The sequence below is a fragment of the Amphibalanus amphitrite genome, unplaced genomic scaffold, assembly GCF_019059575.1.
Source record: "Amphibalanus amphitrite isolate SeventyFive unplaced genomic scaffold, NRLGWU_Aamphi_draft 000177F_arrow, whole genome shotgun sequence".
Taxonomy (NCBI): Eukaryota; Metazoa; Arthropoda; class Thecostraca; order Balanomorpha; family Balanidae; genus Amphibalanus; species Amphibalanus amphitrite.
Window position 1 is genome coordinate 569,149 of NW_024881672.1, and position 60,948 is coordinate 630,096.

Here is a 60,948-nt window from a genome sequence, read left to right on the forward strand (position 1 = left end):
TATGACTCTATCGGGCAGACATCTTCCCCTGTGCACTGTGCAATGCGCCGTATTCCGCACTGGCTCCCCCAGCCACCCGCGCCGTGCAGTGCGCTGGCCCGTCCGCCCCGTCCGCCCACGGCCTCTGCCGGTTGCAGAGCATGTTTACACAGACTCTAATGATTGGGAATAAATAGTGTGTCAGCCGGGCGAGAGACGTGGGTGGGCCGCGTCTCTGACAGGACGCACGGCCGACAAATTATCAGCCCGGTATCGGCCGGCCGGCGCCTGGTGGCCGCCGCGGCAGCCCCGGTGGCCCGTCAGGGCGGCCATTCCAGCTCCGACGGCCACCTTCAGCCCGCAGAGACGCCACAGGCGCGGCACATTGCAGGCTGATGCAATGATGATGGAGACAGTGGGCCAAGTGTCCGCGCTGTGCAGGAGGAGATGATTCGCGTGGTTTAGTCGGAGATTGTAGTAAAGCATGCCGAATCTAAGCGTGCTACGAACACACTAGGAATATGACTTTTCAAACGCCGATTGGTGAAAAAGGCAGCATGAAATGATTGAAGTTCGTTGCAATAGGGGAAGGTGGGGTAAGACGGCCCAGCGGGGCAAGACGGACCACCAGCCCTCCCGGCTGAACCGCTGCTGGTATCTACTGCTTTATGCACTCACTATGTTTGTTTTCCTTCGTAACAATGGCCACCTTGAGCTCATGCTGCTAGGATGCATAGCTTTTGAGTTATTGAGAAAAATGAAACCGATCTAATATAAGAGGTCTACGGGTGATTCAATTACGGCGCCTTTCTTGCATGATAAGTTTCTATTTTGCACTTTACTGTGAAGAACAAAGTTATAAACTTACTTATAGTCACACTTTAGGAAAGGCAAGGTTTTGCAATGTTGGGCTATTTGACATATACGTCATGATAATGACAGAATTTAGATTTGGGGCAAAACGGACCACTGTGGTCCATCTTACCCTGTGGTGGTCCATTGGACCCTGCATATGGAAAGTTCTTTTCCAAAACATTGACACAAGTTTAAGCAAGTTAATTTTTTAGGAAGGAGTCTTTGTTGCATGTGAGCCATGCATGCAAGTGCTCAGTTAGCATGCATTCATGCCAAACGACAATCAACACACATGTTCCCAGCTTTTAGCTGCACTTCCATCACACATGAGTAAAGAATAAAGGCTCATTTTGTTATTTTACCATTCTGGTTACTTTTTCTTACAAGAGTACAGAGCAGAAGTGTAACACACATGAACGGATAGCAGGCACTGCTGGGTGGTCCGTCTTACCCCGCGTTTTTTCTTGTCTGAGTTTTTGACATGTCCCTCTTTAAGAGCATCCACCACCTAGATGTCTTAAATTTGAAATTTAGTCTTTACACATATCAACAGAGGAAGGATTGAACATTCCGAAGACTATAAATAATATGAATTACGAGAGCAGTGTAGCAAGATATGCGGCCTCAAACCTTAGCTGGTCCGTCTTACCCCACCTTCCCCTAATTAAAAACGAGGAACTAGAGCTACGCTAAATTGCTATCAAATTGAAAAAAAATAATTTGGTATCGTTAGTCTGTCATTTTTTTTTTTTTGGGGGGGGGGGGAATGAAACCATCACTCTTTACAATATGATCAAAATAAGTCCAATCACATTTACCAGCCCAGTATTCAATCCACTCTTTTTAGTGCAAACGGCAGTTTCCAGCAAGGCTGCGGGGTCGATGGATTTTCGGTGACCCCGACTCCGACTCCGGCATCTTAACCCTCGCCCGTATTGGTGTTTTTCCAGCCGCGAACGTATAAGGGGGGGGGGTCCGTTGGACCCCCCCCTTGCCGTTTCGCCCTTGATCGAGCTAGAGCTTCGCGGAAAAAACGAGCGTGTTGCTCGTGACGAGAGGAAGCCGATGATGCCCAATTTTAAGGTCCTAGGTCATTGGTTGACCTTGCAGGTCAGGTCAATTACCCAAAAGTCGGGAAAATCGGGACCTGTTAGAACGTCGTGAAGTGTGGCTGTTATGGGTTTTTTTTTGGGGTGCTGATCACGAATATCATGTTAGTTTTGATCACAGATGATGTCTTCATGCATTTAGGCCAGGTCGGGTCAGGTCAGGTCAGCAGACTTGTAAACGACTCAAATTTTTTTTGAGTCGATTCTTTGTTTGAGTCTGAAAATTTGAATCGATTCATCAAACGACTCATGATGTTAAATTTAATTGATTCGAATCAACTCATGACTCATCAAGTTCCTCGATAAAATGATTCGAATCAACTCATGACTCGAGCAACTAGCCAACGGAATGATTCGAATCAACTCATGACTCACACATTTTGATGAATCGATTCAAATCAACTCATGACTCACACGACATTTTTATTGAACTTATTTCATTCAACCCATGACTCACTATAGGCATTTGTTGATTATTTGACTCAAAGCTATGATAAAATGAATATGCCGCATACCACAATTGTATTAAGCAGCATAGTAGCCTTGACCAAAGATTCAAGCAGCTACCTAGTAGGACTAGGTACATAGGTACCTACCTTACACCTACCTATCTTCAACACTCAACAGTCAACAGTGCAATGTCAGATAAATTTGTAAGTAACTCTGAGAGACAATTATAATATAAGTAAGGACTAAGGAGTAGCATAGTAACCTATCTCTTATTATTACCTAGAAAGTCTTATTTGAAAATTCAAAAGCACAAGTTCCGAGAGGCATTCATGTTTTTTTTAATCAAACTTTTTCTACATGATAATGAGACAAATGTTACTACTTCTTACTTATCAGATAAAATTATTCAAACAGTACAACCTCAAAAATAGGATTAATCCCACCTGTGAAACATTCCACCTGTGGGCCACGAGGAGGCCATGGCCTTGCATGAGTGGCTCAGGCCTCAGAATCAGATATGATCTTGAGTTGAGACTCATTGAAAGTAGTTAATGTAGGTATACAATATACATTCTCCAAACGGCACCTAGTTTAGCAGTGCCAACTGGCTGCCAGCTAGATAGAGCCCATCCGTCACTTACCATTTATGTTGGCTCAACGTGGAGATTAAAATGAAGGAATATAAAAAATATTGTTAGTCTACAATTTTAGATTAAAAATGACGTCATTGAATATTAATCGATATCAGGAGCACCGGAGCACTGACCAAGTGGCTCTTTTGGTAAAAATAAATTGTCATTGGTGCAATTCGGGCAACGTCATCCGGCCAATTTGTCACGAGATTCAGACGTGAAAGTTATCAACTGCGCCATTAATGTAGTTTTCTTAAAACATACTGACTTTCACATTCTATTCTCGAATTCATGACGTCACTCATAGTACATATTTTAGGCGAATGGAGATCGCTGAGGAAATATTTCAAAGCCGCTCCTTTACATTATTCTGAAGATTCTATGATGTCATAAAACAAGTTTCTTTTTAAACTTCTATTTCATGGAAAAATGTGCATTTTGTGGTTTATTGGCAGTTGAGCATCGCAATTTTGCGGTTTATAGGTGAGTTTATTTATATTATAGCATAGCCTATAGGTAGTTTATAGGCTATAGGTAGTTTGGGCGTATTTGACTCTATAGACGCCCAAACTCTTATGCTGTTGATTGATTATTGGGACCAAATTGGGACTGGGAGAAGGGGAGGCCAGTTGGGCAAACTAGACCTTTGGAATCAAAATATTGAGGCATCAAAAGATTGATTCCTTATGACCATATTTGGGCATAAACGCAGACCATTTCTAATTTACCAAACACATAAAAATAAGCGAGTGTTTCAAGAAGGAGTATGCCTGATCTTGAACAGAAATGCTGGAAGTATCTCCTAAGCAAAATAATATTGCTCCTATCATAACAATTTGAATTCTATAGGTAGCGAAAGGCAATCAAGGAATTGATTCACTTGAAACAGATAATCATAATATTGATTCCCCATCAGCTGGCTAATCATTATTTTGATTCACTTGTAATGTTAACAGATAGGCAACAATTACTTGCAAGAATACAGCATTTATCTTGCTATTATTCTCATTTAGTGGTATCCTCAGCACCACAACAGATACCTATAGCATTGTTGTACTTTACCTTCACTACATTTGATAACAATTCACAATTTTTAAATGTCAAGAATACAAAAACTGAAGCAACAGGTAAAAACCATATAATAGATATAAAAGCACTACAACAATGATAATTAGGGGTTTAAAAATTTCATTTTGCCATTTTGCACAAATACTGATTGCTTGGTATGCGATTCATGATACAAAAATAACATACAGTGTGATTTCCTCAAAACAGCTTTTACGTGATGGGCAGTGCCTCTGTCTTTTTCCCATTCACAAGGCCAAAGGGACAATTTCTTAGTTTTGAGGTAACACTTTTTGCAAACCTACCACATTTTTCTACCTTTTTAAAGAAAAATCTCACCGTCATGGGCCTTTTTTCAACCGTAACGATACATTTGAAGTCAAAAGTGTACCCAAATGAATCAAAAAATTGATTCCATGCCCATATTTGGTCATGGCTCCTCCCACCAGAATCAAATTATTGATGCCTCCATATTTTGATTCCAAAAGTCTAGTTTGCCCATCTGAGGCAGCCGCAGGTGTCAATTCTGACTTCTGACATGTAAAATGTAGGTACCTAGGTAGTGTAGCAGGCACTTGGTTTGGTAAGACTAAGTACCTACCAACTGCCAAATGCTTTTGGCTCATTAGGCGCCTGTGCCTGAGCCTCTGAGGCTCTTGTAAGTCTGAAATATGGAGTTAAGTGATGGCTAAAGCTGAGGGGGTGATCTAGCATTGATTATTAGGGTGTTGATGGTGACTTGTAAACGACTCAAATTTTTTTTTAGTCGATTCTTTGTTTGAGTCTGAAAATTTGAATCGATTCATCAAATGACTCATGTATTGTACGGTGGATTGGTGTTAACTGTTACGTTTCACCGATCTCCGTAGGCCCTGACCGTACATATTACCGTAGCTGCGTTTATGATACGGGCCCCACCATACGGCTGCGTCTGCGCATGCGGGAGCCGGGAGGGTAGGCTGACCCGCATATTGCCTGAGGCTCAATGTGGACGAGCGTGTCGTGTGGACTGGTCTGTGGCAGTGACTGACTGGCGAGCGACCAATACAGGTTGACCTCTGAGCACGAGTGGTCTCTACACTGGCGACGAGGATTTGAACCGGCGCGGCGGGGCGACTTCTACGGCCATGGATGGGGCAGCGTCGGCCACCCTGCAGCTGGAGCCCTTCAACCCGGCGACGGACTCCTGGAGCCAGTGGGAGGAGCGTCTGCACTACTTCATCGAATGTAACGGCATTCAAGGCGAGAGCAGGAAACGCGCCACGCTGTTGACGGTATGTGGGAAAGAGGCCTTTTCGCTTATTTGTAGCTTGATAGCACCGTCTAAGACGTCTGAGAAGTCGTTTGATGAGCTTTTGCAAGTAATAAGGGAGCACAAAGAACCCAAACCATCTGTCATTGTGTCGCGATTCAAGTTCAACTCGTGTCAACGAACGGCAGGCCAATCCGTTGCTGATTTTGTTTCTGTGCTAAGGAAGGCTACCGAGCACTGCTGTTTTGGAGCCACGCTTGATGACAGACTCACTGAGCAGTTTGTTTGCGGCATCAGGGATCCTCGGATGCAGCGGCGGTTGCTGTCAGAATCCAGCCTGGACTTCAGCTCAGCACAGAGGATCTGCCTGGCGATAGAGGCTTCCAGCAGAGACGCTCACCTGATCTCCGGCACACCGGGTACAGTGCCGGCAGAGGTATGTGAGGTAAGGGCGCAAGGCCTGCCGTCAGGTCAGTCAGCTCGTCCAGGGGCTCGCTGTTGGCGTTGTGGCGGGAGGAGCCACTCACCTGATGTGTGTCGTTTTGCGTCGTACAAGTGTCACAACTGTTCGAAAGCTGGACATTTGGCTAAAATGTGCACAGTCAGAAAGACGACAGTCAGACCTCGGAGGCAGCAGGGCAGAGCAAACGCCGTTGAAGCAGATGAAGAATGGGAGGCGGACTACACGACAGATGTTGGCCGTGCAGAACAGGATGAAGAGATCTGCAGAACGGAAGCGGTCCATCGGGTGAGTGTACCTCCCATTTCTTGTCTGGTTCAGTTTCAAGGTACAGATGTAGATATGGAGATTGACACTGGTTCTAGCGTATCGTTGATTGGGCAGGATACGTTTGAACAGTTGAACAGAAAGCCTAAACTCAAAATGTGCTCATCTCGTTTGAAAACGTATACGGGTCAGTTCATACCATTGTTGGGAGAGTTTCAAACAGACGTGTGGTATGAAGGCAAACAGCACCGTGCCCTGACAGTTGTGGTGGTAAAAGATGCCAGGACTAACCTTCTAGGACGAGACTGGCTGGAGCACATCAACCTCAACTGGCGGGCCGTGCACGCCATTCGAACCAGTTCCTTGCAGGGCCTGAAGGAGAAGTATCGGCGCCTCTTTGAGCCGGGCCTGGGAGAGCTGAAGGGGGTAAAGGTACGTCTGGACATTGACCGTACTGTACCACCGAGGTTCTGCAAGGCCCGCTCTCTGCCCTATGTGTTCAAGGAGAAGGTGGAGGCCCAGCTCCAGAAGGACATCGACAGCGGCGTCCTGGAGGAAGTGCAGAACAGCAGCTGGGCGGCGCCCATTGTTCCGGTGCTGAAGAAAGACGGGAATGTCCGAGTCTGCGGCAACTTTAAGTTGACGGCCAACCGAGCGGTGAGGTTGGACAGATATCCATTGCCACAGGTCCCGGATCTGTTTGCAACGCTAGCGGGAGGTACCGTATTCTCGAAAATTGATCTGGCTTCGGCCTACAATCAGTTAGTTCTTCACGAGGACTCTCGAGACATCATGACCATCAACACCTCACGAGGTCTTCTCAGATTTTCGAGGCTCCCGTTCGGCATCAACAGTTCTGTGGGTATATTTCAGAGAGAGATTGAAAAGGTTCTCCAGGGCATACCCAACGTCATTGTTTTCCTGGATGACGTTCTGGTGAGTGGAAAGACACAGGCCGAACACCTGACCACGCTGGAGAAGGTGTTTTCTAGGCTTGAAGACGCGGGTCTAAAAGCCAGAGCAGATAAGTGTAAGTTTTTGGTTCAGCAGGTTGAGTACCTGGGTCACGTGGTCAACAGGCATGGAATTTCCCCGACTTCTGAGAAAACTGAAGCGATCAGGTCAGTGCCTGAACCTAGGAACGTGTCTGAGCTGAAGAGCTTTCTTGGGTTGTTGACTTACTACTCCAGGTACTTACCAGCGCGCGCTCAGAGGCTGGCTGCGCTGTACGACCTTCTCAAGAAGGACAAGGACTGGATATGGGGACCAGAACAGCGGAAAAGCTTCCACTGGGCCCAGAGTGTCCTTACCTCGGACTCTGTTCTAGCTCACTTCGATGCGGCGAAGGAGCAAGTGCTGGTCTGTGACGCATCGTCTCGAGGCATTGGAGCGGTACTGGCTCAGCGTGAAGCGGATGGAGCTGAGCGTCCTGTCGGGTACGTGTCAAGGAGTCTGACCTCTTCAGAGCAGAAGTATTCTCAGTTGGAGAGGGAAGCTCTCGCGATCGTTTTCGCGGTAGAAAAGTTCAATCAATACTTGCTGGGTAATAAGTTCATACTGGTCACGGATCACAAGCCGCTGGTAGTTTTGTTTGGAGAAAACAAAGACATTCCGGCTATGGCGTCTGCTCGCATTCGTAGGTGGGCATTGAAGTTGTCTGCGTACCAGTATGCCATCCAATTTAGGCGCACGGAAGACATGGGTAACGCGGACGCCCTCAGCAGGCTTCCCCTGCCAGTTGCAGATGGCTCTGGCCAGGAAGATCTGGTGCTGCTGATTGAGGATGCTGTATTTGATGCTAAGCAAGTAGCACGTTTGACAGCTCGTGACCCCGTTCTTTCCAGAGTAATGAACCTGGTGCAGAAGGGCGGGTGGCCCGAGATAGCTGACCCGGCATTGAAACCGTTTTCAGAGAAACGCTGGGAGCTGTCTGTGTGTGCAGGCGTGCTGCTGTGGGGGCACAGGGTCGTGATACCACAGAAGGGCCGCCAGTCTGTGATTTCAGAGCTGCATTCTGCCCATCCAGGGATCGGCCGGATGAAATCACTGGCAAGGAGCTGCGTCTGGTGGCCCCAGATTGACGGTGACCTGGAAATGGCGGTCAGACGATGTTCTGCGTGTCAGGAGAGTCGTCCGACCCCTCATCGGGCTGACCTGAGTATGTGGCCCTGGCCGAGACGCCCATGGTCAAGGGTTCATGTGGATTTTGCGGAACCAATCAAAGGCAAGTACATTTTTGTGGTAGTGGACGCCTATTCAAAGTGGGTTGAGGCTGAGCCGTGCTCAAGTGTGAGTTCGCAAGCAGCCATGGTCAAATTGCGACGTATGTTTGCAAGATGGGGCTTGCCTGACATGCTCTGCTCTGATAATGCTACAACGTTTACCTCACAGGATTTTCAGCAGTTCCTGGCGGCTAATGGGGTTCAACATAGAACGATAGAGCCACGTCACAGTCAAGGCAACGGGCTAGCAGAGCGGGCAGTTCGTGACGTTAAGCAGGCTCTTAAGCGCAGTGGAGATGGGAACTGGGAGACTGTGTTGGCTGAGTGGTTGCTGTATCAGAGGAAAATCCCTCACTCAACTACGTCTGTGTCACCCTCAGAGCTGATGCTGGGACGAGTGATCCGGAGCCGGCTAGACCTTCTTCATCCTGACCTGCAGAGCCGTGTTCAGCGGAAGCAGCTGCAGCAGAAGCTGAATCATGACCCTGCTGTACCCCGAGTGTTACAGCTGAACATCGGGGATGCGATATATGCTCGCAATTATGGTGTGGGACCCACGTGGATATCAGGTGTAGTTGTGGGTATAGATGGATCGCAGTCATATGTGGTCAAATTAGAGGATGGTAGGATCTGGCGTCGTCATCAGGATCAGTTGATGCGGAAAACTGACGCAAACTATCCCGTCACAGGACCTGCTGCTGATGTAGCTGCTCACGAGCAGCTCAGCCCGTCGGAGCAGCTGACGGCCGCGCCGGCTGCCGAGGCCGTCTGCACTGGTCTGCCCACCGTACCGGAGACCGGTGGCCCTGACACCGGTGGCTCGCTGACGGCTGCGGCGACGCAGCCGACGGGAGGGTCCTCGACGGGGCCCGGCACGAAGGATCTGCCCGCGATGCCTCTGCCATCTGAGCCAGCTCTTCCGAAGTCTGTGCCTGCATCGGCTACGGAGATGGCTCCGCGAAGATCATCTCGCGTGCGGAAACAAACTGAGTTTTTCCAGGCGTAACGTGTGTTTTCGTTATCTAAACTTATTTGTTAAAGGGAGGAGAGTGTATTGTACGGTGGATTGGTGTTAACTGTTACGTTTCACCGATCTCCGTAGGCCCTGACCGTACATATTACCGTAGCTGCGTTTATGATACGGGCCCCACCATACGGCTGCGTCTGCGCATGCGGGAGCCGGGAGGGTAGGCTGACCCGCATATTGCCTGAGGCTCAATGTGGACGAGCGTGTCGTGTGGACTGGTCTGTGGCAGTGACTGACTGGCGAGCGACCAATACAGGTTGACCTCTGAGCACGAGTGGTCTCTACAACTCATGATGTTAAATTTAATTGATTCGAATCAACTCCTGACTCATCAAGTTCCTCGATGCAGTGATTCGAATCAACTCATAACTCATCGAAAAACGGTTTGATTCTGAGTCGATTCACGAATCAACTCAGAGTCGTTTACAAGTCTGCAGGTCAGGTCAACCAGTAAGGGTATTCGTAGTAGGTGGCAACCGCCTCTAACAGCTTCGTAACATGTTACGAAGGCACCAAAACTACTTCGTAAATGTTCATATGGTTGCTAAATTCGAACTCAGCTCCAAAAACTGGTCTAGAAACATGTAAAACTCGAAAAAGTGAACCGAGGTCATCAAAGGTCAATGACCTGACCTGACCTTCAGGTGACCTTGACACCCACCCTAATGCATGGGGGCAACATCATATCACATGTTTGAACGCTTGAGACCACGAAAAGACTGCAAACGCGCGGCTAATGCGAGCCGACATACGCCGAATCGCGATTCCGGCCAAACATGGTCTCGAAAAGTAGGTCACAGGTCAAAGGTCATTTGGGTCAGGGTCATGAAAATTTTAGGGTAGGTGTAAAATTGATGAACGCGAGGGTACTGAAAGTTTCGTCGCGATCGGCCGCTTTTTACGCGAGTTATTTGCGAAAAACCATGGGGGGGGGGTCCGTTCGACCCCCCCCTATACGGGCGAGGGTTAATTAAGTCGACTTCAGCTCCGACTCCGGTCAGAACTGTCGACTCCGACCGACTCCGACTCCGACATCGATTCTGCTAGTTTCCAGACATATTATACATCTTACTTTTTATACTCACCGTGCATCTTACCACCTCATGATTATCCGGGCCTCTTATCATATGCCACTTTCAAACAAATGTTGACAGTAGAAATGGTAAATTGACTTTATGCAGCATAAGGTCAATTATCCGGGCCTCTTATCATATGCCACTTTCAAACAAATGTTGACAGTAGAAATGGTAAATTGACTTTATGCAGCATAAGGTCAATTGTACCATTTTTATTTATTACAATCATGCTCAAAGAAATGTTGTATCATATAAAAAATGTTGACGGGTAAAACACTTCGAATTAGCATGGTGTGTTGCGCTACAATGATAAGATGTAAGAACGCGCCCCTTTGAGTAGCTTTCTGTACATCAATTTTGGACAAGGTGTGAAATTTTTGACCCCAGGTCATGTCAGGTCAGGTCACCAGGTCAAGTTAACTGACCAAGCCTAAAAAAATGTTTGCAATCATGTCCAGGCTGCAGTTTTTGTCAGAGAGGTTTTAAACTTGGTGGATTGCATGACATTATGGGCGCCTATGATGTGTTTATCTCGGATTTTTCATATCCTTGACCTAAGTGCCAGTGGCGTGACCTTTCCATTACCTATAAGTCAATGGAGAAAAACAAAAATGCTTCTAGATCCGTGTGTACGTATGGGAACAGTCCAAATATTTCAGAATCACAATGATTTGGACCACCCGTGACGACCAAGGTGTCTTTCTTGCTGATAGCCTCTAGAAAGGTCATCCGAGGTCATTTGAGGCTACACACAGATTTTTGCCAATAACTCTCGATTGAAAAGAGATAGAACGCTGGGGATGGCTCATTGTGTTTGTCTTGCCGAGACGCATCGACTGATATGCAACATGACCTTTTCCGGTCAGGTCATGACCTTGATCTGAGGTCAAATTTTCAAGTTGATCTTTCAGGGTCAAATTATAGTTCATTCGACTCGTCTCGGCGAGAGGAATACGATTCTGGCAATAGAAATGTCGTGGCTTTTTTTAGTCAAAAGTTATTGTCGAAAAACACTTTCCGTAAAAACAGCTATTTTTGGAGTTTTTGCCCTCTGGAGGCTAAGCCGTTGACCTGAGGTCATTTTTGATAATGGCCTTATCAAAAGAAGAGTTAAAAAGCTATCGATTGCTTTTCCATGCGTTTTTCTAGCCTGAGATAATGGCATGTTTTCTGAAAAAATATAATGGCAATTAGCAAATTTTGACCTTTGGTGACCTCTGGTGACCCCAATATTGCTCCAAGATGCAAAATGACTGAAATACTTTCAAACGTACGCATTGAGAGCTATCGACTACTTTTTACCGCGTCTTTATAACCCTCTTAGTTTTTTAGTTAGATGTGGGTGGTAACATATGCCCCCCCCCCCCACACACACACCACTAGGGCGAAGTTGGCCGAGACCGCCACTGGGGCGCGGGTTAAGTGCGTGAATTATTTTGCTTTTTTTGCACTTAAATATAGGTAACTTTGATTTTCTCTGAAGCATGCCCATTTGGTGTCGCAACATCATACCACACTGAGAGAACAATATTGCATCATTGTTCACAGAAACACCAGACGCGGGTGGCTCTGGTAAATTCGTGTCAGCATATGATACGAAACAGTTTATTTCGATCACCCAATCAGCTACTTTATAAACGAGTTCAGCATCGCTCACACAGCAGACACCAATCTGGACGCCAGTACAGGCCCAGGGCGACAGGTCTGTGCTCTGTTCCCGGAAATGTCAATCAGTATCGCCCAAAGCTAACATTTATTGAAACCATGTCACCGAGAACATTACCAGGTGTTATTGAGCATAACCCATACAAATCGCTCGCTACTGCAACTGAGCACTTGCTCTACTCATTAGTACAATGATCTATGTTTGCACTGATCACTTAGTTTGGCAATATTTACATGATCAAGACGAAAGCTTCGGCTTTCATGAAACCTATCAAAACTTGGGACGGCCGAGCGGCGTCTCAGAAGCCCGGGTTTATGATAGTCTCGTCTATCACCATCAGGATAGCGCTACCGTGCAATATCACTAATGAGATAATAAATGATGGCGGCTATTAGGGCTATACCCTTCACGGGACGGCGGGCGCCCGGTCGGGTCCTCAGATATGAACCGACGGGCGATAGTCGCGGCAAACGTTATCAGACGACGAGCCAGGGGCAAATGCTGTGGCCAACCGCGGCACCTCAGATGTGCACGCGCTAATCGCTGCTCCTCAAAATTACCGACAACGTTCCCTGTGGTCCTACGGATACCAATGTGACACACATTGGGTCCAGACTTAGCAACTGGAAATAATTTTTTAATCGCTTAAACATGCAGGCAATGTAATTGCACACTGTTGGAGACAAACGTCACGGACATTTATTACCCCAGAGGTCAATTACAATGAGACTGCGTCATAATCTAATGAGAAGCTGATGCCATGCAATTGCAAAGGTCTAATCTGCCCTTTACCTCAATTGAAAAAAAAAAAACAGTCAGATAGACTTCAGGTCAGAGCGGTATATATGTATAATAATTTAGACCTTTGGTACAAAACATGAACAAAACAAAATTTTCAAGGTCATTTAAACAGTTCCTATGAAAATCATTCCTTGACTGAACTACGGATGATTTTGTGCACAAAAAAGAATTCCGATGTGATTATCTTGCTTGCTGACAGCTCGCTCAAAAGAATATGAAAATAACAATGTGCACTCATGCGCCTTGTCACTTGAGAATTTGAGGGGACGACCAGCGAGAGCGGGTTTTACTTCGTCTTAGTTCCCGATGCGGTCGGGCGTCGTTCAGTTTTTTTTTTTTTGACATACCGCTGCTTTTCAGGTAACGCATACATAACGCGTATGTAGGTATAGGTATTTATTCTAAAATCAGAGAGCATTCCTGACTTACATACATAGAGGTGCCTGAAGTTTCTTTGAAGATATGAACGTGCATTGACCAATTACTCATGCCCGCAAAGCAAAGTACAGCAAAAGCAGCAAAAAATTCATGCGTTCCAGAGGCAACGAGCATCAGCAAAGGGCTCCCGACTTCGAGCCACAACAGTAGCAACTAATGTAACACGACAACTAAATATCCACCATACCATCTGGTTCAATCTAAGTCGTGCAGGCATGGAGCAAAACTATTTTTAACAATGGTCACATTAAGGTGACACCGCTGAATCTTCCGCCAAACCAAATCAACGGCTGTGTCAGAGTAATCTGCAACCATCGACTATCGACAGGGCATTCAGCATTTAGTTCATTACACGCGACATTAAAATAAATTCCGTGTCATAATTTTACCGTTCGATAAGCGCCTGGTGCGCAGCCTTTGTGCCGGCCCTGACAGCTGTCCCGAGGAATGTGAAATAATGACACAAACCGCCCGAGTAATGAGCTGGCGCAGCGCAGCCGGGCTCACCCCAGTTACTAACTCCGTCTGCACGGCGACAAATATATGACACTGTCACTCTTCGTGTGAACGGTGCCGGCGCAAAACTTCCAAATTGATTAAACGAAATTCACCGGGGGACAGCGATACGGTCACCGTCCGGGCCCGGTCCGCTAAAGATGGACTAATCAAGAAAAACGTGCGCCGATCATGACGGCCGTGCTCTGTAACGCTGCCGGTCCTGCATGCCGCTGCCGTGCGCACCGGCCATTTCTGCACCACGACCGCGGAAATATCCGGCCAATCACCGATGTAGCTCGTGATTGAAACAATAACCAGCTTATGTTTGACACTGATTAATTGCAACACCTGAAATGGAAAACCTGTCGACGGCTAACAATCGCCGGCTGCCGATTATAATGGCCACATGTGCTGAATATCGACAGCAAATTGCGGCGAGGCGGCGTTTTTCTGGCGACACTCATTTACCGTGTTACTCGGCTCATTTGTTTGAGTCGCTATCAAAACACGGGCCGTCACACGCCGGGCCGATAGCGGCGTTAAACCGCGACACAAAACTGGTTCTGCAACTTATAATTCAATTAGCGCCGACCCGGTCGAGCTGGATCATTATGTCAATGGCTGCAGAGCAGATAGCATCGAGCGGCGGCCGGCACGGCAGGCCAACAGCGACCGGCCGGTGTGGGACGCGGGTGAGACCGCTGAAACAACGCCGCGTTCAGCCGAGCTGAACCTGCTGCTGAACTGAGCTGAGCACGGATCAGGTCATATAAGGGTGAACAGTGAGCAGCGATGGTCTCGCGGTTGGACGCTAAAGGCTGAACTTCCTTGCAGATGATGCTTTTTATCCTAGGATGCAGCATGACCTTTCGACTGACAACCACTTGGCAAGAGCGGCAGTAGCAAACTCGATCGCACATTCGACTCTACAGCAGCAGAGGGAACGGTACATTTGGTACACGCTCCAGTTGTAAATAAAAACAGTATAGGAGCAGCAGTGAGTCAATCGCCCCAAGAGTTGCAGCGGCAGCAGAACCAGCAGCAGAAGCGCCGGTGACCAGAGCACGGCCGGCGAAGGGCCGCGCCGCGCCGGTGGGCCGCCCCCTAATTGCCGGCGACGTGCGGCGGGGGCGGGAGCGGGGGCGGGGGCGGCCTCTCGAAGGAGGAGTACCACCGTCGGTGGCGGCTGTTTACCTAGCGGGCCGATGATTTACTCTGTCGGCTCTCCGGCGGGGGTCGCCAGGTCGCGCGGCTCGCTCATCCATCATCGCCGCCAATTAAATCACATTGTGCTGTAATGAAGCTTTTGTGGCTGTGTGCAGTGCGGTAATTAATTGAGCGGCCGGCGGCGCGGCTGTAACCAGAGCCGACTCGGAGCGACGGAGACACAATGACCACCCGGAGGAGCTGCGACCGCCGGCCGCGGCCGTAACTCAGCCGCGCGCTGACACGGACACACAGACACCGGCCGGGGCCGAACCGGAGGACGGCGCGGGACGAGACGATACGGGACGATACGGGACCGGAGGCGGCATTCTTGGCGTACCGCGGACCAAACCTGGCCGGCAGGTAGCAGCGCCGGAAATGAACCAGCTTCGAACAAGCTCCAGGGGACGGCGCTCGGGCTTCCGGTTAGCCTCAGACGCGACTGTTATAAGAATTAGGTCAGGTCGATGACAGCCAAAAAACTCTTCAATGGCTTGAGCTGCGTTACCAAGCGATTTGAATTGAACGGCGTTACAAACTGCCCGCAGCTATTAGCTCAACAGACGGAAGATAAATGAAATGCACATTGCCATGGTCTTCGGGTGGATTTTTAGTCATGATCGGCGACTTCATCTGACCTTTTTTATGTCATTTGATGCGCATTTGTTTTTTATCGGAAAGCCAGCATGGGCAGCGTGGGGCCTTTAACCAGAGACGCTCCCCTGTATCTCCCTGATGGCTTGACCATCGTCTCCGTCAAAGTCTGCCGTCCACTGCAGCGAGCATCAGCGCCCTGGGGGGCACCACGACCGCCGCAGTGCGCTACAAGCGCCGCATTGACGGCCGGCCGGCTGCTGATTTAGCCGGCCCACCCGGCGCCTGGAGGCCGGCACAGGGCAGAGTTAGAGTCAGAATCAGAGTCGGTTCAAGTCGGAGTTCGTGCCGCCTTGTCATTTTAGCTTGTGCCACCTTGGAGAGGCGGGTGTCAGCTGGGCAGTGAAGCAGCGGCATCATCATCATCATGTTTATTGGCACAAACTCGGATTAAATCAAGCAAATTTGGTGGAGAATTGGCACAAAAGCTCGCTGCTTATTTCGAGGTGCCAACTCTCACAAGCAGCAGCGGCCGTAATCGTACCTCTCCCTCTCCCTGGGCCATCAGTGGCAGTCCCTCTCCCTCTCCCTGTGACAGCAGTGGCAGTAGTTGTCCCTCTCCCTCTCCCAGTGGCAGCAGCAGCAGTGGCAGTAACTCTCCTTCTCCCTGTGGCAGCAGTATCGGTCCCTATCCCTCTAACGGTGGCAGCAGTGGCAGTGCTGCCCCTCTCCCTCTCCCTATGGCAGTGGCAGTCCCTCTCCCACCGGATGCATTGACTCCCTCTCCCCTCCCTGTGGCAGCAGCAGGAGCAGCAGTGGCAGTTCCTCTCCATCTCCAAATGGCAGCAGTGGCAGTCCCTCTCCCACCGGATGCATTGACCCCCTCTCCCCCCGTGGCAGTGGAAGCAGTGGCACCTCCTCTCCCTCTCCCAGTGGCAGTAGCAGCAGCAGTTCCTCTCCCTCTCCCTCTCCCTCTCCCATCCGGCCGTGTAATGATGAACGGCGCAGCGCCGCGGCGGCCACGTCCCGCTCCTGATTTATACCATTAGATAAGCGCCGGCAGCACCTGGCGCATATCTGACCGCACTAATTTGCTCAGAGCCGTGTGGGCGGTCCGGCAATGGTCGGCTGGACAGACCGCTGCGGACCACCGGACTAGTGGGAATGGACAGACCACTGCGGACCACCGGACCAGTGGGACAGGACAGACCAGCGGACCAGACCAGTGGTATAAGGCCAAAGAGCGCCCCAAACATGGAACAGCCGGTGAGCAGTAACAAGATCACATGACCTGGTCAGAGTAGCGGCATAGAGTCTTCTTTGTCTGATGTAATCAACCGACATATGAGTCCCATCAGTACGGTCAGGGGAGTAAAGGGTCATAGTACAGAATGAAAACAATTGGTTGACGGTTTCCCATCCATGACACGCTACCCTTCCCCTGCTCACTAAGGCCGCGGATCACATCAGTCGCAAACGCAGCGTAAGCGACCAAAGAGCGTTTTCATATTTCACAACCTCCGCGAGTTTTACAGAGCTAGGATAAAACACAGGAAGGTATCAATCAGTAGGTGATATTTAGCAGAAAGGGAGGGTAAAAATTATTGAAGTTTTAACTAGGATATCGCCACGCTGAGTCAGTGAGTTATTTCTCCTCTCGCCGCCGTAACAAGAATCGTGATATGTGAGTAATGAAGCATCGTGACTTATCTGACACATATGCAGATGTAATTAAACGGAGCCAGATGAGATTACAGCGGCAGGTAGGTAATAGCGGTAAGACAGGCCAAAACGTTAATTAGTTAGCAAAAGGACAAAGGTAAGCATAATAAGGTCAAAAGTCACATGCATATCAACAAAATAAAATTCAGCCTTTGGATATTGCATTCTGGTGGTTGTATCAGCTCGTTCATTGGTGCAATCATGCTGTGACAGACTCATAATAAAACGGATTCGATATACAAAAATAAAACTTAAAAATAGAGAGCTGCAATCAATTAAAGACAATTTCATCGAAATTTGCCAATCTTTTCATTCAACTATTGTCGCATGTTTTCGGAGCAGTAAGGAAAAACAAAAGAAAAACAGAGCGACTTTTGGCCATCTTTTGGCCACTATCTAACATAGGTATAGCAAAATTGTATCGCGGAAAGCCCTAACAGATGCAGCAGACACACATTGCAGGTGGGGCTGGGCAGCAGCATCCGTTCTAACGGGCGACAGCGATGATGCGAGAAAAAGAACAGAAACATCAGTCACGGTGCCAATAAAGCAGCACTTAGGCGTTTTCCGCGACTGTTTTCAATTATCGAAATTATGGAGGACTAATTATTTGGTCTTATTTGGTCTAACCACCAAACTCCAGCTACTCCATGCAGGCACCATCACCGTTACCACGGAAGGTCGGAAGTGACCCGCTTCTCCGCCGTTCCTGTCGAAGCAATGTTGAAAACCAGGAACGGCTGCCGTCCACCGCACGCTCCGGCCCAGCGATTCCGTGCAGGTCACTGCTGGGTCATGTCAGTTAAACTGGAGCACCGACAGATGCCAGTGGGCGCTGCTGGGCGCCGCTGGGCGCCGGTGGGCGCCCATACCGAACGGTGGGCGCCAGTGCCGGCCCAGTGGGGGCACAAGCAGTGCCATCCGTCAGCCGCGCACCCGGCCGGCCCGAGACGCCGCTCGGATCGCTCCGACCGAATCTCTTCATTAATAAAGAGTCTGCTCCGATTATTTACTGCCCACTGGGCGGCGGCGCCCGGAAAACAATGGGAATTAACGGATGGCCGTGCGGGCTGAACGTATGGCCGCTGGGGCGGGGTGCTGACGGACGCCGTGCCGCTCCGCCGGCCATTACAATGAGGGATCCATCATCGCCCTGTGGAGCCGGTTAGAGAATGCAATCAGGCCGAATCAGCATACGCCGGTGCGTGAGATATAGGTGGACACGCGGCCGCTTTGACAGCTCGGCCCGGGTCAGGAGGCGGCCGTTTTTGTTTGGTCGCGCGACCCGGGTGCACGGGCTGTTTCTCCGGGGCCGGCGGAGGCCTGCTGAGACCGCCGGCGGTGCCGACCGCCCCTCGGCACGAACAATGCACCGCACACAGATACCGGCTCTCAGCACGGCCCGCACCGCCCACCCTGCCGGGCGGGGAGCAGGTCCGACAGCTCCTCTCTTCCTATGCACTCAGAGAAACTGGCTCTCAGCACGGCCCGCACCGCCCACCCTGCCGGGCGGGGAGCAGGTCCGACAGCTCCTCTCTTCCTATACACTCAGAGATGCCTTCTCTCAGCACAGTCCGTACCGCCCCTGCCGGCCGGGGAGCTGATTCCACAGCTCCGGTCCTGCACACACTGGAAACACGTCCACTAGCTCCTCTCCTCCCATATGCACCAGGTATCTACAGGCTTGATAGCTCCTGTCTTGTGTTCGCAGGGGACAACTTTCTTCTAACACCCACGTTCAATCAATGCCATGACAGTTCGCTACCAGGGGAAGCGTTTTCTTGGGTAGCTTGTTCATGAAATGCCAGCGCGAAATGCAAAAATAATTTGTCAGCATTTACGACGCTTTACGACGATTCCACCGCACCCGAACGAACGTAAGCTTCATGGACGAGTTATCTAATCGTCAACAGAAGTTGCTTTCGCCTATTTCAGTGTCTCAAACTAATGCGAGGAGCCACCGAATAGACATGGTGAAGGGGTGGAGACTGGAGAACACCGTAACACATGATTCGTTTATACCACAAGTAACAGCGCTGCCTGCTGATAACACTGCGACAAAATATAGGCGGCAAGCGTAGGTATAAACCTAGTTAGTACTGTCAAGGTAATTTATTTCTGTCCGCATCATTGAATCACACTGGTTCTGGGACTAGCTCCATTCACTAACAAGTCAAATATCATCATGACGAAAACTGAAACAGGGCTGCAACCCCCAACATATTACAATGGCGAAGAGCAAGAAATCAATAAATCATTCGCACCGTAATCTGCATCCCACGCCAGTCCAATGGACCATGTCATTAGTAAAGTAAGACGTGCCATCTGCACTCCGGCCCCGTTTGTTTCACCAAGAGCCGCTCCAGCACGATGAACTATTAGCATAATCTGCACAGGTAGCCGCTATGCAAATGGCGACTTAATCACAATCTGGCCAGAAGCGCCTCGGCTTGGTAAATTAAGATAACAGGATGGCCAACCTGTCGTTGTCAATGACCATATCGTTAACGGTATACCCCTATTATTGCCTCAAGAAAATATAGCATTGCATATATGGGAGACATACTTTAGAGAGTTACCCAGTCTTTGTTCCACAGCCCATCTATTCTATGCTCCACCCTTCGGCCTCAATCCTACTCTCATCACCCAACCGTTTGAGGTTTGTCTCAAAAGCCAAAAAAAAAGATGTCAAAAAAAAAACAGGTAGTCACCTGTTATCTGTCAGGTATTTTGTATCCCATGAAACGGCATTCGTTGGCATACTTGCATTGTACAAAATACAAAATATATGCATGAATTCATCCAAACCTTACAAAACCGAATGTAGCGTAGCACCTTACATTGAGCTAATCATAAATCCCAAAATATTGAACTCCAATTGGCATCAACTGCCCTAAAATGCAACCGTCATTAAGATGGCTTCCTCTAGGCCAGATATACTAAGCTAAAATACGACTAAATTAGTTTGTGGACTCATGTAACGGTTCAGCAAGCTTGAGTTTCTGGACGCATCATCTATTCCGTGCAATCCTTAGCACGCAGTCGCGGAGCATCAAAACTATGCGGGGAATGCGAATAGTTAACCCTTGTTTACACCCTCTCACTGTGCAGGGGGCGGGGCCATTGTGAGAGACAGCCGGCCGACAGTAACGCATCAGGAGGTATGCAGGGGGCATGTTCGCGGCATAATTACGCCGAAAATGACCGGCACAGACCGTCGGCAGTCCCACCCACTGCCACCAGCTAATGACCTCGTTAGGACCAATTGGACCGGTCCGAGAGGGCAGGTCCCCAGAGGGCAGGGTGGGCGAGTTGACCGGGGTGTGGGAGAGGCGGTAGGCACTGCTCGGCAGTCGCACAATCCCACTCATGCATCGTCGGACAAGACACGACGACGCAAACTGACGACGAGAAAATGATTGAGATCGGACTACACATGACAGTTAAACCTAACCTAGATAAAGATGAAAACGAAAACATTTTGGTCTCAATATGACAAAACATCGATCCGGAAACACACAAAACACGAAGGCTGGCGACCATCTGAGCCGCGAGACCAGCGACGGCGGCACAGCTGGTGGGAAGCGCCCGTCTCGCCGGCCGGCAGCCGCGTCGCTCCAAAGACGAATGGCCCGGGCTCGTCGTAGGAATGTAAGCCGCGGCCCCGAGCGGCGGGGTACGGTTCGGAGAGGAGTACCGACCGGAGGGGGAGTGCAGAGGGCAGCGGATGGGGGCAGAGAGCGGCGTGAGGTGTCCGCTCACCCCTCTGTCCTGACCCGCTGTGTAAACACTGAACATTAATTATGACGTGAAAAATGGCACTGACACCCCACTGCACGCGCATTAGCGTCAAACTGCCGTTGTTAATGATCATAAATTGAATTTTATCCGCTGGCTAATGTAGTTATTAACACCCGGTTATTTGTAATCATTAATATTAAACCAGCGACTTGATAGTGTTTAGAGACATTAGACCACAATGGCGTCGGGCGCGAGTGCTTTGATTAGAAACGCTTACCACCCGGGATCGGCAGAGACGGGCCGCGTCGAGAACTCCATTACCTATACCCGCCCCGCGGCCGGCGCGGTGCTTTCGTAATCCGGGGCAAAGCGAAAGCTCCGGAGGCCATGGCTATGTAAGACATGCCGATCGTTTAATTGAAACGAACGATGCATCTTAGCGTGATGGAAAACGAATTGACTTCGGTAATGAGCGAGATTCTCCTAAGATAGACATATTTGTATTGGGCATTAAATGAAAATCAAACATCCTATCATTATCGAAAACTAATTCGTGTAGGTCCGTGCGGGAAAAGGCACAGAACAGTTCTTCACAATATTGATGATGCAGCCAAGGAATATCATGAGCGGATTTGAAACGTTCTTTATTATTGATTTATTGATTTATTTCACGTAACTATTTGTTGTGATAAGTGATAGATCCACCCACGTAACTAAAAAAACGACACTTTTTCTGGTAATTTAGTTGGTATTTAATTCGAATCATATACCTAATATTTTGGTTCCTATTTGTGGTATTTTAGGATTGCGTATTCGTTGTCAATCGCTCGAATCCATATAGGTTATCATGTCTAATAATTCACATAACGACACCTACATATATTTGGAGCAAGCTAATTTACGAGGAGAGATCGGTAGCCCATAGCAGTTATGTCTGGGCTAGACTAAGTAAACGCGTGTATGGTACCAAACAATACATATATACCTAAACACGCCACTGCTTCATAATGTAAAGCAAGACATTCTACTTCTTAAATAAAAGGTAAGAATAAGCTTACTGATTTTCGATTTACATGGCTACCGCAACTCCTGGGACAGTCATGCAATAGTGCAATGCAAGTACTGATTGATTAATGGTACGCGTTTAGGTACTGATTGGGGAAGCACGCAGGACCATCCACATCTGACTATCTGAGATCATTCAATTTCATTTTGCTTTAGCTATGCCCTAATGATTTGGTGCACGGTAGTATGTAATTAACAGATACGTTAACCCGGCGGCCGCTGGGCCACTTAATATCCGCATTGAAAAATAAGAAAAGGTGGTCCAGCAAAGCCCACGGGTCAGACAGCTAAGGACTGAAAATATGTGAGGTCATAGGCCCTATCCCGAGCCCCATGGGCCAAAATCAACAGAACTTTCTTAGACAGGTATGAGATACTTTCAGACCAGCATGGGGCCCCCGAGGCCAGGGTGACCCTCAGTAACTGGCGGATGAAATTCTCGCGGGATAACAGTACCATCTGCAGGATCGGTTGAGGGCTTTCCGGATCTTTGGTCATTCATAGGATGCTGCTCTCCCACTAATGCGTACCGCTCTATATTCAGCTTTCTTCAGGCTTTTACCAGTTTCGGAAACATGTTATCTCATATCCAGTATCTCAACTTTAGTCTATTCCGCGGCACTCATGTCGCTTTTTCTAGATTTATGTGATCATTTATGCATTATTCATGTTACTGTCTTTTATTTTAGATGTATTTAGCAGTGGGCATGCCCAAAATGCTCTGTGGCTACACATTTTATGCATATTTCATGTGTATTTTTAAAGGTAATGTGTGGTTGTGTATTGTGTTTTATCACATGTAGGTAATTGGGTGTCAGCCTGTTGGTGATAGGTCAATAAACTAAACTAAACTTAACTAAACTAAACTAAACTAAACTTTCTGTCGAATATATTAGGACAAGCCTGCAGAGCTGCACCAGTCAATGGGCAGCGTAATCTGAAAAAAGACTGGTGACGCCACAGCCCAACTGATCGGAACGCCAACGTCCAACGCTCATGGCAACGTAGATCCGAGGGCAGCCTACCTAGGTGGCAGCACTAGCGAGTGATTGAGGTGTAGATGCCGCTGCCTCAAGGCATCCTCAGCGACCTGTAGACTCTGCAGGTTCCACTGCTGGTTGCTGAAAACTGAAAAGCTGAGAACAGAATGTTTAATAATAATTTAATTTCATTTAATGACAGCACACAGGATTTTTGAATGGAGGGGGCACGACCTGCAAACTGCCCCCATGCCGAAGGGGCCCAAGGCCCCAGCCGAAAAAGTTGCCCTACCTACATGGACTCATAGGTGGGCCTGCTGGGGCCCGAGGTCGCCCTCCTAGTCTTTTTTATCACTATTTCAGCTCATTTTTTTAGGCTGTCTTCGGCGGTCTTAAGCCCCCCTCGATTCGAATAGGGGGGGGGGGGCACGGGCCCGTGTGCCCCCCCCCCCCTTGTGTGCACCATTGTTTGATATGGCGAAAGAAACTTACAAACTAGCTGGTCAGGTAATTTGTGGTGAAAATAGTTTTACCACCTTCCCACTCAATAAGTCAATGGGAAATTGAGCTATGCTTCTTTCGGACACAGTCAGACTCAACTCTTTGCAACGTCGCTTATCATAAAAAAAATCGAATAGGTACTAACTGAAAAAATGCATCCGTGACTTGACGTCACACCCGGAGGTCATCTCAGGCCATAAAAAGTAACTACCAGCAGTTTTTCGACGGCAGCTTTTGATAGCGAAATGCGCTGGAGGCTGGAGCGATGAAAACATCTAGGGTGTGTTTAGCTTAACGATACAGATCGACTGATATGCACCACGACCTCCGGTCAGGTCATGATCTTGACCTTTAGTAAATTTTCAAGATAACGTTTTAAAATCAGATTGAAAATCATTCGACTAGAAGAACATGACAGGTAGGTACTGGTAAAAAAATCTGACGTGTTCCTTCTGACTTCATTTCCACACTATTCCAGGCAAGCGGGTTAAGATGTATGGCACCATCGCAACCAGCGCCACAGCCACCGCCACCGCCACACCACTACAGGGTGTCTCAAAAGTTCGTTCACACATTTCCCATGCCAATAAAGCATATAAGAACCGGCCAAAAGTATAAGGTTTTGGTGTCTGTGTTATACACTAGACAAATATGCATGCTTTGACAACTGATTAAGAAGGTTGGAAACCAACCCCTTTGCTGTATCTCCAAAAATATTTGCCCATACCGATTTTTGTTGCTCCGTCAGCTGCCGGAGGCTGATAAAAGGTTACCAGCTTTCAAACTCTTGCAGGAGAATCCCCTGCAGTTTCTGCGTCGGATTTAGTTTTGACTAGCTCCCCGGCAACATCTGATTTTCCCTGAAAGCCGACAGCTTGCATCGACACCATTCTTGAGTATTTTATAGGCATTCTCTGGCGCTAACTCCTTCATGAATGACTGGCGCCGACATCCCAAGCGCCATTTTCCTTTTCAAAACGACCCCAGTCCTGAACAAACGGGAAGTGCCAGGAGTATTTTTTTTTTCGCATCATATGGTAGCAGAATGTGTCGGACGTCTGTTTCTCAGACACATTGTGCAAATTTTGCAAATTCCAAGCGCTCGTCATTCCCCATGCCAAGACCTTCGCTCGGTTGCGGAGTGTTTTCCTCGGGAGATGTTCTGCTTTGTAAACGGCCCAAAACTGTCCATCGTATGGTTTTATCGGGATTTTGTGTTTAAAAGAAAATTATTCGCTGCAGATCCGCCTCTTGAAACTTCGTTAGATAAAATTTTACAATAACTGACACTTTTGGAGGGTCAGGTGTCTTTGGCATTGACGATTTTTATGTTATTGTCCCCAAAAGTTAGCGTTATAGATATTATAAACAATTTTAAATTATAATTTGTCTTTATTTTACGATGACCTGCACTTTTTGAAAATGGGTAACCTCTGTCTGTGACCTTCTTGCCAGTTTTCAATAGTTATGACCGCATTTTCAGCTGCTTTCCGGAACACGAGTCTGCTGTCGTGCGAGGGTCGCTCAAAACGCCGTTAGTCTCGCATGGTTTCGTCCTTCAAAAATTTTAGCCACCGTTTTTATGAGATGATCATCATGTTGCACTCATCCTCGCCGACACTTAGCCATGTGTCATTTCCGACTTAACCATTCCCATTACTCCTGAAACAGAGAGTTTCACAACATACCCGACTTTGCAACCTACATTTTCGTGCCTGACCCATGGTCAGAGGTGAACCCTTTTTGTGAGCTCATGAAGGGTCGAATGCACTTGAAAACAATGCGACTGCTTGAGGAAGGTTGTCACCAATGCCCATGCAAAATTTCGACTGTTAATTTCTTGTTGATTCAGAATTATTGACAAAAAGCATGGCTGGTACCTGCGAACGAACTTTTGAGACACCCTGTACAGTCACCATCACCCCCCCCCCCCCACGGCACCACTAGTGCCGCCCCGCCCGCAACACCGCCACCACCGCCACCGCCCGCAGTATGAGCGGCACGTCGAACGAGACAGCACTGGTAGCGGAGCTCACCACCGGAGACCAAAGACCACGGACTACGTCCAAGGAGATTGCAGTCGACGGACAACGAGATAACAGACCACAGAGGAGACGAGACCCACAGGGCCACGGGCCCGTTTGATCGCGAGCCCGACAATCTGGTTGTAGGAGAATCGAAAGGCAGGTGAGATGCAGTGGGGTCAATTCTTGTCAGGTTCTATCGTGCTTGGTTGTTAATTGCTCGAAGCGATAATGCTTCATTGAAATAGGTACTGCGGACAATGTTTTATTCTCAGACAAGGTGGCTGTAGCCTGTAATGCATACATGCATATGGTAGTGCATTTGGTATGATGCATTAGGTATATACCTACCTACCTAAAAATGCATTTGACGTTTACTTTACTTTGATACGAAATAATTTGTGTATGTTGATGCATGTTTGATTTTCCCGTTAGACAGACGGTCTTTCACCCTTACAAACAGCCTTTTACAACTACACTTTTCATTGAAATTACATGGTGTGAATAATGATCAATGCATCTATTGTATCTTAACAAATAAATATAAGGCAAAAAACACAACAAAACATTAAGTAACTCAGTAAAAAGGGCCAATCGAAGTTAAATACGACGTCATCGATCATGGAGGCCATAGTCATCAGTTTATGCTTCCCATTTTCTTTTCTGAACAATCAGACGTTGTTTAACCCTGGAAAACGATCTAGCAAATTGATTTGGGATTGAGCATCAGACACGCCAGAAAAAATAAACAGGACTGTTGCCTTAGGTATTTGCAAAAGACCTGTAGACATGTTAACTCCTTCCATATATTCGTCATATTCGAATGTATTCCGTGGCCTCATAGGTTTCCCCAGCCAAATTCGAAATCAGCATAAAAAGCCATTCACATAATACCCCAGCCAAATTCGAAATCAGCATAAAAAGCCCTTCACATAATACCTGTCTGTTCTAGATGCACCCTATGATTTTCGATACATGTCTCGAATACGTGATTGCATGAATCCTTGTAGGTCAGGCGTAGGTCTTCGTAACTTGGAATGTTTGTATTTGTGTGGATCCCCGGTCTGGTCCGAAAGATCGGAACTTATAACTTTTTAAGAGCTATGGTAGTCATTGTGTGTTATTGAGCTAAATAGGTTACGTAGAATTAGGTATATATGCTTTTAGGTAGGGAAGTATAGGTAGTAGGCATCCTGATCCAATGCAATTACACTTCTTTCGGGCCTCCATCACACCAGACAGACCGTCAAATATTTTGCTCGATACCTCTTTCCCCTGGCACGGACCGAACACCCGATGCTTTTGGTGTGTTGTCTCAGCCACTTCGACGTCGATCGTTTAGGTGCGGAAGCTTGATTTACCCGAGAGGACGTATTTCGAGAATATCTGCTGTATACTGATTATGCGCATTTACCCAACTTTTGTCTGTCCCTGGCATATGACTGTGACGTCATGGAAGCGGCACGTGCCGCGAGGCCGGGCACCGCCCTGCCTCCCCCCTCTCCCCGGTGGCAGCTGCCCCGCCCGCATCCCCGCGGTCCGCGGCAGCCGTCACAGGCGCACAGGTGACCTCTGGCCACCGGCACAGTGGGCGGGGGGGGGGGGAACGTTTGGTTCCGGCCACGGAAGGCACACGGCCAGTGGACCTTTCACCGGTACCGTGTCTCGGTCATTCAGAGACGTGAGGATGGAGAAATCACCACTCCGGGACGGCGCAACACTTCGAACTGCTGCAACGTTGCACTGCCACGGCGGCAATTACACGACAGTGCGGGGCGTCCGGTCATGATGCACCAAAACGACCTGGCTTGGCCCTCATTTCACGCTTCGACGTAATTTCTCACAAGTTGTGTTGGTAAGTTTCGAATTGAGCTCCAACATCCGATTTATGATAAAAACCGTGACACAATTATGCATAAACAACTAATCTAAAACGTTCATTATTGTAAGTACATACACAGCTTTACGTTATCTATGCTTCAAATGAGAGGGACAAAGAAGCATTTGATATAAGAACACCAGTCACCGCTCGTCATGGCCGAAAAATGGCAAGTAAACCTTGGCACTGCCATTTTAAAGGTACTGCAATTGCAGATGCGCAGACTGGCACGATGTTGCGTGCCGTTCGGTTCTATTCCGGCCAGGATAGAGGACGTGGAACGCCAGGTGTAGCCGTGACCCACAGATCGATCTGACCCGCATCAGTCGCTTCCCAGCAACACTCTCTCCGGTCCGCTGCGGCGCACTGGCTGGTGCGACGTATGTATGTAGGAAGAATCGATTCACATGTCACAAAATACGCAGCGTCGTACAAGAAATAACACACAAAAGTGGCAGGTAACTGGGTAGAACCCACAACAGGATACTCCCGGCGTTAGTTAAACGTCGTAATGAAATCAGCAGTGTGTGAAATATTTTGCTGGCCATTCAAAACATGCATGTTTCCAGACACATTCAAACCATTACACTCACAAATCATGTATTACAGAGGACAAAAGGTTACATATCCGGTCAATACAAATAACCAGACCCCTCCCCAGGCCCGTCCCACCCACTATTCAGAATCGAAGCTGATAGTCCTATACACTGGACCGGCCCGGGTATTTATCGAAGCCAGAGGTTCGGCAAAACGGACCCGCCCCACCGACACCCGGGAACGGACGACACGGGGATGCTGGGCGTGGGTCAGCCTGTCGTTATTTGTCGTTACTTACCACATGTATGCCGGCAATGTCCAAAACTCGCAGTGTCTACCCCCCCCCCCGCAGTACAGAAATATGATCGCGGAGACCGCGAAGCCATAGGTATCGCACGGCGCCCACGGCGTCGTCTACCACGGACGCCCCCGCTTCCCTGGCGACCTTCGCCACGTGACGATTGTTTCGACCACGCCAACGTCCTGGGCAATTCTCCCGCCCACGGTCCGTCGCATATGACAATTGTCGCCCCCGGTCCTCCTTCAATGAACGCAACTCACGCACCGAAATCACGAGGACGACGGCTAGTCACGTGACCAGTATACGGCGAGATGCATACGTCACGTGATCGGAGGACGGCAGTCAACAACTGCTATTGTCTCTGGGTGGTAATGAGACTCAAGTCACGTGATAATGACGTCACGAGGTTCCTGTGGACTGTATCAGGGTATATAGACTGTATAGCATACCGTGACTGGTCGCTAAGAGAAGGAGGCACCGTTGAAAGTATTTGATGCATATTGCCTTCGGCCATCAACTTCTGTCGAGTCCGTGGAGAAAATGCTTGCCGATTTCGCGCTGGAGTGTCGGCCGCAGTGGACGGCGGCCTTTAGACTTTTTCGTAAAACTGGCCGGCACGGCACATCTTATAGATATTGCGTCGCTTGTCCAGGTTTTTGAACCAAGTGCATCCCACGATTTTTTAACATTTCACTCCCTTTGTTTCAGAATGAAGAGGTTACACACATCCCTTTCAATAGCGATTCTACTGTTGGGAAACGTCCAATGCATCTCAGGTATGTCTATTACACCTTTTTGCGTTGTTCGATGGCCAATCAGCAAAACCCATTCGTCCGATCAGCACATAGGTGGCGCCAGTGAGAGGCATTCCGGCAAAACCTTCAGCATATGGGCAAAACGGAATGCTGATCCCACTCCACAGTTCGTCAGTTGGTATTACCTTCGCTATTCGCCATAACTGATTGAGTTCCGGCAAAACCTTTGACGATTTGGATAAATGCTTCGTCATTCGTTAATATCCCTTCGTCGTTCACCAAAACATCCCCATGCTAATTTCGGCATTCCTCATAACATTTCGTCAAAACTAAAAACAGATCGCCCCTTTACAGAAAAGTACAAATATGACCACGTTTATACAGTGCAGTGCGAGGCATAGGTGGCGAAACTCGTAGACCATTGATCCACATAAAAATCGGTTGCGTTCATGAGCACCATAGGTACAATGTAGATGGACGTAGCTGACATGTTATCGGCTGATTGAAAAATGGACAAGCAACAGAGCAACAGGCTGGATAAGTTAACCCCGCCTCAAACACCAAGGAACAGGCAACAGGCTGGATAAGTCAGCACCGCCCCAAACACCAAGGTGTCCGGCCGGCAGGGCCCGGCTCGCCATCTGTCAGCCATTCCCTCGCGAGTCCGACCGGCGCGGCCGCCCGAGGCGTTGTCCCATGACATCGCACGGGCAGTGACGCGATAATGACGGCCGACTTCGTGGTTTGTATCGAATTGCTTGGAGTCCGACGCTCAAGAATCTACATGCCTACTCGGTATGGCGCCGGCAGTCTCCTCGTAGCTATCGTATAACTGCCTTTTTCGGAATCGGGAATCCAATAGTTAATTGGTTGCAAATTGCGCTGGAACTGTCATAAGCCTCATCCCTGAATGCGTGATTAGCGTTAAACATTGAATATGGCTAGATAAGCACTACATCATTGACATTTTGATCATTGACGAAAGTTTTAAATCAACAGTCATTGTTTACGCACAGTACCGATGAATTTTGCACATCGACTAACCATTTTGTGAAAAGTCGAAGCATTATGACAATCTGACAAAGTGTTTTGCCTATGACGAACATTGTGCTCAATGACAAAGAGTTATGCAGAATGGTTAAATGGAGTCCAGCCTGTTTTGCCGACCGTCAAACAGTGATGCACATCGCCGATGGGTTATTCTGAATGACGCTTGTCCAAACTGATGCCGAAGTGGTTATGACGATTGGCCATCGAACAACGCAAAAAGGTGTATTCACAACACCTATACACGTTTCCTATGCTTTTGGCGACATCCACATTTCATTCAACTTTTCACTCAGGAAGTGGATAGGCATAAGACGGTGCAAGCAACGGTTGGACGGACCCGATGACCAATGTGCAGCCCCGTTTCAGCCGTGTGCGAGGGCACGGAGACGTTTGAGCGGGTCACCGGTGTGCTGCTACACTCGGCAACGCAGATCCCGCTCTACAGCTCCCAGGGAGCCGTCACCACCCAGTGCACCAGCAGGTCAGTGGAGAGAGACACAGTGCACCAGCAGGTTAGTGGAAAACGTCCACACAGTGCACCAGCAGGTCAATGGAAAAACACAGGGCACCAACAGGTCAGTGGAAAACCACCACGCAGTGCACCAGCAGGTCAGTGGAGAGAGACACAGTGCACCAGCAGGTCAGTGGAAAAGACACAGTGCACCAACAGGTTAGTGGAAACAATACTCTACAGCTTCCAAAGAGCCCTCACCACGCAGAGCACCAGCATTTCACTGGAGATAATATTCTACATCTTTATTCTCTATAGCTCATAGGGAGTCTCAGAACACTCAGTGCACCAGCAGGTCAGTGGGGCAATAACAAAATGCACCAGCAGGTCAGTGGAGAAACACCACACAGTGCACCAGCATGTCAGTGGAAAAACACAGAGGCAACCAGAGGTCAGTAGAAGAGTGCTGCTAGTAACATGAAACCAAAACCGAGTAAAACATTAGGTAGAACGTTTAAGCCGACGTCTGTTTTAAAATTGTCCCATACTGAATGCTATGACGTAAAGCTGCTAATATAAGCAGGCATAGGTAACATGAATCATGTTATCTATGAAGCAGGTAACCCTTAAACAGGTTCACCATATCTACAAATGTACAATCGCATGTACTCATGTGATGTGGTAGCGTGATAAACCTACCTACTGCAGAGTCGCACACAGGTGCCTTCCTGCAATGCATGAATACCTATCCCCCGCACCTTACCCAATTCCGGTCGTATTCCAATGCGCATTGTGCTCCGTACAATAAGCTATACGTTCCGCGCACCCACGTGCCGTAGTTTCGCTCAGATTGCCTCAGACCCGAGGCGTGAGATGAAATGGACTTCATGCAAGATTCATGCTATTGCAGGGGTGCCGGGTGTACTGAGTCCTTGGATGCGATGGATTTTGGGACTTTTTACCAGAGGTTCCATTGTGTAAAATCGAAGTGTATCAGGGGAGTGAATGCATTCCGCCAGCAGAATTGTGCATTGTAGCTTCACTGTCTGGGTTTTTGATGGGATAGGGCTTTCGACGAATGCAGTGACCTATGCAAACATGCATATTTAACTGCATTCCGAAATATGCAGTGAAAATTACAAAGGCATTCAAAATACATTGCCGGAGACAGACCTTTTCCAATCCATTCGATATTGAGATCCACGATATTACACAATCCATCACCCTCTGCAATCTGCGCTACAGCACTGTCCACCATGTGCATTGTCTACTGCCTGGCATCGGCAGAAACCAAGACACTGGGTCAAAGCTGAAAGCACTACCACACATTCAACATTGCATGTGACTTGTGCCTCGTACCCTACAGATGCCGCGCCTCCACCGCCTGCCCCTCCTTTCTGGTGGACTACGACCGCGGCGCCTGTTTCCGCCTCGACCTGACCTCCGAGGGTCGCAACCACCTGCTCGTACCGGCCAGAGGTCACACGGCCTACTTCGAGAAGGTCTGCCTGCAAGGTGAGCCTACCAGCGGCCGTGGCATTCATCACATGGCGCAGAAATCGTTGCACAGTCAAAAAACGACAAGACGTTTTCATCTATGTCAGTGACATCCACCTAATTTCGAACTGATTCGAGAATAAACTCATCAACAAATAACGTGCCGTCGATATAGTTGTGCTTATCATCATTTTGGGTCTCGCTCATGACTTCAACCACTTTGCTCGACCACAGTCATCCCGGCGGCCCCAACATCCCGCATATACTATGATCATTGATAAGACACTCTACATATATTCCCGCAGCGCCGGCCTGCGGAAAGGCGTGGGTGTTTGAGCGGGTGCTGGGCCGCGAGCTGGCCGGCCTGGATGACCTGGTACTGAAGGAGATCACCAGTCGCCGAACCTGTGAGGAGTACTGTCTGCTCAACCACCAGCTGCCCTGCCGCTCGGCGGAGTTCGTGGCCAGTCAGAGGCTCTGTCGACTCTCCTCCAGCAGCCGACGGACGGCGCCCAACGCCCTGCGCCCGGCGCTCGACACCGAGTACCTCGAGAACCAGTGTGTGCCGCGTGAGTACCTCGAGAACCAGTGTGTGCCCCGTGAGTACCTCGAGAACCAGTGTGTGCCCCGTGAGTACGCTTATACGAGTAGAAACAGTGTGTGCCTCGTGAGTATCTCGAGAATCAGTGTGTGCCCCGTGAGTACATTGAGAACCAGTGTGTGCCCCGTGAATACCTCGAAAACCAGCATGTCCCGTGTCTCTAAAACCAGCCTTTGTTAATGTCAGCCCCGATAATCGCAGTACAATGCCAGGACGTTATAATATGATCTAAGATTTAGGAAGAAGTGGATTTGGTAGGTCCACGGTAAGCGCGCTGTTATGTAGATCGAGCAGTGCCACTCCAGACTCTTTGGAGCTCCCTTGCGCTTCGCTCATATTCAAATCACCTTCAGTCCAGTGAAATTGACTCATTGCGATTGCAGATGTAAGCTCGACCGGCTGCGACTGGGAGAAACGACCAGAGAGACAGATGACGTACCGTGATCTGGAGGTCTCCGCAACCAGCAGAGAACGGGTATAGGCGCCCGATTGACAACTTCCCATCGAGTTTGTGCTTAATTTCTTAATCGTTTCAAATAGAAGCTCCAACTGCAGTAGGTACCTTTTTTGTTTTTGTTTTTGTTTTTGTTTTGTTGGGTTAGGCCCTTTCGGTCTCACGAGACCACTTAAAAGCCAGAAGGATGATAGGAATTAGGGGAAGACATTGGTCTGGGTGGGCACGCTAGTGAGTCGTCAGGGCTGAGACCGTATGCAGACCTTCCAACATGCAATCTGACCTGTGGCTAGCGCCCCTGGCCTGCGACTGACGCCACTGACCTAGGACCGGTGTCCCTGACCCTCCAACCCTGTCCGTTTCAGTGTCAGCGAGCTTGCGAGACCACCTCTAGCTTCCCGTGCCGTTCGTTCACGTTCAGCCCGGCCACCTCTCGGTGCTGGCTCTCCAGCGAAGACACGGCCTCTGCGGGACCGTCGGCTCTGGTGCCGACCCGCGGCGCCCTGTTCTCACAGCGCACACCTTGTCATGACCGTGAGTAGCGCTGCGCGACTACCAGGCACCGGTGGTACCGAACAGTGGAGCATTGGTCTCTCGCAGCGCAGCCCTTTGCCACGACCGTGAGTAGCGCGGCGCACACCAGACAGGGCTGGGGCGGAGAATGGATATCGAAGGGCTGCTCAGCAGGCACTAATGTTTAGAATTAGAGCCGTTTGGTATTTGAAGTGACCGTTTCCTGACCTCCCTCTACTCTTCCCCAGTGGAGCTGCTGTGCTCCGCGGACCGCATGACGCTCCGACTGCGTACCGCCGCCCCATTCACCGGGCGTATCTTCTCACTGGACGCACCGAGCACGTGCGACGTGCGTGGCACCGGCCAGCTCACCACCGAGGCCACGTTCATCTACCACGACGTGAGTGAGATAGGTACGGGAGCAACGGAGCGGGGCCACATGATCAAATTTTGATTTCGAGCGTCAACGTTTTCGTCAGAGATTATTGATCTTCTCCAACTAAGTGACCAGTAAAGCGTGGATGCGGACGTTCGTACCAGTGCCACAGATGTCTTGGGGATCTGATAAAACAGACCCGAGTACACAAAGTAATACCAAACTGTTTTCCGTTCTCTAAGTTCTGGTTGCTGAACATGTGCTTTCCAAAAACTGTGCACCACTCTGAGCGTTCTGTCTCTGACTGCGCCCCTGACCACGCCGCCTCCCTCTCCCCGCCAGCGTCGCTGCGGCGTGGTCCGTGAGAGTGTCGGCTCGTTCACGGCGCTGGTGGCAGTGCAGCACCACAGCACCATCCAGAAGCGGGAGGACAGCGCCATCAAACTGCTCTGTTCGTACGAGGCCACTGAGCAGACGGTCAGCAACGGCATCACCCTGCTTACAGAGTGAGTGGACGCAGCGCGGGAGCTGGGCAAAAATACCAACTCTCGGCGGGGGAGATGGATCTGGAAGCTTACGTGAGCGCATTTGACTGGATAGCTTCCCTACTCCCTTAGATATAAAGAATCTGACGACGGTGTTGTCAGCAACCATCTGCGCCACTTTTCAGTAAAGCAACATGTTGATAAGCGAATTACTGCAAGAATCACGATTCACGCCACCAGAACAACAAAGCTTGAAATCAATCCCCTGTAATAAAACAGCACCCCCCCCCCCCAATGTTCCAGTCGGATTGACGGCGGCCTGGTGACGTCATCAGTGAACGGCACCGCACCCACGCCGATCGTGTCTCTGCACGTGAGAGACAGAGCGGGGGAAGAGGTCACCGGCACGGCGCTCGGAGAGCCGCTCTACCTCAGCCTCGAGATGCAGGACAACAGTGAGTGCGCGACAGGGTGTCATAGCCAGGCGCCAGCTGAAAACATGGTGGTGACCATGCAGGACAGCCACAGTTCCTGTACTGGAGGCATGGCCTTTCTCCAATCAGGCAGCATCTTTATAGCAAAATTTATATAACTAGCATCAGAAACGCCGAGTACAAAGTTTTGATGGCATACTTTGACAAGCAGCAGCTATTTCGGTAAATAATAATCAGGTAAAATATCTATCATCCCAATGAAGCGCCATTTTCTTTGAGAGAACTGTTTCTGTGGGACTACTCAAGACTCGACTCAGATCTACTAACAAGGCTGTTGCAGAACACAGACTGGGAGGACATTTTAAATGACGACATTGACAAAGCGACCGATAGATTCATAGCCACCCTTCTCTCTGCAGCAAAAGCGTCCATTCCACAAAAAACGATCCGACATAGACCCGACCAGAAACCTTGGATGACCACAACATTGAATAGAAATATAAGGAAACGCGACAGACTCTTCAAACAAGCACGAAAATTACAGACACAAAGCGCTTGGGAACGCTGGAAACATCAAAGGAATTTTGTTACATCTCTGAACAGGCAAATTAAGAAACAGTACATAGAACGTAAAGTGACAATGCTTATATCCCAAAGACGTGACCCTCGGAAGTACCACCAGACGTTACGAACCATAACAGGCCGGACACGTAATGACAACATCCCACCTCTTGAAAGGCCAGACGGAGAAATAATTACTGACGACTTCGCAAAAGCAACACTTTTAAACAACTATTTTTCAGACCAGGCCAAACTCGACATAGACACAGAGTTGCCCACACCAAGAGATGAGCCAGAAATAATGCCGGTGCCCACTCTAGGAGAAATAAAAACATCCGAAAGAGAAGTCCTACAGTTCCTAAATTCATTAGATGTAAACAAAGCAACCGGACCTGACGAAATACCTGCAAAACTTTTAAAACTAACAGCCGTACTAATCGCAGAACCATTGTCAAAACTGTACAATAAATCACTTGCACTTGGTATTTATCCCTCTAAATTCAAAGAAGCAAACGTAAAACCTATATTCAAAAACAAAGGCTCTCCATCTGAAGTCAGCAACTATCGGCCTATTAGTCTCTTGTCATCTCTATCTAAGGTTTTCGAAAAAATAGTACACAAACACATCTACGACCATCTTTCCCAAAACAACCTTCTAACAGACAAACAGGGTGGGTATCGGAGAGGCCACAGTGCCGAACAACAGTTGCTTTATTTCACTCATAACTTGTACCAATCATTAGACTCAGAACACGACTTCACAGCAATCTATCTCGATATATCAAAATACTTCGACAAAATTTGGCATACAGGACTCCTATACAAATGCAGACATGACTTTGGAATCACTGAATCTCTTCATGACTGGCTTAAATCATACTTATCAGACAGACGGCAACGAGTAAAGATTGACGACACTTTTTCAGCAACCGAAATTATAAACGCTGGCTGTCCGCAAGGATCCGTCCTTGGACCACTTTTAGCCCTTATATATCTTGACGGACTTTCGACGAAGACACATAACGACATTCTCTTCTTTGCTGACGACGTCTCTATTTACACATCCTACTCAACAGCAGACACTATCAAAGCACAGGCATCATTACAAAAGGACCTTGATGCAATATACAAATATGGACAGGACTGGGCAATAACTTTCAACACAAACAAGACAAAACAACAAACATTTTCACTAAAACAAAAATACACTTCGCCAACCCTAACATTTGGAAACGATAGGATACCACAATGTGACAATCATACACATCTCGGAATGACATTTTCAAAAGACTTGCGCTTCCACCAGCATGTAAATGAAATTTGCAAAAAAGTACAGAGAACATTGAGTCCACTCTACCCAATTGCACCATACATTCCCAGAGACATTCTTGACGACGTTTACAAAACATATGTGAGACCTCACTTTGACTTATACGATACCATATATGACGGACACTTGACAGCACAGGACGCATATAGACTAGAGACACTTCAAAACAGAGCGGGAAGACTAGTTACCGGTACACTATATAGAACACCAACAGATAAATTATTATATGACCTGGGGTGGAACAGACTCACTATTCGAAGGAAAATACACAAACTATCGTTGTACCATGCATTCACACATAGCCAACATACACCTGCATATATCAAGTTAATCATACCGGCCACTCGCATCCAACAAACTGGCAGAACGCTAAGAAACGCGAGTAACCACACGATCACAGCAAACCGTACCACATCCTATCAATCCTCATACTTCCTTTCAACCGGCAAACTATGGAACGGGCTCCCAGAATCAATTAGGTCATTACCCCATACATCCTTTAAGCGAGCGATTACCGAGCGGCTGGGAGTATCCAAGCCTCCAAATTATTACAAAATTGGATCCAAGGAAGGAAATGCCCTCCACACCAGATTAAGAACAGAAATGTCATTATTAAATTCACATCAGTTCCAGATAAACAAGTGTTCGACCACTGCTTGTTCATGTGGTTACCCGACGGAAAACGTTCGTCATTTCACATTATTTTGCCAAAAATATGAACACCAAAGAAATCAACTCTTTCGAGACGTTTTGCATATTCTCGGCAATGTCACTAACAACCAACCACTCGATTCCAACCTGACACTTCGGTTGCTCATTCATGGAGAAACTCTTGGCGACGGGGATGGGCGGCGGGTGGCACACCACTTCCAAAGATTCTTGATTAACTCAAATAGATTTAGTCAACAATAACACTTTCTTTAAAATCAACCCTAGTTTTTCATTGATTTTCAATCTGTGACCTTGGTGCTGTCCCCGCGGGCCGGCGCGCGGTCTGCATTCATCCCAACCGCTCATCGGTGACCGGGTTGGCGGCGGCGGTGTGATTAGCAGCAATTAATTTCATTTCCTTTACAGAGAGGTGCCTAGAATTAAGCGCTTGGCGCTTTTGCACCAATCTGCTATTATTTTTTCGAAACGCCTTGTATAACTATTTGTTTCCTACTTACGTTTCTCTTTTTGGTAATACGTGTTGATTAATAAACATTCTGTGTGTGTGTGTGTGTGTGTGGCCTCCTGTCAAGGCCCTCCTGCATTCATCACCGCCAACTTTCCTCTCTTAATGCCACCTGTCCGATTTCAGGCATTTTCGGCATGTTCCCGCGGAACCTGATGGCGCGGAGCGGCAGGTCGGGCGAGTCTATTGTGCTGCTGGACGAACGGGGGTGTCCGACGGACGAGTCCATTGTGGAGCGGTTCCGACCGGAGGACGGCTCCGGCAGCCGCGTGGTGGCGCCCTTCGAGGTGTTCAAGTTCTACGACGACCCAGTGGTGCGCTTCCAGGTCACCGTCCAGTTCTGCCTGGAGCGCTGCCGACCGGTCAGTGACTGGTGGATGAGTAGTCTCCAGCAGGTAACCTCGCAAGGTTCAGGAACCTCAGACTTGGAAAGTCCTGCTTCGGAGGTTCAGGCAGTCAGGAAGCATGACTGTTTCCAAATGGAATGCCGAAGTTAAATTGCCCAAATCGAGTGCCGTTACATCAAGATAATTAACAGGTGCCTTGTAAAATGTCATGGTTTACTGAGGAGCCGAGGTCACTGACCTCTTCCGATCACTGCTCGCAGGCTCAGTGTGACGGACTGCCCTCTCGGTCACACCACAGCCGGCACCACCGCTCCTTGCCCACCGTGGACCCTGTCACCGGTCAGCGCATCCTCCACGAAGCGGCGCCACTGCAGCGCGAGATAGTTGTAGGTGGCGCTAGTGAGCGGCAGCTGGACGAGCCCCGTGTCTCTGAGCCGGGGCTGCGGGACGGACGGGCCGCGGATCTGCTCTGCGCCAAGAGAGAGGCCGTCATCGCCGGTATCGCCGCCGCCGTCTTCCTGCAGGTGAGCTGCACCACGGTGTCTGACCAGCTTGACTCAGTTAACTGAAGTTTGATACAATCACCGCTCCAAATGTAAACCCAGCCACAATTGCCGGAAGTGAAAGTGTGCGTCCCACGCTGAGTAGGTGACGCCCGTTCTCGTCGGCCGTCTGTCTCCAGGCCGTGATGCTGGTGGTGTGCTGTTCCTGCGTCTACTGGCGGCGGCGGAGCAAGCTAAGGGAGACTCTGCCATCGACCAGCACTCTGAACAGCAGCCGACAGCGGCTGGGGCCGGCCGACGCCGAGCGACCGGCCACGCTGCGGACTCTGCGCTCCCTGACACGAAGACACTGACACAGGGGTACTAACACACTGACACGGATAACACCGAGCGATCGGCGACACTGCGGACTCTGCGCTCCCTGACACGGAAACACTGACACAGACACACTGACACACTGACGCCGAGCGACCGGCCACGCTGCGGACTCTGCGCTCCCTGACACGGAGGCACTGACACGGTGACACTGACACACTGACACGGCTGGGGCCGGCCGACGCCGAGAGGCCGGCCACGCTGCGGACACTGCGCTCCCTGACACGGAGACACTGACACAGACACACTGACACGCTGACACGGCTGGGGCCGGCCGACGCCGAGCGACCGGCCACGCTGCGGACTCTGCGCTCCCTGACACGAAGCCACTGACACGGAGACACTGACACAGGGCCAGTGACACATGGACAACACCGGCAAATGCCACACTGACAACACTGGCAAATGAGACACTGACACCATGATAGTGACAGAGACACTGCCATGGGCGGACACTGCGCTCCATGACACGAAGACACTGTCAAGAGGACAGTGACACAGAGACGGGGGGGAGGTGGGAGGGGGACAGTGACAGGGCCACGGACAGATACACGACGAGGATAAAGAGACACAGACGTCAGACAGACGACAAATAGACATTCTCACGAATACGACAGACAATGACACGGCGATCGTGAACCAAGCCGGACAAATGTGCCTCAATGTTGACCGTCACTGAAACGCAGCCGTATTCAGGGTCAGACGCCACAAAGGGAGTATCGAGCCGGACCTGTGAGTATCGACAGCTGTCGATGAGAGCGCCAAAGAATGTGCTTAGAGACGCTTATTAACCATTTTTCGGGAGTCTCCGATGGTCCCCGAATTACTGCTAATGAGAAGTGATTAGAAACGATAATGTTTGTGTAGCATTTCACGACACAGGGCAACTTTTAACACCCGCTTACGTGTCTACCGCTTATAAACTGATGTGTTTAATGTTTTGCGATGTTCAGTGTTCACACTACCATCCTGTTCATCGTCTGCGCTCTGTAATTGAACGTTTCAGGGCATCTGAGTCCACATTTAGCCGTGCGTGTGAGCGAGTGATGCATTTAAAGCTAACAACGTTCCTAGTTTGTAAAAATAGAACGAGTCCGAGACTACCAGTTTCCGGAGGTAAATGGCCGCAGGAAGAGCGATTACCCAGAATGTGAGACGCTACCCAGTCGAGTGACCCGATCCGAGGTTCAGCCTGAAAAGGACGGAGCGAAGGAAAACTAATCGGTGGTGTCGATACATGTCCACTGGATGCCTCTTATCGTGCATTATTGCCATGCACTCCGCATTTTAATATTTAAGTCGCGATAACGCTAGTAAACTATTGACCGCATGTTATAATGTGATCGTATGCATTATTTATAGCTTTATTAATACATCAAGCGATATGCAAATGATTTTAACAAAAGTGTATAACAGCACCTACTAGTTATATGCACCAGCAGCGGCCGATAACTATTCCATCATTTCCTTCTCTTCTATAACCTCTGATTTGCGGCTGACTGAGACCGCCTGCCTAGTGCCTAGTGCCTACTGTCTGGCATGTTCATCGGCGCTGCAAACCGTGGTGTTTGCCGTCTAGAGGATTTGCTTGCTATTTTATTTTAGACGGTCAGGAAACGTTGCCAACAATGTCGCAATCGCGAAGAATATAATTTGTTGCAACTTAATTCAAATCATTTCTGTGCGGAAGCCTTCGATCAGTGAAGAAATAACATTCTAGAAAAGGTCAAATGTAACATTTATTTTCCTCATGACAGATAATGGGGCAAAAATGATAACCCAAAGAAGTTTAATATAAGGGTTAACGGATTTCAAGTTAAGGTACCTAACCTAAACAAGCGTTGTTTGCATCAAGCGACTTGAATGTAATAGCAGCAGCTTGACAGCAGCCTAGCAAGGGTGTTTAATACACAAGTCTTCAAATGAACGTGCAACCACAAAAAAAGCGTTTTCATTGCGATCAGTTTACCTGATGTTTGCGCTAAGTGCGGCATTTTTATCAAAACTTATCACGAATGCAAAGGACAATGCCAAGGGAATCCGGTCTGGGTTTGAATAGGGTTTCCTCAAGATTCAACGGCCCGACCGGCCTTGTAACTGTAACATAATTCCGCGAACCGTTCCTGGGCTGCAGACCCACTAGGACCCTGCATTTTCAGAACCACGGAAAGCACCGACAAGGCCCGGCTCACAGCAACTAACACGCCTGCGTTATAGACCGATTGAACAGCTCATCATTTCCTTGCAAAATATTCTGGTCTATTTATAGACGTGAAATGGATGGAACAATCAGAACAAAAAAAAAAATCAATAAAAACGGGCAAACGGAAAGTGAAGGGGAACAGGAAGATCCTGTCGCGTTCTCTTGGCCTTTCCAAAGTCAAATGCCTATCAAGTAGGTATACGACCATGTAGGCCCTTGCCGGTGGGTATCAATGTGCTAGATTAACGGAAAGCCTTTAAGTGTCCCACATCACACATGACCAATCACAATACTATAGGTACCATACCTATACTGATTATATATTAGGATATATTATACACAATATTATATACTGAACTCGAAGACCAATTTCACTTTTGCTATCACGTGACCGTGAGTACTGCACATGGAGAATTAATTTCATGATAGGTACGAGCCCATGGGCACAAAAGCAGCTTGGGCAAACCTTTTGCCTACGCAGCGGACATTGACAGAGTGGTTTCTGAGCCATCAACCGACAATAAAAACCATGGAGTCAGTCGGCACTCGCCTCTCACCGACGTGAGAGAGCCGACAGATGTTACCTCTCCGTCAATGCATCGCTCACAGAATCCCACGAGTCTGCACCGTTGCCATGACAACGACAACGCATGGTAATCAGCTCGCAGTAGCGGCTGTTGCAATGCTAATAGCAGTGCAATGCTGTTGCAATTCAAAGTCGAAGGGCGAGCTCAGAGATGGTGATGCGCCCCTTCAAGGTCTGCTGAAGGAGACAGTCATCTCACCGCAGGTAACTAGTACCTAGTGGTTTGTTGTGGTTTGTTGTGCTATGCTATGGTTTGTTGTGGTCTTCAGTGAGGTGACTTGGTTTGTTGGTAGGTGTTGTAACTTCGGTCTGTCGTGGTTGATATGTAGCAGTTTGCAGTGATATTATCTGACGTGGTGAGGTGGATTGACAAGTGGTTTGTACCGTCAAGTCAAATGCTGTTTAGTGATCTCTCACCCCTGCTATGGGCTTGCTGCTTGTGGTCTGGTCTGGTCTGCTATTGGTTTCTTGACTAGTCTACCGGCAATCGATGAGGCATACCGTTAGCCCCCAAAATTACTCTGTGAACTCATGCCATGCAACGACACGACCCACTCTCAGCCCATCCCAACCCAGCTTTTCCCATTACCAAACACTGAATGGAGAGGAGAGAGCCGACAGCCGCCCGGGAGGAGGCAGTGTGGTAAATGATGCGCCCACCGAGCGGCGGCGAGCGGCGGTAAGCGGAGGTAGAGGCACGCCGGGTCGCTCACTTTCCCCACACCGCCGCCGTCACCCAGCAACACTCCGGCAGCGGAGGCTCCCGCCGCCGGCAGCGCCAGTCGACCGGGCGACTGGAGCGCGACCGCCCGCGCCCGTGAAACGGTGCAGCGAGACCGGCCGACCGAGCTATTGTGAGGCGGTACAGAGCGACCAGGGGATCGGGCTATAGTGAGACAAATACAGTGTCTCCAGGCGACGTCCGTCCATCAGTGACGAAAACGGAGACGGAGAAAACGGAAGACGGAGACGAAGGCGATAGAAAGGCGAAGGCGACAGTGGCGGTGGAACAAAGTGAAGAACGGTGTAGGGGAGAGTGGGGCAAAGCGGCCACCCTAACACTTCTCACGATGCCAACGCTTGATTTTTAAACTTGGAAAGATTCTTTCTATACCAATGTGATCCCTATTAAGTTGCCTTTAATTTCAACTGCGTTTTATTTCCAAAGGCGTTCACATATGAAAGATATTGACAAAACTTTAAACCTATGCATATTGGCCACTTTGCCCCATACCCTGGGGCAAAGCGGCCACCGGCGTCTTCTCAAGTCCCGATATGAGAAACAAAATAGTTGCCTCGTGCACGACTAGGGTATTTGATGGTGACAAGGTTAAGCGAGGATGGATGTTTACTTTATCATCTTCCACCTGTAGGTAAACAAAGAAAGGATTTTCATGAAAATAAACATTTAATTGCATTATTTGGTAACTCATGCAACTGAAAAGTGGCAAAGATGAATGCATGACGACACATTTGAATATAAATAATGTTTTTTATCCAGATGGAAGCAACTTATGCCCAATTGGGGGGTGGCCACTTTGCCCCGGCCACTTTGCCCCGCGCATACCGTCCGAGACAAAAATATTCCAGCTTAGCTATTAGTGGGGTAAAAAACATTAAAATTGGTAGAATACATGTACAATACCCATGCAATGCATGGACAAGAACGCTTATAAAAATTCCAAACGGTTATGGAATAACATAACATTTAAAAATTGTAAACATAGTTGGTAACCTGGCAAGAAATGCTTTTCCGTGTTTCACAGAACAATGGTGATGGGCCTGAAACCCCGGTCTGGCTCATTCGAACGACCGTGCAGAGAAGTATAATTGGAAACCATAAATTGGAACTGACGCCAGCTATGAAGGGCTAAAACGATGGGTGGCCGCTTTGCCCCGGGTGGCCGCTTTGCCCCACTCTCCCCTATGTGATAAAGTCAGATGTGTAGAAGCGAGTACGTCCTTGTGATGGCGGAACGGTGATCAGGGTACAAACAGGAATGCATAGGCGAGACAGTGGCAGTGGTACGATCCAGAATGTGCAGTGATAACCAGAGTATATGTATAGTGGTGAACTCCAGTGACCGGAAACCCACGAGGTTGACCTTGACGAGCAAGTGCCCTAATGGTTGGCTCCCAGTGACCGGGTGACCTACAAAGCGTGCAACAGTGACCTGAGTGATGTAGTGTTCGTTGGACTGACCTTGCTGGAGAAATCCTAGAGACCTCAGACGAACGGAGACCCGCTGCGAGTGTTGTGATCTCGATGATCCGGCGATGTCATAAACGCTCACCTGTGGGAGTGTAACAGTTAATTATCTGCGGTCAATAGGACGGAGCGGTTATAAAGACGAGGCGTCACAGCCAGCGGCAGAGCAACAACATGGGTCGACTGAGGTGAGAAATAGTAACGCTATGTGCAAATGCTAGGGACAATTATCACTTCATAATTAAGTCATAAACCCGATACTGCAGGCAGCACCTGAGTGCTCATTCTCTACGAAACTGTTAGATAAGCCCAATTAACACGCGAACATTGAGGTATAGTCAGACTAGCAATTATATCGATCATCAAAAGTCGAATAAGTTGACTGAAACATGCCACCTAGAAATTCACATACATTATCTAGCGATGTGACGTGTCGTTCCTAGAGCCATCCTTGTGCCCAGCGTCATTGACTCCGTCCATCCCCCTCCAGGCGCTGTTCGGTGGCGGCGCTGCTGTTGGCGCTCATCACTCTTCTCTCGCTGCTCCTCTCGTCGCGACGGCTGCTCGACAGACGCACCCCCGTCGCTCCCGACGACAGGGTGCCGCTCAACCGTCTCCTGACCGTCGGACTCACCGCCACGGCCGGAGGTCTCACCGACACCGTGCGGCCGGGAGGAGCGGTAATGACGGGTACGTATGAGAATATCCGTCCGACAGACATTGTCTGCTGTAGGAGTCGGTTCAGGCAAATAATTACCTTGTTGTGTTGTAAGGTAATCAATGAACTGCAATACCGTTAAAGTACAAAACATTTGACAGGACCTTGAAGATTTTAGTGTTTGCAATGTCAGCTGAAGCAAAATGTTGCTCGTTCCTCCACCCCGTAGTCATTTTATGATAAAAGGCACTGTCAGTGTCAAACTATGACATAACTACATTTGTCTTATGGCTACTGACATGGCTGGTTTCTGTTGCTATTATGCCTCGTACAAAACAGATAAGGCTGCTTACGTAGTCACTTTCACTCAATCAACACAATCAAACATCAGTAGACTCTGAATGCCGAGCCGCGATTGCGAAGTGGAAAAGCTGCCTGGAGACATTGATAGGTAGAAAGTATAACACAAGAAACGTGATTGATATCGAGCTACCATTAATATATGAAGTCATAAAAACAAGTAAAAGATCTCATTTCATTGCTCAAACACCTGGCTGCTCCGTATAAGTGCATAACTTTATATGTTGTTATGATGTGTACATATGCTTAATGCTTTTCGTTAGTAGTAAAAAAAAAACAGCTACAGCGAATAAAAAATAGGCCTTCTGTGCCACGATTATCGTAAAAGTGACCATGGATTCTCTCCGGCAGCATCAACAAAGGAGACACGGCTCCCAAAGATCACCGGAGCACCCGAGGTCAAATATCTCCAAAAGATCGCCGAGGTCACCGAGGAGCCGTTTGACCTCGGCCCGGACCCATTCGACGAGACAGCGCGCGAGGAGGCTCTGCGCCATCTGAGTGAACTCCAGGTGCGGCTGGCCCCCGCCGGGGGTCGGCCCCAGGTCGTCATCGACCCCGCCTCGGGCGTGCCCCTGTTTGCCGAGGAGATGGCCAAACTGTACGAGGTGCGCCGACGGAAGGCGATAGCGCGCAACCGTCCGGCCAACGCGTCGGAGATATCGGCTGCGCTGCGGCTGCTGCAGCTACAGCTGGACACGGAGAGCGGCCAGCTGCCTGACCAGCTGCCGCCGCCCGTCTTCCTGGCCACCACGTGGCGCTCGGGCTCCACGTTCCTGGGCCACGTGCTGTCGGCGCCGGCCGGCGTGTTCACCCACTACGAGCCGCTGTCGGCGCTGGGCGTGCACCAGGCCCGCTCCGATCAGCAGCGCCGCGCCGCCCAATTCACGCTCGACGAGCTGCTCGCGTGCCGCTACAGCCGCATCCCAGACTACATGAACGCTACGCGCACTAACACGGAGGACATGCTATCGCACAACCCGCGCGTCTGGAGCGCGTGCCAGCGCGGCCCCAATCGCAACGCGTGCACCAACGAGGCGTTTCTGAGCGCCGCCTGCCGGCTGCTGCCGCTTCACGTGTTCAAACTGGTGCGGCTGCGGCTGCGCGAGCTCGAGCCGCAGCTGCGCGCCGGCGCTCGAGTGGTGTATTTGGTGCGCGACCCGCGCGCCACACTGAGCTCGCGTCTCAGCTCGGTGCGCTGGTGCCGCCGCTCGGACGAGTGCGTGCAGCCGGCGCGGCTCTGTGCCGACATCGAGGACGATCTGGCAGCGCTGCGCGAGCTGCAGGCGCGCTTCCCGGCCGGCCTGCGCCTGGTGCGATACGAACAGCTGGCCACCCAGCCGCGCCGTCAGCTCAGAGACATCTTCGAGTTTGTGAGCTTCCGCTGGAGCGCCGAGGTCGACCGTATCGTCGACGAGAGCACCCGCAGCGGCACCGAGAGCAGCGAGCCGTGGTCCGTGCTCAAAAACTCGGCCGAACATGTAGATCGATGGAAAGAACGCCTCTCGCCCAAACAGATCGACTATATCAATCGCAAGTGCCAAAGAGTGATTCAACAGCTAGGATATAATGTATAACCATTTTTTAAACTCTAATTTGGTAACAACTATGGTATGAGTCACAAAGTAAATGAATTTGTCACAGAAAACAATATGTGTATGGACATAATTAGATTCTCCTAAGCAGATAAACAGATTTCCTCAGCTTTACAAGACATCACTAACATTACTATCCCCAGAAGCCCACGAGTCGTCTCAGCTCGAAAACACATTTAAATTCACATCAATTATATTCGGTAATGTTTGTAAATCACCGTCAGATCTGTTTCGCCGGCTGCTCCTACCACACGCCCGGCTGGGCGTAGTTGTTCTAATCACAGCCCTTCACCACGCCCACCCACTCGGCGCAAACAGTGGTGAAGATGTGAGCGCAGGCCATCAGCCTGGACAATCAACAGGTCCAGATTGTCCCGGTATCGGACCGATGGCCGAACTCTGTTTGGTGAAAATACTACGGTCGCGAGTGGTCTGGCCACAGTTTCTCTGAAAATTGACGTGATGAAAGAAGGTTAAACATTAGCAAAATACACTTTATCCGGTGAAACGTATGGCACAGAATCAATTCCTCATCTCAGGTAGAAACATGCTTGAGCCTTGAACAAAACAAGACAAAACAAGCGCACCTTATCGATGCCAGTTTTGCGTTCAGTGTCGAGGAAGTTGTCACATACTGATGCTGCAGGTGATATCTTGCACTTTACAGGCTCATGAGACGAAATCACTAGGTGTTTGCATTTTGCTCTCAGTTCTCTAGTTCTCTTGCATCGCTTATCAATGAAAGCCTCTCATTGATGAGCCATGCAAGAGAACTAGTGCTTGGCATATATCGACACTAAAATTACAACATGAGATCACACACGGTACCATATGGCACACTCCTCACATGATCACAGGTCATCGAGCATTCTTTGAAATTTTCATTTGGGTCCAATGCCAGCACAATAGTCACATACAGCAAACGCTGGTTGTACAATGGACAACCTTTCAGCAACAATATGCCGTGAATGATACCAGCAATTACCGAAAGGTGTACTGCTAGCCAATGGGTAGAGGTAGTGGCCTCTAAACACGCTACAAAATTACACACCGAGTACAAATCACGCATGCTTGCATACACAGTACATACTCTACTCTCACATAATGCAAACATGTACACATATGATAAATGTAAGTTGATAAATCGCCACGATGAAATTGAAGAACGGACACGATCACCTGAGCCACAGCTAATCACAGTCGAAAAACGTTTCCAATTCCACAATCCACATACCTACTCCCTGCATACAGCACACCCTCGTTCAAATTCGGCGCTGCTGCATTATCATGCATTTTAGTTTTACATTTCTAAATATATTTTTTATAACAGCTGAATTGGGTAAATTTGCAACAGAAGAGCTTGTTCTAGGCATATGGAGCCGATGATGAAATTGAAAGTATTTTTTTTTTAGGTAGGCTTTTTCGTTAGGTATTATTCATGGCAATCAAATCTCTCTATCTATGACATCGACACCTTTTTTTTAACCCCACATTTGTTCTCCGGTGAATTTCAGTCAATTTGGTAAGAGACCTTCAAAAAAGGTACAATCACTCGATTTTTCTCAAGTTTGTCTGTCTTGGCAGATAAAGCAATACCAGAACAGGCCTACGAACACACACATTTGATCAGGATCGGACGATTGGACACTTTTAAAAGGAGATCTTTCGTGCCTCCCGGATATTCACGGGAGAGCAGATGTGGGGTTTAAAAAAAGGTGTCGATATGTAGGTATCTTCCATTCAATCCAAGTTAACCTACAGCTTATCAACTTCAAAGTGACCTGTCTAAAGCTAGCCTTACCATGACAAACGGCTACCACAACGGACATCACGACATTGGGACATCACGCTAAGTCATGAGCGATAAACACTACTAAAATGAATCCTCGGAGTAGATTGGTGGCAATCCAAGTGATCCGCTGCTAAGTTGAACCGCGCTGGTGGCTGGCGGACGATGGGGACTGTGGGGACTGTGCCCGTCGTTTAGACTCGGTAGGTACCAGGAACTGTGTCACTGTGTCAGTCGTTTAGACCCGGTACCAGGAACTGTGTCAGTCGTTTAGACCCAATGCCGGGTGAGAGGGTTGATAGGGTCTCGCGGTCCGGGCGGACCAGGCGGCGGGCGAATGACGAGACCGGGCGGGCCGAGAGGGGCGACGGACGGGATCGGGCGGGAAGACGGTGGCCAGTCGGCGGGAGGCGGCCAACGGACGGGCGACGGACGGGGCCGGGTCAGTCGGCGGCCAACGGACGGGCGTCGGTCATTCAGGGCGGAAAGACGGTGGGCGGGTGGACGATGGGTAGACAGCCGGATAGTCTGAGAGTAAGGACTGGCGGAGGCCGGTCGGTCGGTGGATAAGTGAGTACTGAGTAGGCTCGGCCCGTCGGTGGGTAGGTGGATGGGTGGACTGGGTACGTAGGCTCGGCCGGTAGGTTGACGGCAGGCCGGATGGGCAGGTGGACAGCCAGAGCGGAGGGACAGTGGTAGATGGCCGGGCGAGCGGGTGGTTCGCTGGTGAACGGAAGGTGATTAGTCAGGGCGGAGCGACGGTGGGTGATCGAAGGACGCACAGCTGCGGCGCTCTCATTCGGCGAACAGCCGCGCCACGTCGTCAGCCACCTCTCTCAGACTGATGTCCTGCGCGTTGGCAATGACGGCCACCGCCACGCCGCGCGGCCGTCCGTCGTTCCCGGTCCGCTGACCGTCGGGCCGCACCAGCAGTATGGAGCTGCAGCCGGCCGCGCCGCCCGTGTGATAGGCCACCATAGCGGCGCCCGGGCCGGCGCCCAGCTCCGGCTGCTCGCGACCCACGTGCCAGCCGCGCGCGAACCTGTTGGGTGTCCAGGGGCGGCGGCGGCGGCCGGTAGGCGGCGGTGGTGGCGGCGCCGGCGTCCATAGCCAGCGCGCCGTGGCCGGGCGCAGGTAGCCGGCCGGCTGCGCACCTTCGTCCGCCTGCCAGCTGTACAGCATAATGTCGGCAAACCGACATAGGTCCGTCGGAGTCGACAGCAGGCCGCCGCCGGCGATCTTCCACGTGTTGTCGACGTGCTGCGCGTTCTGCAGCTTGCCAGCTTTGCCACGCACGTAATACCTGGATATCGAGCGAGCAGTCAGATGTGAGAGGGAGAGACAGAGAGAGAGAGAGAGAGAGAGAGAGAGAGAGAGAGAGAGAGAGAGAGAGAGAGAGAGAGAGAGAGAGAGAGAGAGAGAGAGAGAGAGAGAGAGAGAGAGAGAGAGAGAGAGAGAGAGAGAAAGAGAGAAAGAGAGAAAGAGAGAAAGAGAGAAAGAGAGAGAGAGAGAGAGAGAGAGAGAGAGAGAGAGAGAGAGAGAGAGAGAGAGAGAGAGAGAGAGAGAGAGAGAGAGAGAAAGAGAGAAAGAGAGAAAGAGAGAAAGAGAGAAAGAGAGAAAGAGAGAAAGAGAGAAAGAGAGAAAGAGAGAAAGAGAGAGAGAGAGAGAGAGAGAGAGAGAGAGAGAGAGAGAGAGAGAGAGAGAGAGAGAGAGAGAGAGAGAGAGAGAGAGAGAGAGAGAGAGAGAGAGAGAGAGAGAGAGAGAGATGCTTGAAAAATGAGATCGATAAGCGCTAGCGAATGAGCGAAGCTCCACTTATTTCAAGAGTTGTCAGTGTCATAAATCGACGAAAATCCAAGCTTAATGGCGCAAGCTGACAACTGGTACAAACTAGTACTAATAGTTAATACTTCGTGTCATATCTACCAAGAAGCTGGCAATACACACTACGGCAACTACGCAAGCTGCATCCATGCTTCCCGGCTACCAAGTGCCAGGCAGTGGCTGGCGGTAACGCACCTGGACCGATTCCGGATGATGGTGTCATTCTCATCCACATACGTGGAGCGTAGATCCATGGCGTAGAACATGCGGCGCAGCTGGTCTCTGAAGCGGGCCCCAGTGGCTGCCTCCAGCACAGCGCTGATAAGTGTGTATCCGTGCGTCGAGTAGTGGAAGTCAGAGCCTGGTCAGAATGGAGAGAAGGCGGGAGGTGTCAGGGGTAGAGTGGGTCCGGTAGGATGGCAGCGGTAAGTAGTGCGGTGCACAGCGGCGGCAACGACTGTGATCTAGGAGCGACTTGTCAAAGCTAGATTTTACAATGAACTGATGTAAACACAAACGTACTTTAAACTAACAATGGAGCATAAAGGTAAAACAATACTTACTCCTACAGAGTAAGGCAGCGTAAGAAAGTATACAAAATCACCTGGCTTGTGGATGAGCTCGTCATCCTTAAAGACACTCAGGGCTTCTCCAACGTTGTCATACTTGTCGGTGGTGTGAAATTCTTTGGCCGGCACTGGCTTTGTTTGCTTCTTTTCAGACTGAATCTTCTTTTCCCCTGAATCTGGCTTTTCGCTGTCGGTGTCTGCGAAATCGGCACGTCCGGCCGACTCCTTATCATCTCCCGAGTTCGAGCGACGTTTACTCTCATGTTCCAACACCTCATGTGCAAGTTTCTTCTTCTTCGAGTTTTCAGAATTTTGCTTCATAATATGAGCATCTGGCTTCTTATGATAATGTCTGATACCCGCTTGGTGCGTCGCAATCTGGTCTATGGTCATGTCCACCTGAAAGAAATGGGACTGGTAAAAAAAAAAACTGACTGGAACGTCACTAACGTAAATTTCATTTGTGATCCATCTCATGTTACCTCTTGTCACAATACCAAAAAGTAGAACTAGAAAAAGCTACAGGGACGAAATTCTCTCAACGAAACCAATGGCACGTCCACCCACCCCAGATAAATTTACCCTTAATGCTGTGTCTCCATGCTGTGTCATAGTTAGCGTGTGTCCAAAACGTGTGACCACATAAACAATCGAAGCTGTCCCCTGGCAGTGACCACCCAGCTACATCTAAGTACACAAAGTACACATCTAAGCTACGCACTTAATATAGGTACACATCCAGGTGACACCGGCGGTGAGCTGGCTGGCCCACCTGCTCGCCGTCGACGCTGTGGCGCGGGTAGTGAGGCAGGTAGTGGTGCACGGTGTGGTTCGCGTCCAGAAGACCGGCGTCCATAGCACGTGCCACCAGTGCCATCGTGATCGGTTTGCTGATACTGGCGATTCTCAGCACGTGCCGCGGAGTCATCGGAGTAAAATTCTCCACATCAGCGTACCCGAAACCTGCTCAGCAGGGGAGGGGGGACACCCCGAGAAGCGCGTCAACGAACGACACTGTCGGAACCAGCTCGGCGCTGTACGAAAATAACCGACGGCGCTAAATGAGACAGACGGGGAGTCTACACCATCAACAATAAGCAGCCATGGACCAGACAGGAGATCAACAGATTCAACACTAAGTTGGGACATATCGCATTCTGAATTCCATTCGAATTTCGATCTCACCCTCGGCCCAGACCGGACGTCCATTTTTTGAGACAGCGATTGTCACGCCCGGCGCTCCACACTCCTCCTTCTTTCTCAAGACCAGCTCCCGGGCAGCATCCTTTATTTTCTGCAAACACAGAATACATTCAGAAAGTGCTTACATCCAGGGATGCGTAGGGGCGGAGCTTCCTATACAGTTGCTGGGGCGGCTGCCCCACCAACTTGGTATTTTGCCCCACCAATAAGCGTTTTTCCCCATCAACTTCAGCTGATTTCTAAGACTTTGTTGCTTTGCAAAATAATCTTTTTCGCATTGAAGAGCTATGGAATGTATGTTTAACGCAAAATATTATATCTGTAATGATAGAAATTGATTCAGTGTGGCATTTTATTCAACCTTGCATTGCAAAATTGTTTTTTATGAATACAATACAATACAACCTCATAATCGGACATTGTGGGTTTGACGACTTTTTGCCCCACCAACTTCCCTGGAAAAGCTCCACCCATAGCCGGATGCGGAGTCGATGCATTTTGGGATGACTCCGACCCTGACCCCGGCTTCAAATATCGACTCCGATTCCGATTACGACTCCAGCTCCGACTCCAGACGTTTTCCCTATAGTCCAAGTCCAGGATAATAAATCTAATGGTGGCCAGATGCATTATTATGTCTGAAACGATTACTTGCCCATTCCAAAGCCTTGCATTGCAAAATTGTTTTAAAAATAGCCTATAGAATAAAAAGCAGGTTTCGGGGAATCTGCCGTCTTCTGCTTTTTTTGGCTAAAAACGCTCATCGAAAACAGGAATATGGCCTCTTTCGAGAAAATCTGACTTTGAAAGGTCAACGAGAGTAGTAGCTTCAAGCGAACAGGTGTAGGATATGACACCGAGCCATGCAGTGTCAACTCCGACTCCGGAGTCGGAGTCGGTAAGATTTTGGCGACACCAACTCGACTCCGACTCGACGAAGAACTCTCGACACCGACCGGCTCCGACTCCGATTCCGCAGCCCTGCTTAAATTAATTAGTAAGATGGCCATCTTAACTGCCATCTGTACGCCTGGATAGTAAAATGGCTCGTTCATGGCTGATCATGCAAAAGTAAAAGGATGTAGGTACTGGGGGAAATGAATCACAAACAAACAATGGTTTTTTAAAAAGACAAATCATGAGAGAACATATTGTTACCTCTAATTTTGTATGATCCAGGTCACCAGGCCAAGATGCTTCTTGATCAGCAGATGTGGTTGACGATGCATCTTCAGATTGGAGAGTCCCAATATATCCTTTCCCAAGTGTTACTGCAGCAGTGGTGGCAGCAAGAGCTGCACCCGCCTTGAGCAATTGAGGTAACATCCTGAAACATATCGACATTGAACATTAAATAACCACATAACTTGTTCCACATAACACAATTCAAATTTGAAGTAGGCTGAACTTGAAGCTTCATCTACAAAATGTTGATACCTATTGAAATAGACACAGAACAGCCAGTGCTCAGCACAAGCCAAGTCAGAGTTTAGGAACAAAACTGGTCACTCAGAGACATGTTGAATTGATCATTGCAATGGGCTTCTGATACAGGGTTGTCACACATCCATGATAACTAGAAAGCTATTTCAAGGTGTTATGACTTTTTACTATTTCTTTAAAATAATCCAGCTACTTTTCGCTGAAATTTGGTACAGATCTCAGTCGAACCCATAGCTCAGTTGGTAGAGCGTTGGACTCCACGTGGTGAGAGCACGCGTTTCCGGTTACACCAGGGTTTGACTCGCGACGGGCGCTTGACGTTTATGGGCCTCCTGGCAGGTATGGTCAGTTGTGGCTGGTGGTACGCCGTAGCCAGGCGAAGTCAGTGACAGGACCGGCCATCATAGGTGTCGCCAGAGATTTTCGGTTGGGGGGGGGGGGGCAAAATCAACTTTTGTGTTAAATCTTGCCTTACCCAGTCGTTACTCACTCGTTTTACATATCATTCGACGCGCAATGGTGCGAGGAATCCCAAGATTCTTACAGATAAGGAATCCGATGGTGATAAAGCTTTCCTTCTAGCTATGACATGCATTTTTTACAGAAAAGTTCGGGATTTGACATTTCTGGACAAAAACGACCGGTAGAATTACAGTGGCTGCGATTGCCGATGCATTGCAGAGGGCCCCTGTGCAGACGCTCGTCGCTCATGATCATCATCCAGAAAAAGGTGAAAAACGCTCCATTTAATCGGATCACCCTGCTAAAACCTCCATTCACGCATGAATGCAGAGGTTTTACATGAAATGCTTATCCCAGCCGCCGATAGTAGCTAAGTTGGGCATTCGACGGAGAGTGAATGTCGGAAGTGTGAATCGAAAGTAATTCATCTTTGCTCCAGTGAGAGGAAGCGTTTTGTTCACCCGAGCGTGAACAAAAAGTTTCTCGTTTTTCGTATGAAGGGAAGCGCTGCAAACGCGAACAAAAAATGTTAAACGGAACCACAAGTTACGCACGGCATACCGGTAAGGGATTCCTTAGAGATAGGGTCGGGACTTCCAAGGCCATTTCAGGGCACTCAGGGTCAGTGTGGACTCTCAGAAGCCTGCTCACTGCTTAGGATCCCAGAGATCGATGTGGGTCACCCCAAATATTTACCCGTTGGGTACGTCAGTTTTAGCAGGGTAAAACCTTGTTATGGGGAGGCAGGAGGGCACAGTGGGTCTGTGGGGACCCCCTTCCTCAGACGGGCCTCTGTGCAGGTACTCCCGATCCTCATCCAGAAGAAATTAAAAATAATCCAGGCAGTCGGTTCGCCCTTCTAAAAATCCGTTTCTTGTATGCATAATTGCAGTTTTTGTTATGTATTTTTTTTTTGTATCTTCGACTCGACTTCGACCCCGGCTTCCAAAATCAGCTTCGACCCCGGCTCCCCAAATCGGCTCCGACTCCGGTCGGAGCTGTCGACCCGGCCGACTCGCAAAGTCCAACCCCGACCCCGCAGCCCTGCTCAGAAGCACATGTGGTCCTCAGATGCTGGTTTTGGGCCTGCAAGAGCCCTGTGTTGCCTCAAGAGCTCAGCTGGGCTAACTAATAGAGGTCAGCGAAGGTTTCAAAAAATCTTTGAAGACCCTTGTTCAAAGATCCGTGTAGGCTTTCAAATGATAGACCTGCCGTATGGATGATTGGAATGAGCTATCAGAGACTGCCATTGGCCATTGGACACCGATAGGACCCTCATAGGCCAGTATGGGGCCGTTGAGGCAGGCGGAGGCCCTCAGAAAGACTGTCCAAGTAGCCCTCAAATATCTGCGTCTGAGCCATCAGAATCGGCAGTGGGAAACCGAAGTGGTGTTCAGAAGTGCCGGCCTGAGGGCTGAGGGCCCCGAGAGGTCGGTTTGGGTCCCTTGGAAGTTAGCGTGGGTCATTCTTAGAGTTCAGTGGGGCTTTTAAGGTGCATAACAGCGGCCTTTAAAAGCCCCGTGGCACTTTAACGGCACTTGAACATGTCGCAGGCATTTAGCCAGAGCTGGAAAAGACCCTGACCCAACCCCAAAATTTTCGAGCTAGGTCTTCACACAAAAACTTTGTGTCAGCGTACTGTAGACTGGTGAAAACTGAGAGTAGAATTCAGCTAAAAACAACCAAGTATTGAATCAAAGTCAAAGTCCGGAAAAGGGTCAAAGTCCAGAAGATTTTGGTGACCCTCACTCCGACTCTTGCTGGGACTCACGACTCTAACCAATTCTGACTTCACAACCATTTTCGAAAACTACCCCCATTTTTGCTGATCCCAAAATCTCATCGGATCTGCATCGCTCGGAGGCTGGAGCCTGGAGGGGCAAACTGCCTCGCTTGCCCCCCCCCCCCCGTGGCGACGCTAATGCCTATGCCAAAGCGCCCTATATGCCCACAGTGTTTGGTGGAATATGAAAACAGGGCGCCTGGGGCAATTTGATCAAGGCTCTTGAAATTCGCTTGCAAAAATCAGTGACAATTAGCCTGTGGAAGGCAGCAACAGAAGGAGAATTAATTTCTTTGCAGCCACGTGACATAATATACCTTCAAGTGCCCTGTTTTCAGATTCCACCCACTAGCTAGCACTCCCTAAAACAGGGCCCCAGTGTCCACTGTCCAACGCGTGGCGGGGGGAGGGGGGGAGGAGCCGGTAGCAGAGGGGGAGGTAGAGTGGCTGGTTTTAAGTGGTTTGCAAAGGAATTTCTACACTGCCCTAACCTCAATTTTCCTCATTCCAATATCCCCCTTCTGAATCTGAATCTGAATCATGATCCAGGGACCAAATTCCAAAACACCTTGACCTCTGACCAGTGACCTGGAGCAACCTTCCGTCCACCAGGAGCACAATTCAATTGCAGCAGCTTGAAGTATTTGCTTGTTTGTCGCACTGAATTCAAAATAACAAAGCAATGATAAAAATACCAATAAATGGGTATAAATTACACTCCCATGACATGCAGCTTTACGAGCTTGAAGTCAAGGCCGTTCTTGAAGCTTGTGCAAGTTTGTGTTTGTATTGCCCTCGTCTAGGGCGTGTTCAATATGTTGCTAATGGCAATCGAGAACAGTTTTTCATTGGTACATCACACAGTTACTATGGTAACAGAGACGTTCCTTTGAAATTTGCAGAGTGGTCGCTAAGGCTCGCTAACAGCAGAACATAATTATTCCTAGCTCAACGTCGCGGTCGGTTTCAATAATTTTTGATGCTGGGGTTGAAAAGCTTATTTTATGCATTTATTCTCATTCATTTAATTTATTGACACTGAATTTATGAAAAACCTGACATTGCTCTGTGCAATGGGATTACATAGCAAACTGCAAACTTGCAACCTTAGTGCAAACTGCAATGTGACATCAACATTGACATTCACATTAGAAAAAGACTGTGTTGGTGATGCAACTAATGCATTATTGACGGCTGGCTCTTGCGGGTCTAAAGAGAGGACGGGGTTTTGACTTGAACTTGGGGCACTTCTATTTTAAGTTTTGTTTTGCTGCTGTGCATTTATTCATAGCCTTTATTTATTCCTCCTGCAGGCTGCAGCGCCCATAAAGATTAAGCTTTTGGGAAGAAATTAGACATTTTGACACTTTCACTTTGAGAAGGAAGCGTAAACCAAGTATTTATATTTTTCTATTTGAATTTTGAAACCTGTACTGGGCAGGAGGACGCCCTTGCGTCAGCGCAAGCTGCAGCCCACAAGGCAAATGTTTTCGAGACATTTCTGGCCTGTATTCAGGAGACTGATGCATTGTATATTAATCTGAGTCCGTCAGTCCAGTATGATTTTTGCCAGTATGGTGATTGGCGGTTTAGGGCAAGTAGCTGCCCTTGAGAGCTGCGGCTTATATCAACTACAACTAAGAAAAGAAATGCATAAAATGCTGCTGGTGTATAATCTCTAAAAAGCTCTCTGGTTTTCTATCCTAATCCTTATATCTTGCTTCAGTGACTGTTTATGGTTCTACTCTTTCAAATATGTTATATTTTATATTGCCTATGCATTGTTTTTATCCAAGAAAAACATGAAAATTGTTCAGCTGAGAAAGCTCCAGGCTACAAATCAAATGCCCAGTGAGATGTTCAGTACCTAGTACCTACCTGTTGAAGCTTCTAAAATGTTATGTCAATGCTTTGATATTAATCTGATTTTCATTTTCAGATGAATTTCATTTCATTTGTGTGAGCTATAAACAAGAAAGCCATGGATGCTATTAGGAGGAACAAGCAGATTGACAGTTTGAAATTTATAATATCTAAATGTCAGAGTGGAAATAGTATGCAGTCTACCTTGGCATCTGCAGAAGAGTCCAAGTTGAGCTCTGAGGTGGACAGTTTGATGGATACCACAAAGGATGGTGGGGTATGCTCAGGTTATCATGACCAACTAGTGAGTATTGCTGATCCCCTGTAGATCTTCTGCAAGGATAACACACTTTCTGCTATGTATCATAGGGTTTTTGGGGCATGTCAACCCCACTCTTATTTGTGATCAAGTATTTCTCTGTGTTACAATTTCTGAATGTTTCTTACACTGCTGTTGGAGGTGCGATGTCACCACCTATCAACACTGACTCGAGCCACAGCGGCGGCACTCGACGCACGCAGTCCTCCCTGACATAGTCTTGTTGCTGTGCCGCGGCAGCTGAGGGAACTGTCGGTGCTGGCCGAGATGCGCCGACGGCTGCATGAGGCGCGGCTGGCGTGTGACGCCGGTCTACTCACCGATACCGAGCGCCGCCTGCCCGGAGGTGCCCTGCTCGGTAGGTGGCACTGCCCCGCGCGGAGAGCGGTGTCCGGGGTGGGTGGGATAGAAGCGAACGTTATGTGAGCGGAGAGAGGAATTATGCACAAAGATCATCAGATTTGACTTGGAAATGGTTCCGGAATGTTGTGGTACACGTTGTGTCGCTAAATTTTGGTTACCGGCTTTTTCAGTCTTGCTCGTTGCCGCGCCCGTCTGTCATTGTGTTGCAGAAGTCGGACATGCATTGCTCACTATGCTAAGTGCTAACCCTAGTGTCCGGTATCTCGGCCGCACGTTTTCAGGTGAGCTGATCAGTGAGATTGACCAGCTGGGCGGCCAGCTGGCCAGTATCGGTGAGAACATGGAGCCGCTGGGCTGGCGGCTGCTGCAGAACAAGTTCTCAGACGGACTGGACCTGCCCTATGAGCAGCACGGGTGAGCGAGCGGCGAAGAGGTCGGTGGACCAAATCTGCATTGGCTAACTGAACGATGGCCATTGACACACACTGCATGAATTAGATTATCACCGACTTTTAGTATTTCATACTTTGCACTCATAAAGGTATGACATGATCGTACTTCTGCATCGCCCTTTGGATGAAAGTATGGATGGTAGCGACAGAAGCCTTGAACAAGAACATCGTACAAGCCCGCGTTTGCCTGTATCGGCAAGGTGCTGTGTAGTATACATTAGGTAAGTGACGCCCTTGTCTCCTTGCAGTGCTGTGAAGTCGCTGCTCAACCATATGGCCACTCTGATAAAGGACGTCAATGCCATTGAGCTAGCATTCCAAAAGGCGGCGATGTACAAACCAAACAAGAAACTGGTAAGGCAGACCTTGTTATTAATGAAGCATCTTTCTTTCTTATGATGATGATTATCTCCTGATAGCTTTCTTTTCAACAAAGTTTCATGCCTTAGTCACCCCGGGCTTTGAATTATTAATATATGCTACTTAAATGCTTCCTTCACAACTGACCTATTCAAAACTGACGACGAAATCATGGCCTTTATTGCTCGCTCTGTGCTGTCTCATTGCGTCTACCGATTATGAACGGGCCTTCTGCCGCATGATTGTACCACATACATCTCTGACATACGACTTTGGACAGGGCGAGGACCTGGCCAGGGCCGGCCGGGACCTGTGTGAACTGCGGACCAGGCTGGACAACATCCGCACCCTGCGACAAAACTGCCGATCAGCTGGTAGGTACCGACTAACTGCGCTCTTTAGTTGGCCGATGGGCAACCGCTGAGCGAACCCCGTCCAGGGTCGGCCGTTGGAGTGGAACGCACAGTGTACGCGATCCGCGCAAACCGAACCATGTTTCCCGCTCGCCTGTGTCCGTGCTTCAGTGAGCTCTGCTAAACCTATTACCCGTATTGTGACATTTTTTATTGACGTATCTATGCGTCCGTTTGGCAGTGAAGTAAGCTCACTTTTTTACGGCTATGCAAACTCATCACGTCCTGGTGTTTTCTGACATCGGCGTTTGAATCCGTGAGCTAGCCACTCACTGGCCATGTTTCCCTGACGCCTCTACCAACCCATCAGGTGGGTGATTTTCTGTGACCTTCCTGTGGCTATCCAAAAGCCCCTGACTATGTTGTGTATTAACAGTTTTGCCATCCCGTCAGCTGACTTAGCTTGTACTGTTTTTTTTTCCTGACGCGTCTATGTTTCTGTCGACAGCCGATTCGTCCGACCTATCATCAGCGACGGCCGTCTCAGCGCTCGGCCTCGGCGTCTCCCAGCTACAGAACTCGGTGTTCTGCTCAGACAGTGTGTCTCAGTGACCTTGGTGACCCGATCTGCACAGCGGTGACCTATTCAAGGTCACTGAAACCCTGATGGGTCGCCTGCACTCTGATTATCTAGCGAACTGACGAAGTGGTTACGGGACGAGCTTGGTGAGCAAGGACTGTCGTTTTGTCACGAAGCGCTGTTGAAATTCTATGACCATCATCATCATCATCATGTCACGTCATTTCAGCACTCATTCATAGTTCGCTTTGTGTTAACAGCTGTATAATTTGTGTGCTCAACGCTTTGGCTGGTGGGTATGCTTACGCAAGTAATATATGATTTGCGTATATTGTTTTTCACATTGCGATACATCTTCAATTGGGAAGCCTATGTTGATCTGAAAATGGTTTCTTCGAATTGGCTAACAACAATTAAGTTTTATAGTCGAATGTGAGTAACTACGACATGTGCGTAATGCCTCTAGATCTATCAATAAAGAAAATCGACATTTATTTTTGACAGACCCTCAGGAACTTTGTTTTTTGCCTGTGTAAGAACAAATGAAGATGAATGTATTCGACAATAATGAACAGGTACCCAGCTCACTCATACCTAATTGTGTTGAAAGGTGACTCGCGGTTTGGTCTGACCCTACTGACCTGAGCTGATCGTCGAAAGTCGAACCCAAATCAATGTTATTACTGAGTTAGTATTTTGTTCGTAAATTGTCCCTAAA

General features: G+C 49.0%; 5 protein-coding genes across 9 annotated transcripts; 4 read left to right on the forward strand and 1 right to left on the reverse strand.

Moving 5' to 3' along the window:
- Nucleotides 1-5,217: 5,217 nt before the first annotated feature.
- On the forward strand, nucleotides 5,218-16,476 carry LOC122383928 (uncharacterized protein K02A2.6-like). The gene is made up of 3 exons (XM_043370811.1): nucleotides 5,218-5,364; nucleotides 6,439-6,726; nucleotides 16,399-16,476. Exons 1-3 carry the CDS (start codon nucleotides 5,218-5,220, stop codon nucleotides 16,474-16,476), a joined length of 513 nt encoding a protein of 170 aa, XP_043226746.1.
- A 14,023-nt stretch (nucleotides 16,477-30,499) lies between these two features.
- LOC122383929 lies at nucleotides 30,500-39,373 on the forward strand. The gene is made up of 11 exons (XM_043370812.1): nucleotides 30,500-30,633; nucleotides 31,970-32,118; nucleotides 32,406-32,729; nucleotides 33,085-33,176; nucleotides 33,521-33,689; nucleotides 33,917-34,068; nucleotides 34,387-34,550; nucleotides 34,833-34,984; nucleotides 38,158-38,486; nucleotides 38,639-38,902; nucleotides 39,061-39,373. Exons 1-11 carry the CDS (start codon nucleotides 30,500-30,502, stop codon nucleotides 39,232-39,234), a joined length of 2,103 nt encoding a protein of 700 aa, XP_043226747.1. The 3' UTR covers nucleotides 39,235-39,373.
- A 4,557-nt stretch (nucleotides 39,374-43,930) lies between these two features.
- Nucleotides 43,931-47,223, forward strand: LOC122383958 (carbohydrate sulfotransferase 1-like). Its single transcript, XM_043370860.1, has 3 exons — nucleotides 43,931-44,442; nucleotides 44,745-44,944; nucleotides 45,624-47,223. Exons 1-3 carry the CDS (start codon nucleotides 44,429-44,431, stop codon nucleotides 46,847-46,849), a joined length of 1,440 nt encoding a protein of 479 aa, XP_043226795.1. The 5' UTR covers nucleotides 43,931-44,428; the 3' UTR covers nucleotides 46,850-47,223.
- A 1,249-nt stretch (nucleotides 47,224-48,472) lies between these two features.
- LOC122383957 (serine beta-lactamase-like protein LACTB, mitochondrial) lies at nucleotides 48,473-56,710 on the reverse strand. Of its 2 annotated transcripts, none has more exons than XM_043370858.1 (7): nucleotides 56,529-56,710; nucleotides 53,411-53,579; nucleotides 52,235-52,343; nucleotides 51,822-52,012; nucleotides 51,085-51,448; nucleotides 50,676-50,841; nucleotides 48,473-49,959 (listed from the first exon to the last, which is right to left on the reverse strand). In XM_043370858.1, exons 2-7 carry the CDS (start codon nucleotides 53,576-53,578, stop codon nucleotides 49,452-49,454), a joined length of 1,506 nt encoding a protein of 501 aa, XP_043226793.1. In that variant the 5' UTR covers nucleotide 53,579; nucleotides 56,529-56,710; the 3' UTR covers nucleotides 48,473-49,451. The 2 variants fall into 2 exon arrangements, with proteins under 2 accessions (XP_043226793.1, XP_043226794.1); XM_043370859.1 differs by having other exon boundaries at nucleotides 56,522-56,626.
- A 163-nt stretch (nucleotides 56,711-56,873) lies between these two features.
- On the forward strand, nucleotides 56,874-60,726 carry LOC122383949. Of its 4 annotated transcripts, none has more exons than XM_043370844.1 (7): nucleotides 56,874-56,899; nucleotides 57,880-58,107; nucleotides 58,363-58,480; nucleotides 58,767-58,899; nucleotides 59,186-59,291; nucleotides 59,578-59,671; nucleotides 60,159-60,726. In XM_043370844.1, the coding sequence occupies exons 2-7, from the start codon at nucleotides 57,922-57,924 to the stop codon at nucleotides 60,260-60,262; spliced, it is 741 nt and encodes a 246-aa protein (XP_043226779.1). In that variant the 5' UTR covers nucleotides 56,874-56,899; nucleotides 57,880-57,921; the 3' UTR covers nucleotides 60,263-60,726. The 4 variants fall into 4 exon arrangements, with proteins under 4 accessions (XP_043226779.1, XP_043226780.1, XP_043226777.1 ...); XM_043370845.1 differs by lacking the exon at nucleotides 56,874-56,899 and adding an exon at nucleotides 56,912-56,927; XM_043370842.1 differs by lacking the exon at nucleotides 56,874-56,899 and adding an exon at nucleotides 57,088-57,103.
- The last annotated feature ends 222 nt before the right edge of the window (nucleotides 60,727-60,948 follow it).

What these genes read in the sequence shown, in the direction of transcription:
- LOC122383928 (XM_043370811.1), top strand. Translation starts at nt 5,218, where the DNA reads ATGGATGGGGCAGCGTCGGCCACCCTGCAGCTGGAGCCCTTCAACCCG. An exon ending in AACGCGCCACGCTGTTGACG is followed by an intron (nt 5,365 to 6,438) that starts GTATGTGGGAAA and finishes AGTTCCTTGCAG; the next exon opens with GGCCTGAAGGAGAAGTATCG. An exon ending in AGTTGACGGCCAACCGAGCG is followed by an intron (nt 6,727 to 16,398) that starts GTGAGGTTGGAC and finishes TCCCTGTGGCAG; the next exon opens with CAGCAGGAGCAGCAGTGGCA.
- LOC122383929 (XM_043370812.1), top strand. Translation starts at nt 30,500, where the DNA reads ATGTGCAGCCCCGTTTCAGCCGTGTGCGAGGGCACGGAGACGTTTGAG. An exon ending in ACCACCCAGTGCACCAGCAG is followed by an intron (nt 30,634 to 31,969) that starts GTCAGTGGAGAG and finishes CGTACCCTACAG; the next exon opens with ATGCCGCGCCTCCACCGCCT. An exon ending in CCACGTTCATCTACCACGAC is followed by an intron (nt 34,069 to 34,386) that starts GTGAGTGAGATA and finishes TCTCCCCGCCAG; the next exon opens with CGTCGCTGCGGCGTGGTCCG.
- LOC122383958 (XM_043370860.1), top strand. An exon ending in GGGAGGAGCGGTAATGACGG is followed by an intron (nt 44,945 to 45,623) that starts GTACGTATGAGA and finishes TCTCTCCGGCAG; the next exon opens with CATCAACAAAGGAGACACGG.
- LOC122383957 (XM_043370858.1), bottom strand. Translation starts at nt 53,578, where the DNA reads ATGTTACCTCAATTGCTCAAGGCGGGTGCAGCTCTTGCTGCCACCACT. An exon ending in ACAGCGTCGACGGCGAGCAG is followed by an intron (nt 51,449 to 51,821) that starts GTGGGCCAGCCA and finishes CATTTCTTTCAG; the next exon opens with GTGGACATGACCATAGACCA. An exon ending in ATCATCCGGAATCGGTCCAG is followed by an intron (nt 49,960 to 50,675) that starts GTGCGTTACCGC and finishes CTCGATATCCAG; the next exon opens with GTATTACGTGCGTGGCAAAG.
- LOC122383949 (XM_043370844.1), top strand. Translation starts at nt 57,922, where the DNA reads ATGGATGCTATTAGGAGGAACAAGCAGATTGACAGTTTGAAATTTATA. An exon ending in CAGGTTATCATGACCAACTA is followed by an intron (nt 58,108 to 58,362) that starts GTGAGTATTGCT and finishes GTGCCGCGGCAG; the next exon opens with CTGAGGGAACTGTCGGTGCT. An exon ending in GCCCGGAGGTGCCCTGCTCG is followed by an intron (nt 58,481 to 58,766) that starts GTAGGTGGCACT and finishes GCACGTTTTCAG; the next exon opens with GTGAGCTGATCAGTGAGATT.